This window comes from Furipterus horrens, unplaced genomic scaffold (genome assembly GCF_987537825.1).
Source record: "Furipterus horrens unplaced genomic scaffold, mFurHor1.1.pri manual_scaffold_13, whole genome shotgun sequence".
NCBI classification, from domain to species: domain Eukaryota; kingdom Metazoa; phylum Chordata; class Mammalia; order Chiroptera; family Furipteridae; genus Furipterus; species Furipterus horrens.
In genome coordinates, this window is record NW_028327183.1 from 41,725,950 (window position 1) to 41,780,332 (window position 54,383).

The following is a 54,383-nucleotide window of genomic DNA, read 5'->3' on the forward strand; positions in this document are numbered from 1 at the left end:
GCCTAGGGTCCCAGTGGGTATGTGGTGAGGGATGCCAAGGACCCTGTTCTTGGAGGACCTACAATCTGGGAGAGAAGTACAAATCAAAATGAGCGGCAGGGGAGCTCAGCACAGCAGTTAGTCAGTGCCTAACAGGCTTTGGCGTGAGAGACCCTGGGTCCACACCAGCCTAATTATGTGACCATGGGCCTCAGTTTCCTCATCTTTAAAATTGGGATAATAGCTCTGGCCAGTGTGGCTCAGTTGGTTGGAGTGTCATCCTGTACACAAAAGGTGGGGGGTTCGATTCCCAGTCAGGGCACATACCTAGGTTGCCAGTTCGATCCCTGGTCGGGGTGCATATGGGAGGCAACCAATTGATGTTTCTCTCTCTCTCACATCAATGTTTCTCTCTCTTTCTCCCTTCCTTTCTCTCTCTGATGTCAATAAGTATTTTTAAAAGTTAAAAAAAAATTGGGATAATACAAGTCCCTATTAAAAGGTGAGGAGTCAGTGGACCCTGAGTATACTCAGCCGGGCCCTCTGTAGACTAAGCCCATAATACGTTCTCTCTTTCTGAATTCATCCTACAGCCAGTTGACCCATCCATCCATCTTGCCTGTTCTTGTTTCTTTCAAGCTGCAGAATGTTAGAGCTAGAAGTCTTGGAGTGCCCTCCAACCCCACCTCCCACTTATGGGTGGGGAAGTTGAGGCCCAGAGAGCACAGGGAGCTGGCCCTAGGTCACAAGATGGCCACTTTCAGAATGGGGGCCTGGTTGGTCTTCTGACTTTTATCTTCTTTGAGCCATATCACAATGCTTCTCAGTTTCTTCTTACTTGAGGTGAACTCCTGGAAATTCTTGTGGGTTTGGGAAATTGGTGGTGGTGGTGGGGGGAATGCAATAAGGAATGTTTGTGTCAATGCACCTATTAAGCACCTACTGGCTTCCTGGTGTGTAGACCTTGCTGCTTCCGAGATGCCTCTTCCTGACCTTCCCTTTGGCATGGGCCCAAGCCCCTTCCCCAACTGCTCTTCCCACTGCCCATTGGTGATGGCCTCAGGGTCACCTAGCCCCCCTGCCCAGCTGCCCACTTACAGGACCACTAGAGTCTTGCAGACTCTCACTGGAATTTGTAGCCTCAGCTGCATCCTCATGGCTTCTTCCTCCCCTGACATCTCAGCCATTGTCCCAGGCCCCCCTCTGGTCACCCTGCCTGCAGACCCCCCCACCAGCCTGTCCTCACCCCGGTCCCCCTTGGCTATCCCTTACATACACTCTCCCTGCTCGAAAGCCTTCCACCTACAGTATCAAGTCCAAACTCAGGGCACGTATGGTGTCCTGCTGGGATCTTTCTCTCCTGAGCCTGACCCCCCACCCAATCTTTCTAGGGCGGGAAAGGCACTTCTGAGTAGCTGGCCCTCATTCTTTACTCGTCCTTCCCCCCCACATTCCCCTTCAGCTAGTCACCAGTCCTGTTGGATCTATTTTCAGATTTGCTTCTGGAGATACCTGCTCATTTTCCACCCCCCACTGCCAACACCCTGATCCCACCATCACCAGCTCTCAGGTAGACACCCCCATTTCTTCACAGCTGACCTCCTTCATGCTCTGGCCCCTTTGGACTAGCCTCTCACAGCAGCCAGAATCATCCATGGGAACGTTCACAGAACCACATCACTCCCTGGCTTAAAACTCAGTGGTAGCCCATGGTACTGACAGTAAAGTCCACAATGCTTACACCAGGCTGCAAGGCCCTGTGTTTGGCCCTCCTTCCTCTCCACCTCATTTCCCACATCCTCCTTGTCCACTCTGCTCCAACCAGACATGCTTCCTCTTTGCTCCTGGAATTGCCATGTTCCTTGCTGCCTCAGGGCCATCACCTCCTCTATTCCTGTGGCCTGTGTGCTTTTCCCCACATTCTTTGCCTTATGGATGGTCCAACTGCTGAGTAAGTGCTACATCCAGCTTACATCAGGTATCCTATTCCTGAAAGCACTTTTCCCAACTTGGAATTACATATTTATTTGATGGCTTTAAAATTGTTACCCACAAAAGACTATAAGCCAAACTGGGGGTGGAGGAGAGAGAAAGAACATCTTCATTTGTTTTGCTTTTTTTAAAAAAAGATCGGCTTTACTAAGGTATAACTGATTGTTTTGACTTTTAACCACTGCATTCTCTGAGCTTAACAATAGCCCAGCACATAATAGCATTTCCTGGACACTTACTGACTCAATGATGGAACATCAGGGTATTTCATCAACTTCAGTCTTCCCCTCAGACCGTGAGCTCCTGAGGCAGGTTCAAGCTCACCTCTGGGCCCTCAGCTCCATTCCAGGGCTTGTCACGAAGGGACATGTAGGAAATGTTTGAATGGTAGGAAATAGGGAACGGATAGGTTCCTTCAACAGAAGGAGTCTAGTGCATTACTGAGTATCAAAAAATGACTCTAAGGGCTGTGGGCTGTGGGCTGTGAGGAGATTCCAGTGTCCTGAGTGGGCAGGGAATGGCTTTATGCTGTCCAGTGGAGGATGGGGAGCATATCAGAGCTCTAAGGAGGCCCGTGGTGGAGTAGAAAAAGAGCAAGCTGTGAGGACAGGTCTGGTTTGGGTTCTTCTCCTCCACTCACAGGTTGTATGACATGTGGCAAGTGGCTTCACTCTCTGAGCTCCAATTCATCAGTACAAAGGGATGATAATAGACCTTACCTCCTGAGATTGTCATAAACATTAGAAAAAATGTATTGGCTCAATTAGCACAGAATAGACAGTGATGCTGTTAATGTTGCTGCTGAAATATTTTAAGTCCCTGCATGCTGGGTGCTCCTAAGCAGAACATGGGGTGGCTATAGCTTGACCTTGACTTAGGGCCACTGGAGTAGCAGTTCTGAGGGCAGGCCCAAAGATGAAGCAGGTGTGTAAACGGCAAATGGAGGCTCAAGCCCAGAAGCCAGCAAGGTGGGGGAGAGGTGAACAAGTACTGTCCAGGCCAGGCCAGGCTGGGCTTGATTTGAGAGTATTGGAGGCCCATTCGGGGATTGCATGGCCATGTAGCAGGACCAACCAGACATCCCTTTGTCTGTGTGTCTGTCTGCGTGTCTGCCACCCCAAACCTGTTTTTCCATGTGTTTGGGACCCTGCCTTCACTTCCCCTGTTCCCTCTCTCCAGAGGCTGCCCTGGCCTGGGCCAACGTGCTGAGATGCAAAGGGGGGTTGGTGTCAATGAGTCTTAGGCCCAAGTTTGTTTTCTGGCTTAGGCGTCGACTCACGGTGTGGCCTGCAACCCAGTCTTTCTATCTCCTGCCAAGCTGAGGGGTCGAAGGGGCCTCTGAGCTCCCACACTCTACCTCCCTACAGATTAGGCAGCATTTACCAGGAAAGACCCCTTGGGTCTCCACACAGCATGGAGACACGGCCAGGAGCTCAGTGGAGATGCTGCCAGACACAGCAGGATCCAGAAAGAGCTGGGGAACCGAGCTGCAGACAGGGTCCCCGGGGGCAGCCGTGAGGAAGAGGCCATGGCTGGGGGCCCTGAGGGGTGAAGAATCCTGCTCTGCTGTCCCCGGTGGGCTGGCTGCTCCCCCCAGCACTCCCCGCCGGGCCCCCGGGGGACCTCGCTCTAATAATGTATTTGATCGACTCGCCGGCCGCGTACAAGCGATTATTGTCTTGTCGGGAGTCAAACGTATCGATCCGGTGAGAAATATGAGCGGAGCAATGGGGCCCGCGTGTCAGTTACCAGCCCCGCTGGCCCTGGGGAGCCCCCTGCGTCTCCTTTAATTACCGCTCAGCCCTGAGCCCAGCCTGGCCTCCCTGCGCTGCTTCCCATCCAGGCTGCCTGCACCCCCAGGGCCCCCACTGCTCCCCAACTCCCTTGCCCTACCTGTCTCGCTCTACATGGTTTGAGCTCTCTTCTCCAGCCGAGAGGCCAACATCTCTCCTGCCTGGGCCACCTCATTCCTGGCTGCCAGGCCCTGCCCACCCAGTGTGCCCCAAGCTCTGTTCCTCTGTCCTCTTGTGGGCAGGGGGACATCCCACACCCATTCCTTTCAAGATTCCCTGACTGGTTCAGCGACTCAGTCCTGGTCTGCCTGAGGCTATAATCATGGAGCCAACACGGGAGGCAAGAGGGGTAGGGCGACTTCACCCCATGAGGGAGCATGGAGGGCTTTCCCCTTCTCCTCTGCTCCGCTGCAGGCCTGGGAGGACAGCTCAGAAGAGCGGTGCTTCTCTCCTTGTTCACCAGCGGGGGACTGACACCCAGTCACGTCCAAAAGCACTCGCCACGCATGGGCGATGGTGATTGCGTCCAGGGGTGGAGCATGGGGGTGGCTTGGTTGGTTTTGGCAGCCCGCATAGTGTCCTTATGGCCTTCACTTCCAAATCCCCCAAAACATAAATCCTAAATCAAAACAGAGCGTACTGGGCAAACGAAGATTAAGACAAGGCTCCAGTACCCCATTGCCACCGGAAATCTGTGTGGAAGACCCTCATGTACAGAAGTCCTTCATGAGAGACAGAGAGATAGCGATGGAGATAGAGGTGGGTCAGGGAGAGGGAAAGAAGGAGAAGGGAAGCAGGAGGTCTGAGTTGGAGCCAGGTTGATGCTGGGTGGCATTTACAATATGGGATGTGTGGAGTGTAGACGGCTGGGAACTGTCCCCTCTGTATGCAGATGTAAGGACTGCTGGTGGTGCCCATGGAGGGGGCCTGCCGGCCTGCCCGGGTGTGTCTGGTAGGTGCACAAGGCCCACGAAGACGAAGGGCACTGGTGAAGGTCTGCTGTGTTATATCCTGGGTGAGTGTGCATGGGTGTGAGTGCGGGCACATGCGGCAGGAGGCCTGCCCAGGCACACATGTGTAGACGTGCCCTTGTGCCCATGTGTCCACGTGAGGGAGCAGAGGGGGTGTCTGAAAGGCCAGTGGTCAGGGAGGGTTGGTGTTGGGGCCTGTGCACAGGGGAGTGAGTGTTCCTGTGTGTCTGCGTGTGCACACGTGCGTGTGAAGTGCTGGGGTCCGTGTGTGGAAATACTTCAGTGTATGTGTGTTCGGGAAGGAACGTGAGTCCGGGCAGTAGTGCGCGTGCCTGTGGTTGGGGGGTCCCCCAGCGTGGGGCACAGGGAGTATTACAGGGTCCCGGGAGGGCAGGTGGGCTGTTTGGAGGAGCCAGGCAGCCCGGCGGCCTCGGACCTGGCACCGGGAGCAGGAAGAGGGCAGCGGTTCGGCCGCGCCTTTGTCTGCGCTGCGGTGCGCCCGGAGTCCTGCGCCTTTGTGTGACCCTCGCAGGTGTGCGCGCGGGGGCGGAAGAGGGGTGGGCGGGCAGGAGAGCCGGGGAAGGGGCTCCCTTCTCCCCAGCCGGCCCCGCCCTCCAGGCCATTGGCTGGGCGCTGCCGCCCTCTGGCGGGCACGGAGGGAAGCGCTGGGCCGGGAGCGTCGGGCGCGAAGGTCCTGCTGGCGGCCAGGGGACCCTGCGCTTCCCTCCAGCGGATCCGCCTCAGGCGCCTGTATTTGCCCCCGGCAGACTTTTTGCTGCTCCAGGGCAAGGACCCGACCTGCCGCCTGCAACTGCCATTGCCTCCGTCCACAGGCGCCGCTTCTTCTCAGTGGTGGCCCCGGACGCCTCACCTGCCGGCAGGTGCACTGGAGGATACCCCCCTTCCCCGCCGCCACCCGCCAGAGTCCTGCAGAAACCCACCGCGAACGCCGCCTCCTGCTGAGCTTTCTGGCTCTGGGCTCTTGTGAAGACCACCTCCCCTCTCTGGTCCTCGGTCTTTTCTTTTGTAAAGTGGAGCAAATAGTGACGGCCTCAAGAGATGACTCTTGTCACTTGCGAGGTGCAGGCCCTGGCACTGGGAAAGCCTCCCCCTGCCCCCAAACACTTCTGCCTAACGGTTCAGGGCTGTTGTCATGGGTCCACGTTCCGTCCCGGGCCCACGTGCCCTGTCCCAGATTTGCGCTGGAGGCAGCGGGGGCCTGGGGCCACTGTTGCAGGCGCCTGCTGGAGGCACCTCCGTGGGAGTCAGCTCTCCCAGCCTGCTGGCGCTCTGCCCCACTACCCCCACTTCCCCAGCACCGCGACTTGGGGTCGCTGCCTGCCGGGGTGGGCCTTCCAGCCAGGGTATTTTCCCTTCCGAAGGGGGCGGACCCTGTGGTTTCCTCTCAGGGTGACTTCCGGCAGAGAGGGCTTGGCCCCCAGAGAGGGCGGGGAGATGACACAGTTGTTCCCCCAGCCCCGCGGGGCGGGCAGCACGGTTCACTCCAGCATGGGGGCTCCAGGTAAGGGGCCGGCGCCATGGCCCAGCCATGTGGGCCGCTCCTCCGGGTTTGTCCTGCTGTGTGCATCGCCTCGCTGCCCTGCCCTGCCCTGCCCTGCTCTCCCTGCCCTGCTCTCCCTGCCTCCTGAGCCGTCTCCTCTGTCCTTTCCTCTGCACCTCAGGAGCCTCCCGCTTCCCATCCCAGGTCCCCACTCCCAGCTCCTTTTTCTTCTGTCCTTTCACATCAGACACATGGGGGCTTCCAACCTCTTCTCACCATCTCTGCTGCCCTGCTCCGAGGGCTCTGGGGGAGGGGGCCAAGCTGAGGCTGACAGCAGGCTCTTCTGTGGGGGACAGGTGGGTGGGCAACATGAGGAGGGGCTGCAGCCTGTTGGAAGGCTGAGTGAGTTGCTGGACTTCCGAGTGCGGCGCGTCTCTGTGCCTCTGTGAGGGGCCGTCATGAGTCTGACTGTGGGTCTGAGTGTGACTGTCATGTGGCTGCGTGTGAGGGAGAGTGGGGGGCTGCTCTGTGTGGCGTCGCAGGAGATAGCCTCGGCAGTGATCTCTCAGCTCACTGCCTCACTTCCTTTACCTCTGATGTCACCTTCCCAGGGAGGCCTTCCCTGACCTTCCCGTGGAAACTGGCACTAACCCCACAAACCTCAGTTCTCTTGCGCTGTGTCTTTTCTACATGGCCCTGACCCCTGCCTGAAAAGTTGTTGTATGTTTGTGTGCTTATTAACTGTCCCTCCATGTCAAGTGACTGAGTGCACATTGTGCGCCAGGCACCATCCAGGGTGATCTGGGTTTGTTGTCTCATTTGGTATAATGTGTCTGTCACTGCACAGGGATAGTGAATCTCTCAGCGGTGCTGGTGGGAGACTTAAATGAGGTAATATATGTCAAAGCTTAACACAGTGCCCGGAGCATGGCAAGCGTCAATCCTTCATGATTGCTTTATTTGTGACCATATGGGCATGACTGTGGGTATGTGCAACATCTGTGGTTGTCTGTGGGCATGAGTCCTTCCCTGGTGTGGGCCATCCTCTGGGATCCATGTGTGTGAACCTTCACCAACGTGTATTTATTCAGCAGTTTTGTATTGCATGTTGGAAATACAACAGAAAGGCAACTTTAGTTCTGTATTCCTGGAGTCCTCAGTCCAGTGGAAGACATGGATCTGTTACCAGAGAGTGGAGGAGGCACAGGCAAGGGGTCAAGGCTGGGATGCCAAGCACCGGGGACTGTAGGAGCTCAGAAGACTTGTCAATTCAGCCTGTGGGGTGTCAGGGGGGGCTTCCTGGAGGAGGGGATATCTGGGCTAATATGTGAAAGACAAGTGGGTGTGAACAAGGCAAAAAGGTAAGGAGGGGACTGAGATAGAAAGAAGACACCTTTCGGGATGACATGTGATTATTTATTGAAGCGATCATACATACAACCATGTGTGTGTGTGTGTGTGTGCATATGTTGTGGACACGGAGATCCAGAGCATCTACATGCACCTGCTATTTGCTCCACCACTGACTCATCCTTGGCTGGGGTTGAATGGGGGTCTTCTACATGTCAGGTACTGGGTTAGACCCTTGGGATTTCTCAATGAATTGCCCTGCCTGGAAGGCCTGACCTGAGTCTCCCTGCCTGGACAGGAATTAATACATTGTGTCACCTTAGGCAGATCACTCATTCTGCCTGGCCTTGGGCTCTATAGCTGTGAAATGGGTTCAGGGTTTTGCCCTGGCCATCTTCCAGGATGAGGTGGCTCTGGGCGTGTGAGTGTGTGTGTCTAGGTGCGTGACCTGGGTGTATCTGTGGATACACATCTATCAGTATATCCATTTGTGAGCAACTCTGGATGTGTGTGTGTACACATCTGTATGTGCATCTGAATAACCTGAGTATATACGTGCACATCTGTATCTATCTATATTTCTGTCTGTGAGTGACTCTGGATGTGTGAGTGTGTACATGTCTGTGTGTTATTCTGGATGTGTGAATGTGTGCATGTCTGTGTGTCTGACTGACCTGGATGTGTGTGTGCATGTCTGTGTGTCTGTGTGACCTGGATGTGTGAGTGTGCATGTCTATGTCTGCGAGTGACTCTGGGTGTGCGTGTGCATCTTTCAGTGTGACTCAGTGTGTGAGTGTGCAACCTGTGCACACTCATATCTGGGTGTATTTTGCACATCTGCCCGTGTCACTGTGCCAGGGCCTATGTCTTCATTGCACACATTCCTGTCTGGGATCTGTGCACACCCGCCCCGGTGTGTGTTTAGAGGTCTCTGTCCATGTCTGGGACTCTGCTTGGCTGTGGCTCTGGTGTGTGTGCTGTGGCAGCTTTTGCCTGTTGTCAGCACATCTGTGGGGCCACATCTCTTGTTGTGTCTGCCCTGTATCTCCATCCCTCCCTCTGACAGCTCAGAAGTGTTCGCTCCCTTGAGGCTGCCCAGGGACAGCTGTGGGGTTGTGGGGGTGTGAGGTGCGGTTCCTCAGGAGGCCAGGACTAGGCCAGCTGGGCCCACAGAGGTTCCCGGCAGTGCAGACCCAGCCCAAAGGGGCTCCCAGGCCTAGCTTTGATTGAAGCAGGCTGTGCAGGCAGAGGACCCAAGGGACAGGCCAAGTGGGGCCAAGAGGGGTGAGGGGCAGCCCTTGGGCCCTCTATATTTAGCCCCATTTTCGGTAAGTGCTAACGAGAAGCTGACCCAAGTCTGCTAAAACCGGCTGGGGGAAATGCAGAGGAGAAGTGAAAGTCGGGGAGGGAGGGGCAAGGGAGAGATGAGGAGAGGCGGGCAGCCAGAGTCTCTGGCTTGGGGCAATCCGGCAAGCTGTTATGAGGCCAGGGGTGTGGGCAGCCCTGGGTGGGTCCGACTCTAGGATGGTGGGAACCAAGGGGCCTACAGGGTTCCGCATTGCTTTTCCCTGCCCATTTCGCTAAAAAGTTACACACTGCCTGGGATGGGAGAAGGATAGGTTGGTCAGAAATCACCAGCAAACCTTTCTGTGTGAATGAGGCTTTGAGAGGGGATTCGGAAATTTCCAGGGGGCAGAAGCACATTAGAGTCATGAAGGTGGGGCAGGGGGCGAGGGAGCTTTAAAAAGTCTGATACCCAGGTCAAACCCTGCCTCAGTGAAATCATGAAATCGTGTCTGGGGTGGGAATCCATCAGTATTTTTGTAGTCAAGAGAGAGGGGTGTGGGGCAGCCCTGCCTGGGCCCAGGTGCAGACGGCCTGCTGGGGGCGGCTCCGGGCTCTCCAGCCTCCATGAAGTCATCCTTTGGCTTTCGGTTCATGGGGGAATGGAGTCCCCTATTCATCCTTGCTGGGGGTGATCAGATGAGACCCTCTTCTCTGATGGGGCTCTGATGGAGGAGGACGGGGCCAGTGAGGCCCGGGCAAAGGGCAGCACTGGACATTTTGCCATCAGCCCAGCCTACAGCACAGGGGTGCGCTGCTGTGTGAGTGTGTGGGATGAGGGACAAAGGAGACAGTGGTGAAAATGTCCCCTCAAACCACTTTGCCACTTCAGCCGCTGTCCTTGCAGAGGCGGTATTATCTTAGAGGTGTAGGTTGAAGTTGCTTGGGGGTTGGGCCGAGGGTCGAGGAGTTAGGTGAGAGCAGGGAGAGGGGCTTGTTTGGGACAGGATTGGGTCTTGGTCCCTCGGAGACTCCTTCATGCATTTATTCACTCCAAAGACAAAGTCCCAGCCTGTGCAGCAGTGTCCAGCCTGGGTCCACAGTCTGGGGCTGGAGGTCACTGGCCAGGTGGTCAGGGGGAGGGGCAAGGCGATCCCAGATGAGAGTGACACTGACCACCTGAAGAGTTGGGGAGGACCTCACAGAGGAGGTGACATGTGAACTGGGGCCTTAAAAAAGAGCAGAAGTTTGCTGCCAGAGAAGGAAAAGGTGGCCCCAGGTGGGGGAAGAGCAGAAGCAAAGGTCTAGAGGAGGGAAATCAAGGCTCAGGGCCACTCTTTCTCATTGGACCCACACATCCTGTGCTGGGCAGTGTCAGGCACCCCAAGATGAGTCAGACCTGCCTTTGAGGGGGTCCTAGTCCAATGAGGGAGACATAGTGGGGCCCATATGGCCTCTAGCACAGTGACAAAGGGAGATGCCAGGTTGGCGTGGAGGGAGCAGGTGAGAGACATCTGGAGACTTTGGGGCAGGGTGACTTCATAGAGGATGGAGTCTGTGCTGGGTCCTGAAGGATGAGTGGGAGGTCACCAGGTGAACAGAGTGGAGAGCAGAGTCCAGGCAGAGGGACCAGCTCATGCCAAGGTCCCAGGAAACATTCGTTAAATGGCAGAGAGACAGCAGGACAGCCACAGTGACAAGTAAGAGACAGAGCTGCAGGGGGGCAGTCAAAAACATTGGTCACCTATTTTTTCTGAACTGATGGATGCCAGGGACCAGAGATGAGTCAGACCCAACTTTGCATCCTGGTCTGGAAGGGGGAAGGAACGGGACACAGGCGGCCACAGCCCTGTGGGTTCAGGGCTGGGACAGCGGGAGGGCACAACCGTGGGAGGCTGTATCTGTCTGCTAGGGCTGCTGTAACAAATAGCACAGTGGGGTGGCTTAAACAACAGAAATTAATTTTCTCGAAATTCTGGAAGCTAGAAGTCCAAGGTCAAGGCGTCAGCAAGATTAGTTTCTTCTGAGGCCTCTCTCCTTGGCTTGGGATGGTTGCCTTTTCCCTGTGTCTTCACTTTGTGGACGTCTGTGTCCCAATCGCCTCTTCTTATAAGGACACCAGTCATATTGGATCAAGGCCAACCCTAATGACCTTATTTTAGCTTAATTATCCTCTCTAAAGACTCTACAGTCACGTTCTGTGGTACTGGGGGTTAAGGCTTCCACATATGAATATTGAGGACACAACAAAGCCTGTAACAGAAGCCGGGGATGAGCATGAACTCTCTGGGGTGGAGGTGAGGTCAGAGGCTGCCCGGGCTGTGGCAGGAGAGGAATTCTCTCTCTAGGCGGGGAGTAGAAAACCTGCAAGATCTGACTCCCCATGAAGCAGAACCCCTAAGCTGAAGGAGCTGCCTGGTATGGTTGAAGACCATTATGCAAGAGTGGTTAGAGATGCAGTGGAGGGTGGCAGGGGCCACACCCCGAAGGCCAAGCCAAGGACCCTGGGCTTTTCTTGGGGACCTGGGGAGCCAGGGAAGGGGAGGGGACAGGGCTGGGGCAGAGGTTTCAGGGATGCTAGGAAGGATGGGATTTAGGGCTGGCTGAGGGTTAGCTGGTGCCTGGAGCGGGGCCAAGGGCTGGGTGATTTCAAGCCGAGATTAGGCAGGACTCCCGCCTTCGATGCCCCAGTGTCAGGAGCAGGGCCTCATGGCAGCTGCCTCTGTGCCCTCCTGTGTCTCTCAAGATTGTTCGCCACTTGGTGGCCCAGAAACAGGGCCTGAGCTCCCGTACCGCCCTGGGCACCTGCTCCCCACCCCACCCTCGCCAGCCTGCTCCCTCGTAGGACTACATGCTGCGTGTTCTTTTCTTTTTGTGAAAACAACATACGTATAGTCAAGCGCCCAGATTTTAAGTGTACAGCCTGATGAATTTTTACATGTGTACAAACTCATGTAACCACCAAACAGATCAAGATGCAGAACATTTCCAGCCCCAGCAGCTTTTCTCGTTTCTTTTCCCGGTCAGCAGCTCCCAAAGGCACCCACTCGTCTGACCTTGATCATCTGATGTCATCTTGCCTCTTTCTGAGTTTTGAGTAATTGGAGTCCTACTGTCTGTCCGCTTTTGTGTCTGATGTCTTTCACTCGGCGTCAAGGCTGTGAGATTCAGTAATCAGTGATGCAGGAGCGTGTTCTTTTCCTTGCTGTGGAGGTCTTCGCTGTGTGGACACACCATATGTTGTGGCCCCATTCCCCACTGATGGGCCTTTGCGTATTTCCAGTTCAGAGCCTTTACTGCAGGGCTGCTGGGAACACCGGCCCCTGCAGGCATTGGTGGGTGGCACGCCCAGAGTGGACGTGCCGTGTCATGGGGAAGGGGCACCTCCTGGCTTTCCTGACTCGTGCTTGTATCGATTCACACTCCTACCAGCCAGGTGTGATCTGGCTTTTTAATTAGGAATTTTAAACCTGAGCAGAGCTTCGTGTCGAGGAATGCAAAATTCCCGGACTTTTTTTTTTTTTTCAGTTGCTGAGGACGTCCAGCTCTCTCTGTAGCTGGCCTTCTTGAAATATTGGGTGCAGAGCACACTGGAGTTGGACAGCTCCTTGGATAGGGTGGGATCACGGTCTAGGTGGGGATTGTAGTGTCCTGTGGCAGACCCATTTGGGTCTGAGTCAGGGTCCTGAGAAAGGGCTGAGGCTGAGTTGGGAATCGAGCCCAAATGAAGATATTGGACTATCTGGATGGTATTTGGGATCCAGGGTGGGTAAGGGGATTGAGCGCGTGTCAGGCAGGGGCCCAGATCTGTGTGAGGGTCTAGGGCTCGAGGCGATGTCAGGGTGAGCTCGGGTTGGGGTGACTGTTGGAGAGGAGGTGGGTGCAAGTCCTGACGGGGTTCATTAGCCCAGAGCAGTCCTGATTAAAAGCGGGAACCCTGGAGTCACGGAAACTGGGTCCGATCAGGGTAGCTGCTGTCTCATGGTGCTCTTGGGGGAGTGGCACCTCCTCAGAGCCTCCGTTCCCTTCTCTGTGAAATGGGGGTAGCATTAGCACCACCTGCAAATGTGAGTTTGGAGTCATTCAGCGCTGTGCTTGGCGCTGGTAAGCGCCCAGCTTCCCGTTGTTGGTGTTGAGCACTGTCCTTGCTCTGTGTCCCCTGGTGCCAGCCTGCTGCTCCCCACCCTCTACCCCTTGCCACCTCCCTTTATTTCTGGAGTCTATAGAACCCCAGAGAGGGACTGCATGTTAGGGGCCAGGTATCTTGCTGGGATTTGGGTGTGCAGTTAGAATCCAAGGCTGAAGTCCCAGGTAAGGTCAGGGACAGAGCCGGAAGGGGTGGTGGCTGCTAGGCATCGAATCCAAGGAGGGAGGCTGGTGCAGACGAGGTGTGGACGGGAAAGTGGTGGGCTGGGGAGGCCAGCGGGCTGCTGAATCACACCGGAGACCTTGAGACGTGCTCCTTTGGGGATGCTGTGGTCCTGTCACATCCCCCAGCCCTGCTCAGAGTGGAAAACATGCCTCAGCTGAAACCTGGCGAGGCAGGACGGGCGCAGGGGCGGCACGCCTCAGCAGGAGGCCCACGGCTGAGTCTCTCCTTTGGAACATCACCAGCCTCCTCCCAGGCAGCCAGGCTCACGGCCATCGCCCACTGTCTACCTCCTGCCCTGCCCCAGGGCCTCCCAGGGCCCAGCCTCCCTATGCACCTTCTGGAGGGTGAAAAGGATCAGGCAGGAGCCCCAAGGCCTGAAAGGCCCTCTCCTGTCTTCTCAGAGAAGGGCAGAGGCCTTGAACCAAGAGCATGACTCCTGGAAAGAGACACTTAGGAGGTGGCAGGGGGGGGGGAGGGGGGTTTGGGGGGAGGCCGGGGTGCTGCTGAAGCAAGGCCCGAGAGCCTCCTGGCTTCCCCTCACTGCACTTCCATCCCTCCTCTGTCCCCAGAAATAAGAATGTCTAAGCCTCTGGAGGTCGAGAAGCAAGGTCTGGACTCCCCGTCAGAGCACACAGGTGTGTGGAAAGGCAGAGGGTGGGCAGGGCCAGGTGTGGGGAGCGGTGGGGGCGGCTGGTGACAGCTTGCCTTTCCCCTCTCATTGCAGACACAGAAAGAAATGGACCAGACACTAACCACCAGGTCAGGAGGCAGTGGATGAGCAGAAGGGGTGGGGATGGAGAGAAGGGGGCAGAACGGGGCTCTGCGGGGGAAGGACGAAATGTCAGCCAGTGCTTCGTCTCACTAGTTCCATCCCTATCCCAACTTTCTCTCCACAGAACCCCCAGAATAAGACCTCCCCATTCTCCGTGTCCCCAACGGGCCCCAGCACCAAGGTAAGCACCTGTCAGAACAGCCAGGGCAGCAGGAGGGGGAGGGGTGTCCTGTGATGGGTGGCAGTTGCTTTTGGGAGAGAGTCCCACAGTCCTGCCATGGACCCAGGGTCTGAGGGGACACCTAGCCCTGGCACCTTGGTGACAAGGCTCCTCCCACCCCTTCTCGCCCTCGGGCTCCCGCCCCAGGCCTGTGACTCACCCGGGCTCCTTCCCCTTCCCTGGGGGGTGGGGGTGGCCAGGGAAATCCCCCCCAGAGCCCCAGGGCGATGAACAACAGGAAGCTGAGGGCCCGCCCCCATCCCGACTTCCCTGACCGAGGAGGGGCCTGCCCCACCCCACCCTCTGCCCCCCAACACACCCTCGGGGGGTGGGGGTGCTGGGGTTAGGGGAGGCAGGCCCCGTGAGGATGGCTGGGGGACTGAGGAGATGCTGCAGGAGAGGATGGCGGGGAGGCCTGAAGTGGCCAAAGAGAGCACATCCCAATCCAGACAGGCCCTGCTGCTGGACACTGATGAGCTCCCTGGGCTGTCAGGGGCCCTGTCTTCTTCCTCCAACCTGGTGGGGCCAGCCAGCCAGCCAGAGGCCTGAGGGCAGCACAGGGGCGGGGGCAGACGGGGCAGAGCCAGGACTCCTGATCCTGCCAGAGGTGGCAGAGGGATGGGGTGGGGGGCTGGGAACTGCTCTGTGCCCATGGAAAAATCCCTTCCCCCTCTGGGCTTCTCAGTTTCCCCTTCTCTAACACGGTGGGGGGAGGGGGGCAGTCAGATTAGATGGCCTCTGAGGTCCCCTCCACAGCTAGCGCACTCTTATGCCACTTGGTGGGCAGGTGTCTTGGTTCTTGCCTTGAGCGAGTTGGCCAGGGCCCAGGGCAGGTCTCCAGCTCGGACCTCCCTCCCTCTGATCTCAGTTCTGGCTCTGACCTTGGATAGAGCGTCCATCTATCTCCTCCACGCCCACCTTCCTCAGCTGAATCTTTGCAGCCTCCCCAGGCCTCACGGCAGCCCTGTCTCTGTGGGGAAAGCCGTGGAGCCCAGGGAAGGAAGGGTGGTCGCGCCCCTTCCCAGGCCTGGGCCCTGGTTTCCAGAGGGGGCTCAAGGCCGCGGTGGGCCCCACCCTCCATGTCTCCGTGTCAGTCCTCCCCTTCCTGCAGGCTCCCGTGCTCCCATCACGATTTCACACAAATCCACACACCACCATGTACAGTTATTTACGTCATCACTCTGTTAATTGGCTCAGTTTTTTTAAAAGCACTTTCTTTTAGAGAAGATACAAAAGTGCAAAGAAGAGCATAATGAAAATAGCGCCCCAGGTACCCGTCAGTCAGCTTCAGCAGTTACTGACTCGTGAACTGGCTTGCTCTTTCAACAGCTGAGATAAACTTTTTTCTTAAATGGAAATTTCATGAATGGAAAACCAAAATCACTTGCCATGGAAATAAATACAACGATTATTAAAATGTACCCAGAGACGCTTGCCTGCCAATGGGTGTAGCCAGAGGCCCGCTCTCTGTTAACAGGGGAATTGGCTGGTTGGGAAGCGTTAGAGACGTCCTAGCACCTGACAGAGACGTTCCGAAGAGAACCAGGAAGAATGAACGAGCTATGAAGGAGGATTAGTGTTCTCACCATGGCTGTCAATATTGTTTGTTTAAAAAATATATTTTAATTAAAATATGACACACACACACATAGCTCCTCTGTGTAGAGTTCTGTGGATTTTCACAAACTGAGCAACCATATCTCCAGCACCAAATCAAGAAGCAAAACACGACCAGACTTCCAGAACGGCCTTCATTCCCCGCCAGGACTTAAGCCGCTGCCCCTGGCTTCCAGTACTCACTGTTGTTCCATGCTGCACCCTGAACCCCTACAACTTTCTGACATTTGTGTCCCATCCTTAGGGACATGCCACTGACCCTCTCTTGTTTGGCCTTCTCCAGGCCTCTGTCTGCCTGTCCTTCGCAGTCTGCGTTCCACACGCCACGCCCCTGCCAGGCTGCTGTGTCACCTGGCACAATTGCTTTTCCTGCAGACTTTTTTTTTAAGCAAAATGATACTGGGACATCAGGCTGCATGATGATCCCCAATGTCCCCTGTGCCCCATTCCCATGTGTCCTTTCCCAACAGACACCGCCCCCCCCCCCCAGATGAGCCCACTGTTGTCGGGCTTTTTGTGTAAGACAGGAGGGAGGCCAGGGCCACTTTATGCTGGCCTGCCCTACGTTTCTGATGCAAGATGCCTTCGAATCCTACGAAGAGAGGGGAGGGGCTCGAGGGGCTGCAGCACTACAGGCTGCCAGCGGGCAGCGCTTGGGCCGCATCGGGCCTGCAGATGTGCTTTCCTTGTCCTGCAGCACTTTTGCTTTAGATTTTAAAGTCTGTGGCTGGCATGGTGGGAGCAGCAGGAGCCGGGCAGGCCTCTCCTGCAGGCAGGTGGGTGGGTGGCCTCTGCAGCCCACCCGTTGACCTCTGCCCAGGTCACCCATCCGTGCTGTCTGAATGTTTCTGTTTGCATTTGAATTTGTGACCCATGTTCTAAAGCAGTATGGGTGTATGTGTTTAATATCCTAAGACCCTCTCTTCCAATAAAATTTTACTGCATTGGACAAATAAGAGATGCACCTCTGACTGAAGCAGATGAGGGCTGTGGGACCCAGAGCCCCTTATTTGAGGTCCCCTGGCCCCATGGCATCATTTCCCAATTTACAAATGGGGAACCTGACCGCCCAGAGGGGAAGCGTGCTCTCCAAAGGTGGCCCTCTCCCTAGGGAGTTTGGGGGCAGGGGTGTGGTAGTGCACCTGACTCACTAGGAAGCAGGTGAGGCCGGCGGCCTGAGGGCCCGTGCTGACAAATGCAGGGTCTGGCCTCCAGGCCCTGCCTGCTTCTCCTGTGCCGGCCAGAAGCTGCTGTTGCCACACAAGTGCCCTCTCTTTGGTTCGCAGGTGGGCATTCTCTCTGGCCTCCACTTAACATTCTGGGGTCCCGGACCCTGCCTCTCTCCTCCCCAGATCAAGGCTGAAGACCCCAGCAGCGACTCAGCCCCAGCAGCACCCCCGCCCCCCCAGCCGGCTCAGCCACATCTGCCCCAGGCCCAGCTCATGCTGACGGGCAGCCAGCTTGCCGGGGTAAGTACTTGGGGAGGACAGGGACAGGGGCACAGGCCCGCCGTCTCCATCGGTTACCGGACCGATGGCCTGGGTGTCCTTCCAGGGCCACAACCGCTCTCAGCCGTCTGCCTCTTGCCCTCCTCTGCCTCCTGGAAGACTTGCTTCCTTACCTGTCTGGCTCAGGCACTAACCCCTGTCTGCCTTCTCTGGCCCCCGCCCCCGCGCCTGCCGCCCGCCCGCCCCACAGCTCACGGCGCTGATGCCGGCTCAGCAGCAGCTCCTCCTGCAGCAAGCACAGGCCCAGCTCCTGGCCGCCGCCGTGCAGCAGTCCAATGCCGCCGCCGCTGCCGCCGCCTCCTCCACCTCCTCCTCCTCCTCCTCCTCCTCTGCCTCCTCCTCAACCTCGCAGACCCCAGCCTCTTCTGGGGGAGGTGACCTGCCACAACCACAGCCTGCCAGCCAGCCCCCCGGGACCCCACAGCTCACCCTGTCCCAGCCCATCCAGCTCACAGCACAGGTAAGGGTGGCCCGGGAGCAGAGTCCCCCAGTAGAGGACCCACAGACCTTGCCGACTGTCCCCGCCACCGGCCACATGGCAGGCGGTTCCCAGAAACCCTAGGGAGGCTTGGGAGATGCTGCCCCATCTCTCAGAGGGGCAGAGCAAGGCTCAGGGAGGGGACACTCTCCACAGGATGGAGCACTTCCCACCAGGACCGCTCTGCAGGTGGCGCGCTCTCTCTCTCTCCCCGCGGAACCCCTGGGCTACACGTGCCTTCTCTGCCCCTAGCTGAGGGATCACAGCCGCCTGGGAGTTGGGCACATTATCCTCGATTTACAGCTGAGGAAACCGGGCGCCACCCCTGTGTGGGTGCAAAACGCAAGGCTGAGACTCAGAATCGGGGCCTCACATTGAGCCCCTGGCTCAGCCGATGAACCGCCCTCTCAGAAAAGGGGGCTGTGGTCTCTGAGTTAGGAAATCTGCATTCTTTCTCCCTATTCTGGCAACTTCTGGACATCAAATACTGAGTTAGGGACTCTATGAGTTTCCTAGGGCTGCCATAACAAGGTTTCACAAACTGGGTGGCTTCAAACAACAGAAATTTATTGCTGCAGACCAGAGTCCAAAATCAAGGTGTGCTCTCCCTGGAGGCCCTAGGAAAGAATCCTTCTTTGCTTCTTCTGGCTTTTGGGGGTGTGGAAATCCCTGGCATCTTCTAACTGGATTGTCTCCATCTGTCCTCTGCCATCTTCTCTCTGCATCCAAATTTCCCCATCTGATAAGGACGCCAATTGTCAGATTAGGGGCCACCCCAATGATCTCACTGTAACTTGTTTACATCTACAAAGACCTTATTACAAATAAGGTCACACTTATAGGCACCAGGAGTTAGGACTTCCAATATATCTTTTTGGGGACACAATTCAACCCATACTGGGGCTGACAGAGTTCCCGTAAGGAGAATAGATCGGAGCAGAGCAGGAGCTGGGCAGACTTCTCCTTCCACTGGGTCTGCTCTCTCCAACCCACCCCATCTACACCTGCTCACGGCACCCATTTGTGCTACCTGCCTGGTTTCCATAAGCACTGGAGTCTGTGGCCTGTGTTCCAAGGCAGTGAAGGTCCTGAGAAGTCCTACAGCGAGGCACCCTGTTTAACTCCCCTTTGCCCTGTGCACCCACGTGGCTGCTCTGCGGATGGCTCTGTCTCCCTCCCCACCCCCTCCTACCGACCCCTGGGCAGATGCTGCCGCTCCAGGGTGCTGTCCATTGCACACAAGGCAGTTCCCTGGATGGAGTTCTGCCTCCCTTGGGCCTTTTCGCTACTGACAAGCGCCCTCATTTGGGACTGTCCTTCACACTGAGCTGGTGTGCCCCTCGTTAGAGCTTCCTGCCTCTGTGCCTGTGCTCCAGAACAGCTTCCACATGTAGCCTCCCAGTGCCAGGCTCGCCACGGTAACCACAACGAGAGCCTGCTTGGTACTGCCTTGGTACCAAGCACTGTGCTAATGTGGCCGCCTTGAATCCACCATGGCCAAGGCTCTGAAGGGCAAAGTGACTTGCCTCCCCAGGTCGCACCATGAACGTGAGTGGCAGGACAAGCAGCCTGGGAGTCCAGGGCTCTAATCATGTGATCTGGGGCTGCTGCATTTAGCTGTCTTCCAAGGGACATGTGTCCTGCCCTCCCACACCGGCCACCAGAGGCCCCAGCAGCAGGTGTTCCGTCTACCTCGTAGCACATGCGGCTCCTCACAGAGCAACACCGAGGCTCAGTGCTCCGTGTCTGTGCTCTTGTCCTTCTTTCTACCTGAAAGTCAGCTCCCTCCCTTTCCCTAGACAGCTCCTCTCCTTCCTTCAAGCCCCAGCTTGGGAGTCCACGGAAGTCTTGAAGACGTCCCTTCCCTCCAGTTGGTTTGCCTTCCTGCCTCCTGCCTGCTCTGGAGGCCCGAAGCCCAGGCTTCTCCTTCTGATCCTGAGCACCCAGGGCTGTGTCCCAATATGCTGAGGAAGTGTCTGTTGAAGGAACAAAGATGACAGGGAGGAGGAAAGACAGGGCGGCCTAGTGCAGACCCAGCCTGGCCATCACCCGCTTTGAGCAGTAGATACCCCCTGTGCTCATACACCCTTCCAACGACGTGCCCCAGGCCCCCCGCAGACCACAGCAGCAGGCTGACCCCGGCCCCCAGCCATCCCACCAGGCCTGATTCTCAAGGTCTCCTGAACCCTCACTGCCAAGCCCTCTCCTCTTGCTCCTCCCGCCCCAGCTTTCCTCAGCTCATCTTCCCTGTCTGTCCTCTGCAAGTGCTAAGCCGGGCCAAGTCTGCTTCCTGGGAGTTCTGTTGCCCGTGACCTCTCTCCACGACAGACAAACGTGCGTTCTGTTCTGCCGCTGTGCTGGCACCATGCTGGGCCCAGGCTGCGGCGGGGACCGTGCGTCTCCTGCCCTGGCTGCCCCAGCCTGTGTCTCATGCCTGCTGATTCCACTTTATGTGCCTGCTCAGCTCTGTCCTGCATCATTTCACAGACATCTCCCGGCCTCCTGCCTGTCAAGCCCGGGAGTGACTCAGACTCCCCCTCGCCCCTGTGAGGGCTCCCAGTCTTGTAAGGAGACAAATACACCAATGAACCACTAAGAAATGCTTTACTTGAAAAACACTAAGAAAGTCAAAAGCACCCCTAACCTTATCACTTTATTTTAAATTTTATTGATTGCTTTTACAGAGAAAGAGGAAAGGGGGGAGAGAAATGTTGATTCGTGTTCCACTTAGTTGTGCATTCATTGGTTGCTTCTTGTATGTGCCCTGGCCAGAGACCGGATCTGCGACTTTGGCATATCGGGACAACACTCTAGTCAGCTGAGCTACCTGGCCAGGGCCACTAACCTTGTCACTTTAAAATTATAAAAAGTATGAAGGGAAATTCCCCTTTCTGTCCCTCTAATGCCAGCTTCCAAAGTGATGTTGGTTAAACCGTTTGGCAGGAACCCTCCCTGAATCTTTCTAGCTTGTACAGATAAAGGGGTGATTAGCATACAGTTTTATAATTTGTGTGTTCAGCGCCCGGCATGATGCTTTCCACCGAGAGGCCTGCGCGGGTGTTTACTGAATCAATGAGAGATGTTTTGCTGGAGCTTTTCAATCAAGACTAGGGAAGACATCTCTCCAGAGGAGTCATTCAGAACATCTGGGGTAGGGGTAGGCATTGATTGAAAATTTACATTAACTGTTAAAACATCATTTTGTATTTGGAGAGCAAAAAAAAACAAAAAAACAAAAAACCCTATTTTTGTAATATGACCATGGCAAATAGAGCTTGGCAAAATCTTTTAGACTAGCAGGATCTAGTGAATAAAGATTTCCCAGAGAAACCTACTGGATGCGGTAGGAAAAGAAAGGTGACCTATGTCTGAGGGAGTCAGGGAAGGCTTCTGGGAGGAGGTGGTATCTGAACTGAGGTAGGACAAATCAGTTTCCCAGGTGGGCCCTGGCCAGGTAGCTCAGTTGGTTAGAGCATTGTCCCAATATGCCAAGGTTATGGGTTCACTCTCTGGTCTGGGCACATTCAATAGTCAACCAACGTATGCATAAATAAGTAGAACAACAAAAATCAATATTTCTCTCTCTCTCTCTCTCTCTCTCTCAAATCAATCAATAATTATTTTTATAAAAGAGTTTACCAGGTGGATGAGCTGGAGAAAGGGCAGTGGGAACGGGGGATCCTAAGTGAGAGAGCAGGGTGGACTTAGGGAGTTGGGGGTGGGAGCCAGTGAAGGATGAGGTGGGAGAGGGTGTCAGCCGGGCCACTCCAGGTGGCTGAAAGGAAAAGGGAACACTTGGCTCATATCACTTAAAAGGCCCAGCCTGGAACGTCAGGGGTCTGTCTCCCTTTTCATTCTGGGATGGACAAGCTGGGTCCCAGAATTTGTAAACTTGCTGCCACCCTGCCCAAGGAGATAAAGCATACCCCGTGACCAGGCTCGAGTCTGTTCCCCCGCCCTGAGAGTGGGGGAGAGCAAGTTCCCAACAGGAAGAGACAGGTCCTGTTGCTTGAAGAATAGGCAGTGGATGCCAGGCCAGCCAAACCACCCACCCTCAGGTGTTGTCAGTGTGCCCACACACAGGACCAGGAGCCCGGCCACGGCCTGCTGGCCACGCCACCATTTCTGGGCTGGGATTTGCTACGGTTCATCCGTCCTGGAATTTTAGCATGAGGTAGCATGGATGTAACCCGTGATCCATGTGCAGGCTGTTTTTCTCCCTGTTCAGTGCTTCTCTGTGGTGTTCTGTCCCAGTCACTGGGACTTCCTGGGCTCCTTGTGGCAGGGCCACCCTCTGGGGGAAATTGGTATATAGAAGGCATAGAAGAGCCCTGGCTGGTGTGGCTCAGTGGATTGAGCGCCAACCTACTAACCAAAGAGTCACTGGTTAGGCATTCCCGGTCAGGGCACATGCTTGGGTTGCGGTCCAGGGCCCCAGTTGGGGGTGCCAGAGAGGCAACCACACATTGATGTTTCTCTCCTCTTTCTCCCTTCCTTCCCTTCTCTCTAAAAATAAATAAATAAAATCTTAAAAAAACAAAACAAAACATAAAAGAGCCCACTCTAGAGACAGGCCACCTCTGTTCTTGCCCCTCCCCCCCCCAACTTTTAGAGCTTCTCCTAGTGCAGTGACTGGAAAAATCAGTCACTCATTCCTTCAACACTCATTAAGCACTGTATGTATGCCACTGCCCACTCACGGACCAGAGGGGACAGCTCTGAATGAGGCAGGGGACCTCATATTCTAGTGGGGAGATGAACAATAGACAAGTAGACAAACAGCAACACAAGCCTGTTTTAGAGTAAGCATAATGAAGAAAATGAAACTGGGTGGTGCCGTTGAGGAAGGAAGCCACTTTTAATAGAGTGGTCAGGAAAAGTGTCACTGTGAAGGTGGCCTTGGAGAGCTGAGGCCTGAACAAGTCAGTCTTGAAGAAGCCAAAGGGAGAGCTTAGAGGAAAAGGCAACAGCAAGTGCAAAGGTCCTGAGGCGGAAACCAGCCTGACTTGCTCAGGGCACAGAGGAAGGCGGTATGGCTGGAGCAAAGCTAGTGAGTGGGAGACAAGTAAGAGGTGAGGGGGCAGCAGGCAGGGCCTGTGGGGCCTGATCAGGGCATTCGGAATATATGATAAGTGTGATGGGAAACTATCGGGGTTATTTAATTAGGTGAGTGATGTGACCCGATTGACCGTTGACAAAGCTCCCCCCAGGTGCCACAGGGGGAATGCACTGTGGGGGACAAGAACAGAAGTGAGGAACCCAGTCCTTGAAGTCATCCAGGTGGGAGATGGGGGTGAGGGTAGGGGTCCGGGATACTATTTGGTATGGCCGGATAGGTCAAGGGTGACATCTAGGACTTTGGCATCAGCATCTGTGTAGTGCCCAGACAGTTTTCTGAGATGGGTGAGATGGGGAGGAACAGGGTGTTTTGGAGGGCTGGGATAGGGAACCAGGAGTTCCGCTTTGGATGGTACGATGTGAAGAATCTTGATCATCCAAGTAGAGATCTCAGACAGGCAAACGGATATGTGAGGCTAGAGCTCAGCAGAGAGCCTGGGCAGGAACTGGAAGTTGTGCGTTGCAGAAAGAGGATGAAGGCAATGGCCAGATGGGGCTTCCACCCGTGGGAGCTCATGGTCGAGTGGGGTGATGTCAGGCAGGGGTGAGCTGAGGCTGCAGGGGCAGCAAGTGGTCATGTTGGAGGAGTATGTGGAGATTTCCAAAGTGCTTTGTGGATAATAATATTCCCCAGGCCTCAGAACCACCCAGTGGAGAGTTAGACATTATTACCCCCATTACGTAGATGAGAAAACGGAGTCCCTGAGAGAGAAATGACTCCATGATAATGACTGCCATTTAGGGAGGATGTGTAAATGACCATGGATCAGCCTAACTGTTCTACACATGTTGTCTCATTTACTTCCTTTAACGGCTGCCTGAGGTCAGAATTATTGAGGTGTCACCTGAGGAAGCTAAGGCTAAAAGAGGGTAGGTGTGCACGGTCCCATGGTTGTGAGGAGCAGAGTCGGGTTCGGCGATGTCCAGGGCCCGGGTCGCTCCAGGACACCGTGTGTTGCCACCCTCTGCAGTTCAGGAGGCCGAAGCCAGAGGGAGTTGGCTTTCTTCCAAGTCACACAGCAAGAAGCAGGCAAGAGGGCCAAGGTCAAGACCCTAAGCCGCTGAGCTGGAAGGAACCCTTGCCCCCCCTTTAGGCTACCCTCTGTGGTGTTCTGGGCAGGTGGGGTGCAGGTTCACCCAGATTTCCCAGGACAGGTGCTCACTGCCTTCTCAGGCAGCCCATTGCCCCACTGGGCAAACCGGCACAAGCACATCCTCATTTTGAACAGCTGGTCACAACATCATTCACAGGGTCTCCAGACCCCACCCCTTCCTGCCCTCCCCACTCTGCACTGAACTCTGGGCTGTCCATGTCTTAGAACTGGTTGTAACCTGTCAGATCAGGGATGGCCAGTGAGTGTCGATGCGCACGCCAACCCCGCTGCAGTCATAGTGGCCGCCAGAGCCGGTGTGGGGGCCTGCGGCAGCGACCACAGGAGTCTTCCCTGTGCGCGGGCTGAGCTGCTGTGCCTGGGCTGAAGACAGCCACCACTCTGGACCCAAGCCTCCTCTGGTTCTTGCCCCTGAGGTGGAACCACACTAGGTGGAAGAATGAACAGGTACACTCCAGGTCACCCGTGTGCCATAAACTGTGCGTCTCAGTCTTTCTGCCCCCGATCTGTGGCCAGCATCCCAGCTGCAGCAAAGCACAGCCTGCTCCTAACACCACCAGTCCTAGGTTTTACCTTATTCATTGGCTGAGAACTCACTGAAGGCCCGTTAGGTGCTTGCACAGGTGTGGGGGTGATCAGAATACAGCGATGAGCAAGAATGGGTCTCTTCGCTTCTTGGCTTGGCTGGGATGTGCTAGTCTTTCTCAGGGGTTGGGGACTGAGCAGATCCTGGCGGGCCCCTTTCCGCCGCTAGCATCTCTGTGCTCTCTCCAGCTTCTCCACTGTGTCACTCAGTAGTAATGCTCCCCCAAGTGGCTTCAGAGCTCACCCTGTCTCTAGACTGTGGGGAAATGGGGACACCTACTGGCCAACTCCAGTACTGAGCCAGCTCACTGTTACCCAGAATCTCTCATTCTTTAATTCTTTTAGTCAACAAACATTTAGTGCACATCCTCCATGTCGCGGCACCTTTCTAAATGGTGGATACAGTGAGGACTAAGGCAGGCAAGTTTGTGCCGTCACAGAGCTCGCACCACCCACTCTAGTTGGGAAGACAGAGCAGAAGCTGCTAATTGTGTGAAGGAAGGGAAAGAATGTGAATGGACTAGAGAGTGACTGAGAGAAAGGGAGACTCCTTTTGAGAGTGAGCGGCCAGGGGAGGCCCCTCTGAGGAGGGGGCATTTGATAGAGACTTGAGTGATGAGGAGGGGACAGTCATGTGCAGATCAGAAAGGGGAGGAAGGCCTTGGTCTAGTGGGTCAGTTGGTTGGAGCATCATCCTATGCACCAAATGTTTGCAGGTTCGAATCCTGGTCAGGGCACATACCTGGGTTGCAAGTTCAATCCCTGGTCGGGATGCATGCTGGAGGCAACCGATCAATATTTCCCTCTGACATTCTCTTTCTCTCTCTCCCTCCCCCTCCCTCTCTCCCCCTTCCTCTCTGTCGAAAATTAATAAGCATGTCTCCAGGTGAGGATTTAAAGGTGTGTGTGTGTGTGTGTGTAAACAAGGGCATGTGCGAAGGCCCTGAGGCGGGGGCTTCTTTTTTGGACTCAGTAACAGGAAGGAGACCAGAGTGGCTGGATTAGCGTTAGGGAGTGACAGAATCATGGGAGGTGAGGAAGAAGAGGCAAGCAGGGGCTGGCTCATGCAGGGCCACAGCAAGGTGTCGGGCGATACTACAAATGTGATGAAACCCAAAGGAGGTTTTCTGGCTTGATTAATATTTAAAAACAGGAACCTGGGTTCCACAGAGCCCCGCCTAGGGGTCTGTGGATAGAATTCAGGAGGGTCCATGAACTCAGATAGGAAAACAATGACATCTCAATTTTTACTATCCTCTCACCGAAAACATAGTATTTCCTTCTGTCACGACTCTGGGCAACAGCCTTCAGTGACACAGCAGAACTTGGGCTTTGTCACCAACGGGATGCACAACTATTTCTGTGTTTCGTACAGTTGTTGCAGATCTCTTAACGTGCTGTTTTCACTCATTACTGCTTTGAGGTTACAGTCATTACACCTATTGCTTGATCTTAAGTAATGTGCTAATTAAAGACGCCCATAGATTACTCTTATCACAATTTGAAATACTTTTTTTCATTTTTTTATTGTTGTTCTATTACAGTTGTCCCATTTTGCCCCTATTGCTACCCCCTGCCCCGCCACCTACCCCCTGCTCCCGCAGTCAGTCCCTTCCCTGTTGTCCACGTCCGTGGGTCATTTACATCAGTTCCTTGACTAGACCCTTCCTCAAAATACTTTTGATAACTGTATTTCAATATAATTGATTTCATTTGAAATCCTATATATTTTATTTGTGTATTTTCTAAAATGATTTAATTTATATTCAGAGAGAGGAAAAGGGAGAGAGTGAGAGGAAGAAAGACATCAATTGGTTGCCTCTCACATGCTCCCAACCGGGGACCTGGTCCGCAACCCAGGCACGTGCCCTGACTGGGAATTGAACTGGCGACCCTTCAGTTTACGGAATGATGCCCATCCCACTGAGTCACACCAGTCAGGTCTATGCTTTTTTCTCTTTTTTCTTTTTAAATTTTGAAAAGGGGCAGCAGCTTTTGTGAGACACCAAAGACTTCAGAGAACAAAAAGTTTAGAACTTTCTGGGTGGGACTTGCGGTGGATGGGATGGATGGGGGAGAGGATGGGGATGAGGGAGCTAAGGGTGACCCCAAGTTTACGGTCTGTGTAATGGTAGATGGGCTGGGGCTAAATTCTTCCTTTCGACTCCTCACTGTGAGACCCCACTGCAAACTGAGTTTCATCTTCTCCACCCTTTTCCTCTTTGTGCTGATTCAGAAAGAAATCTGAGGATACCGCCCTTTTAGGCTTTTGGGGAGGAAGGGGGTGTTTCACTGAGTATCAAGCCTGGGAAAGACAGGAATTAAATATTTTAATTAACAAGTTAAGAATTATAGAAAATCATGAAAATACTAGAGTAAGACTTTATTTCTGTTCTTATTTGATTCAAATGAATGGTCTTGTAATGGGGGTTCACCAGGTCCTGTTAAGTTCTAGGGATGCAAGAAGAATGAGAGGCAGGCCTTGGTAGTGTCGCTCAGTTGGTTAGAGCATCGTCCTGATACACCAAGGTTGTGGGTTCCATCCTCAGTCAGGGCACATACGAGTATCAACCAATGAGCTCTGGCCAACATGGCTCAGTGGGTTAGGCATTGTACTGCAAACTGAAGGGTACCCAGTTTGATTCCTGGTGAGGGTACATGCCTGGGTTGTGGGCCAGGTCCCCAGTTGGGGGTGTGAGAGAGATAACCAGTCTATGTTACTTTCCCTCTCTTTCTCTCTCCCTTCCCCTCTGCCTAAAAATAAATAAGTAGAATCTTCTTAAAAAGAATCAACCAACGAATGCATAGGTAAGTGGAACAACAAGGCTCTCTTTCTCTCCCTCCCTCCCTCCCTTCCTCCTTCCTTCCTTCCCGTTCTCTCTCTGAAATCAATCGGGCAGTCAGCAGTCAGTGAGAAAGGACTAGACCCGGCCTCTGCCTTGCAGAGCTTCAGTCTGGCAGAGGGAAGTGTATGCGAGCAGGCACCATGCACTTCGGGATGTGCAGAGTGGAGCAGCGTGGGTTTGGTTTTGTGGGGTCTGATTTTATACAATGTTCAGGGCCTTTTAGAGAAAAGGAAGACAAAATTAAGAGACTGAAATTAGGTATGGGGTCTTGGAAGGGTCCATTGTAAGTGGGACTGAAGCCCAAGCTTCCCTCACTTCAGGGTCAGTCCACATGCAGAAGGGAGACAGCCATGCAGTTTTTATTGATGGGTGGGTAGGGGGGTTATGAAAGGGAAGGCAGAATGGACACAGTTTCAGAGGATAGAGCATTAGGGCGTCAAACCCCTTAAGCTGTAATCTTCGATGATTAGCAGCAAGAGTGAGAAAGGTGAAAGGTCAGGAGCATCAGGGTACTCCGTCCACTTTCCAAAGTGCACAGAGAAAGCAGAGACCTTTGCAGGTGGACGGGGAAGAGCCTTGAAATGTGGCAGAACAACTGGTTGCAAGCAGGGGCCTCAAGAAGTGCCATTTCAGAACGTAGGAAATGTAGTGGTTAATTCATTAGAAAGAAACATCTGAGTCACTGGGGAAAAAAAAAAGAACTGTGGCAAGATGAATGGCTGGGAAAAGCGGAGACACTGGGCAGAAGTGACTGTTCAATATTTCTTTCTCTATTTGGACTAAGTAAATGTTCAAAATTCAAGAAGTACGGAGGATTTACCTGTTACCAGTTTCTGGTATAGTTTTCTAGGTCTGATTCATGCATACCCAAGCAGATACTTAGATATAATTTTTAAAAAACATAAACAGTAGCACACCTCACTCCCACTGTTCTACCTCTTGAGTTTCTACTCAACAGAACATCCTGGAGATTGCTCCATATCGGGGCACAGAGAGCCTCCTTGTTATTTCCCATGACTGCCTAATATGTCACTGTAGAGACCCGCCCTGACGCAGTGACTCACCCCCTACTGCTGCGCACGCTGGGCTTGTTCCCGCGCCTGCTGAGCACCCCTTGCAGCTGGGAGCATCCTTCTAGAGGTTATTTTGCACAAAGTGGGAGTATAGCCCTAAGATAAACCCTAGGTGTGGAATGGCTGAGTCAAAGGCGTTTGTAGCTTTGGCAGACATTGCCAAACTACCCCTCACCGGCACGGTGGGGAGTGCTTCCCCTCACAGCCTAACACAGCATGTCCTGCACTGTTATCTTTGCTGATCTGTAGCTAAAAATAGCATCTCAGTGCTGTTGTCTCGGTGTTTATCTTACTGTGAGTAAATCTGAATGTTTTTTCATCCAGAGCTGTTTTTATTTCCTTTGCTGGGCAGTCACCAGACCTATCTGTTGGCCAGATTACTATTGAGTCTTTAGGGTTTTTTTCTAATTGACTTTGAATCGCTGTTCATATATTAGAGAATTAAGCACTTAGAGTTGAATTCCTTTTATTTTCCCCCAGTGGTTCAACTCCTGGGACATTAAATTGGCCTTTGGAATCATAATAGCACTGGGAGGAATTGAGGAGCACATGTCATCCCCCCAATTTCTCAGAGGGAAAAAACATTTTACTTGTAGGTAATATGCAGGGTGGGGCAAAAGTAGGTTTGCAGTTATTTGTATAGAAAATACTACAATAATGAATAAATGATAGTAAAAGATTTAACTGTTAGGTATACTCATAACTGTAAACCTACTTTTGCCACACCCTGTAATTTGCAATTATATGAGAAAGTTGCTAATTATGAGACATCAGTCTTGATTCATTTAACAAATATACATGGAGCACCTACTGGGTTCCTGATGCTGTTCTACGTCCTGAGATTAAGCAGCAACCAACAGTCACAAGCTGATGGGACAGTGAAGGAGTAAACAGAAAGAGGTGAAATGGAGGTGACAAAGGGAGGTGGGCTGGTTTGGATCAGGCGGTCAAGGAGGGCATCTTTGAAGAGGTGACTGCGTTATTACCTGAGTGACGAGAAGGACCCAGGCAAAGCATGAGAACGAGAACTGCCTGGCAGAGGGAACAACACTCGTAAAGGCCCTGAGGTGGGAGTGGAGGTCAGGAATACCAGCACAGGCCTCAGTGTCAGGGACCGTAGAGGCCAGGGGAGGAGCTTGGTGGTAGCGGTGTGGGCTACAAGAATCCACTGAAGTGCTGGCCGGCTGGTTCAGCTTCTTGAAGTGTGGTCCCCAACACCAAAAGGTTGCAGGTTCAACTCCCGGTCAGGGCATGTGCCTAGGTTTCAGGTTCGATCCCTGGTCGGGGTGCATACGAGAGGCAACTGATCGATGTTTCTCTCTCACGTCAATGTCTTTCTCCCTTCCTGCTTCTCTCTCTAAAAATCAATTAAAAAACATATCCTTGTGTGAGGATTTATAAAATGAATTCATTGGAGCATTTGTGTGTGAGGGGGTATGTTTTCCTTTTGGAAATGTCCAAACCTAAAAGTAGAGAGAACATGTAAGGAACCACACATATCTTCAACTGGCTCAACAGATATCAACATTGTGCCAATCCTCTTTCATCTATACTCCTGCTTTTTTGGTGGAGGGGCTGGATTTTTCCCTTTCCCTCTTTTCCTGACTCATTCCCCTTTAAAAAAAAATATTTTCATTGATGTATAACAAACACTAAAAAGTGTACAAATCATAAGTATGTAGCTCAGTGATACTAACTGAGCATGTGCATCTAACTGGCAGATCTAGAGGCTGAATACGGCAGCTCCCTGGAAGCCCCCCGGGGTCCCTTCTCGTTTCTGCCTCCCAACATCTAACATGCAAATGGATCATAAAAGAAATCATGCAGGATGTTCTCTACCCTGACCAGCTTCTTTCACTTAGCATCATCACTTTTGGGAAGTTTGTGACACTGTGTGTCATTGTAGGTTGTAGACTGCTCATTCCCGTTGCTGTAGCATTCCATGAATCGCAGCCTGTTTGCCCCAGTCACTTGCTGCTGGGCACTTAAGCTGCCTTCAGGTTCTGGCTACTCCAAATGCCTCTGCTGTGGACATCCGAGCATGTCTTTTCATGAACACGAGTACACACGTGAGGTGGCTCAAACCCAGGCGTGGAACCGGCGTTGGTAAATAGTGCCTGTGTTCATTTGCTAGAGCTGCCACAGCCAAGAACCACAGACTGAGTGTCTTAAACAACAGAAATGTATTCTCTTAGAGTTCTGGAGGCCAGGAGTCCCAAATCAAGGTGTCGGCAGGGTTGGTTCCTCCTGGGGGCTGGGAAGGAAGGGCCTGTTGCAGGCCTTTCTCCCTGGCTTATGGATGGCGTCTTCTCCTCGTGTCTTCACATCATCTTCCTTCTGTGGGTCCCTGCCTCTGTGTCCATATTTCCCCTTTACATGTGGAAGCCAGTCATAGTGGATTAGGGCCCACCCTAGTGACCTCATTTTAAGTTGATCATCTGCAAAGACCCTATAGCTCAGTAAGGTCACACTCTGAGGGGCTGGGGCTGGGGATTCCAACATATGCACTTGGGGGGGAACACAGTCCAACCCACAACAGTGCTAAAGTTCCCCAAAGTGGCTGTACAACCTCCTGACTCACTATGTGCTGGAATACTTTAAGGTTCATTCCAGACATGATACCGTTTGCCTTGGGAGTGTTTTAGAAGGAGGGAAGACTTGGTCTGATTTACATTTTTATACAATTCTATTTGTTCCGTGTGAATGTAAGACAAAGCAAATATTTCATCAAGAAAGAAAAAGTAAAGAGTGAGCCCTCCTGGGACAGCCCAGGCAGGACACTCTGGAAGCCTGGGGTTGGGACAAACCTCCCAGGGGTCCTCAGCTCAGGAGAGCTGTTCAGACACCGTGCTCCGTCCCTCACTGCCTGGTGCCAGGTCACCCTGTGCAGCACCCCTGGGGGCTCAGGCGAGGCAGAGGAGCTCAGGCTGTCTTTCTGTCCACGCCCCTCCCTGCCAGGACATACAGCAGCTCCTCCAGCTCCAGCAGCTGGTGCTTGTGCCGGGTCACCACCTCCAGCCACCTGCTCAGTTCCTGCTGCCGCAGGCCCAGCAGAGTCAGCCAGGTAAGGCCCCAACCCAATGGCCTCCCTGCCGCCCCCATAGGACTCCCCTGCCCTCCTCACCCCACGTGTCCCCCCTTGTCTTCCCAGGCCTGCTACCGACGCCAAATCTATTCCAGCTACCTCAGCAAACCCAGGGAGCTCTTCTGACCTCCCAGCCCCGGGCCGGGCTGCCCACACAGGTGAGTGTCCCCTGAGTGTGCCAGGCTGGGCCAGCAGCAGGGCCTGTGGAAGGCCGAGTGAGTGGGGGTGGGGTTGGGGTCAGGGTTTCCTCTCCCTTTGGCCCACCCCACAGCCACAGGGGCCAGGACAGGCGTCGTGAGTCCTGGAACCCAGCCCAGTTCTACCACGAATTTGCTGTGGGGCCTTAAGCAAGCCTCTCTCTCTGTTTAGATCTTCCTCTGTAGCAGCGATTTTCAACCGGTGTGCCGTAAGAATTTTTAAAACATGCAGTACCTGACAGTTTAGTCAGGGACACTAACCTTTTTTCTTAGATTGTGGGGGGGGAAAAAAAAAGGACAACAGCCAACACAATAGCCATCCGGTGTGAATGAGTCAAAATTATACTTACTTGTTTTGTCAGATTGGCAAAAAATGTATTTTTTGGTGTGCTGCAGAATTTTCATAGTTTACGTGTGCCATGAGGTGAAAAAAGGTGAAAATCGCTGTTCTGTGGAATGAGGGGAGGCAACCAAAGCCGTGGCTCTTAACCTTTCAGGCACATGGACTCCTTTGAGAATCTGGTGGAAGATTTGGATCTGACCCCCACCACCCCTGACTGCACATGCGCACAAACCCAGGAAATTTGGGGGGGTTGAAAGCCTTTAGGTTCAAGTGCCTTGGGTCTCTTCCAGGACTTCAAATGCAGGGCTCTCTTAGGAAGGGTCTGTGGGGTACTAGTTCACACCCCCTTCCCAGGCTAGACACTGAAACAAGGGCCCACAGATATGTTTTATTTGGCACACACCATATTTTAAAAATTGAATTAGTTAACAACAAAATTCCCAGAAAACTCCAGATTCCCAGCGTGTCTTGATGAACCAGAAGCTCTGGCAAAACTGATCTGTGTCCGCATGGTGTGGTGGCGCTGGCCAGAGCAGGGGTTCACTCAAGCAGGGCGTGACCTCTCCAGGCACCTCTGCCCCCTCCTGCCTGTCCGCCACAGTCTTTCTTGGTTTGCTGCCTGGGTTCTAGACTTTCATAATCATCTTTCACAATCCTTTACGGGTTTCAAAGTTTCCTCCTACCCATTTTTGTAACGTAACAGCCTTTTCAAAAAAAAGAAAAAAAAGAATTATTTAGAAAACTCTAAAAGGTTAGAGACTAGTAGAGGGTTTAGCATCAATTCTGAAATCTGAAAATGCTCGAAATCAGGTTGTTCTTATGCTGTGGGCACCAGAAGTCACTTGGCTGCAAAACCTGTCCTGACCTGAGGCAAGGTGGCCAGTGACTTTTCTTTCTCTCTCCTGTGTGATTCAGGCTTTGCTGAGAGCTGTTAATGTGTCTGATTACAGGATGGTGGTTTGAGCCTGGTGGTGGGGAAGGTCACATCACCTACGAGATATGCCCCATGTAGGCTTTCTAAAATCTGAAAATTTTCTGAATTCCAAAACAGATCTGGGCCCAGGGTTTTGGATAACGGATCAAGGACCTGTGTGACCAACTTCCCTGCACCCACCACCTGCTTCAGATCTCTTGTTTTTAGGGAGATGAAGCATTTCAAAAAGAGCTGTTGCTTCTTTGTCACTTCCCCAGTTTCCCTTCCCATCTGGTTTTTAATACTTTTATTTTATTTGCAACTTACCATTTTAGACCAAGTTTCCCCAACAACCCCATGGGGTAGGCAGAGCAGCTGTGATTGTTCCCATCCACAGAGGGGGCAGCTGAGGCCCTGGGAGGCTGAGGCCTGACCAGTTATCCGCAGTTCTGTAGCAGAGCCAGTCCCTGACTCCCTGTCCGAGAGGACTCGCTGCCCCCAGCTCCAGGGAGAGAACCGTTGGCACAAACCCCCCCTCCTGGAGTCTGCAGGCTGGGGGGGATCTGCAGAGTGAGAGGCCCCAGGTGGGGCAGCAGTGTAGCCTTGATGGAACTGGCAGCCCAGTGTGGGAGGAGGGGGCCTCTTGGGGGCAGATGGAGCCAAATCTGCAGGAAGAGGCTGGAAGGCAGGAGGGAGGGAGGGCAGGGGGGCTGCACAGCCATTGCTGAGCCCCATGCTGGTTCCCCGTCCTGCATCCCGCTCACCTGCCCACCTCACCAGGCCGTGACCCGCCCCACGCTGCCCGACCCGCACCTCTCACACCCGCAGCCCCCCAAATGCCTGGAGCCGCCATCCCACCCCGAGGAGCCCAGTGACCTGGAGGAGCTGGAGCAGTTCGCCCGCACCTTCAAACAACGCCGCATCAAGCTGGGCTTCACACAGGTCTGGGACCTCTCGGGGGACCTGGAGGTGGGCGAGGGGGCAAGAGGGCAGGACAAGCTGGTGAGTGGGGCGAGCCCAGCACCCGAAAACCCCACCCTGACTGCCACCCTCTCCCTGCCCCACCGGTGCAGGGTGACGTGGGCCTGGCCATGGGCAAGCTCTACGGCAATGACTTCAGCCAGACGACTATCTCCCGCTTCGAGGCCCTCAACCTGAGCTTCAAGAACATGTGCAAACTCAAGCCCCTCCTGGAGAAGTGGCTCAACGATGCAGGTGGGACTAGGGCTCCCAGGTGGGTGGCAGGCACAGGGGCGGCGGAGGCACCCTCTCATGCCCCCGTCTCCTCCTGGGCACAGAGACTATGTCTGTGGACTCCAGCCTGCCCAGCCCCAACCAGCTGAGCAGCCCCAGCCTGGGTTTCGATGGGCTCCCCGGCCGGAGACGCAAGAAGAGGACCAGCATTGAGACAAACGTCCGCTTCGCCTTAGAGAAGAGTTTTCTAGCGGTGAGGTGCCGCCCTGGGCAGCCCTGAGGGCGGTGAGAGAGTGGGCCAGGGCTAATGAGCCCTCTGCCCGCAGAACCAGAAGCCTACCTCAGAGGAGATCCTGCTGATCGCAGAGCAGCTGCACATGGAGAAGGAAGTGATCCGCGTCTGGTTCTGCAACCGGCGCCAGAAGGAGAAACGCATCAACCCTTGCAGCGCGGCCCCCATGCTGCCCAGCCCAGGGAAGCCGGCCAGCTACAGCCCCCATCTGGTACCAGAGCCCCTCGGGGGGGGGGGGGCAGGGGCACCAAGCTCTGTCACCTCCTTGTCCCTCAGCAGGCACCTTGTGTGACGCACAATCTACCTGGTTGGTCACAGAGCCTAGAACAGAGGCAGGGAGATTCCCCCTCATGGACAGGCTGTCACATGGATGGAGCACTGTCACACAGGGACACAGAGTTTCCAGGAAGCTGTGGTCTTATAGGAGGGACACAAGCACCCACACACATTGACATAGCCAAACAGAGTTATCCCAGGACATAGTCACACAGGGATGGCCACCAGCTCGGGGATGCAGGCACCACCACCCCACACACAGATGCACAGACACACAGACACGGGCAGGGGCAGGGACATTATCACACCCGTGAGTGTTCACTCAGGTCTACAGCACACAGATGCACTCGGGATGAGATACACCAGGACATCCCTCTGCCCCAGCTAATGTGGAAGGGGCTGTGACCCTATAGAGAGGAGCACCCCTCACCCCATGGTGTGGGGAGCAAGAGGGAACATCTGAGCTGAGTCATACAGGGCAAGAGAGAGTCAGCCAGTCCCATGAAGGGCAGGCAAATGGATGGGGGGCACACAGAGGTCTAGAAGCCACAGTGTGTCAAGCCCACTTCGAGGAACTCCAGTACAATTCAGTGTGGTTGCAGCTGGAATGTACTGAATGGAATGTGGGAGGGATGGGGGTCGGGGCTGGGCAGGGACCAAATATTCAAGTTATATACTGAAGAGCTTGAACTTGAACTCACACAGTGCTGAGCTAAGGAGTAGTTCTGAGCTGGGGAGGGACAGGGTCACATTTAAAGCAAAGCTTCTGAGGCTGATGGAAGGATCAGACCGGAGGCAGGGAGGCCAAGAAGGATACTGGTGGGCGTTTCCAGAAAACCAAGCCTCATGATGTCCCAACACCAATACAGAGACACAACTAATCCTTAACCCCTCCCCCCACCACACACTTCAAACCCACGACTGGATAGTGTCAGAGGGGAGGTAGGGGCCCCTCAGCTGGACGTTCCTCTCTCCTGCTGGTGGCTCAGGACCACCAGGGTATAAGTGAAGAAAGACGGTGGGAAGTACCTGCCGCAGTCCAAGTAGTGTGTTGTACCCAGAGCCTCCTTCCCCATCCTGGGGGCAGAGGGGTAGTGGTCATACCCACGGGGACACTACAGGGGCTGCTGGGAGACAGGGGCCTAACCATTCCTTCTCTCCTCTCTCCCCAGGTCACACCCCAAGGGGGTGCTGGGACCTTGCCGATGTCCCAGGCTTCCAGCAGTCTGAGCACAACAGGTCAGGGAGGGCAGGAGGCGGTGGGGAGAACACAAGGCAGGCCTGAGCCCGAGGGGCTCAAGTGGCTCCGGGTGTCCCTGAGCCTCAAGGGGGCAGGGGTTACTGAGGGGAGAAGACCGATTCACCCCTCCTGGCCAGAGAAAAGCATGGGGTTGCTGAAAACTGATGTGCTTGGGATCTGTTCCTGGCATTTATAAACTGTGTGGACTCCAGAAGTGACTTTACCTCTCTGGGCCTCAGTTTTTATAAAATGATTATGAATGTGTAATACACACATAAGCTACATACAGGCCTATATACATATACATGTGAGTGTCACACATGTGCACACGCACTTTTGTACAAAGCCCTCCTTTCCTGGGACAGGGCAACATATACCCTACATGAGAATACTATTTGTAGAAACCCATTATATTGCCCCTCCCAAGGTTAAGAAATAAATGGAGTTTTTTTTCTTTTTAAGATTTTATTTATTTATTTTCAGAGACACAGAGAAAGAGAGAGACAATAATGTGGTTGCCTCTCTCATACCCCTGACTAGGGGCCTGGCCCACAGCACAGGCATGTGCCCTGACTGGGAATCGAACGAGCAACCCTTTGGTTCCTAGGCCAGCACTCAATCCACTGAGCTACACCAGCCAGGGGAGTGGAGGTTTTAAAAAGCAGTAATGGTGTGCCTGGCACTGTTCTAAATGTTTTATAGAGAACATCGACTCATTTAATCCTTGCACCCATTTTATTATCCCCATTTTCCTCATGAGGGAACTGAAGGCCAGAGAGGTGAAGGCGCTTGCCGGGGGCCACAGGTGGGATTTGACAGAGCCAGGAATTGCTGCTCTGGCTGTCTGGCCTGAGGCTGGGCTCTGAGCCCTCTCGGCCTGCCGATTCCTGAGCGGAAAGCCAAGTCACAGTCGCACCTCCCAGCCTGGCCCCTAGAGGGAGCCATAGGGCTCTGCCTTCTGAATACCCCCCAGTTCTCCTCCCACCCAGTTCTTATGTGTGTAAAAGGGGCCGCGGGTGAGGTTCAGGGCAGGCAGGGTACAAGGGGTGCTAGCACACGCTGGGCACAGGGCATGGACTCAGTGAGTGACAGCTTTGATGACTGTGACTGCCATTTCTGTGGCAGTGGCACAAAGAAATGGCCCTGGGAAGGGAGGGCGGTAGGCCTAAGTCAGCTCCGATTGGGGAGGTGCTGGGAAACTGGGGGTGGAGGAGGAAGGCAGGAGTCGACCCCAGGTTCCTGAGTGGAGGATGAGTGGAAGCTGAAGTGTCCCTTTCTGTCTCTCTCTGGCAGTTACTACCTTATCCTCAACTGTGGGGACGCTCCACCCCAGCCGGACAGCCGCAGGGGGTGGGGGCGGGGCCGCGCCCCCCCTCAATTCCATACCTTCTGTCACTCCTCCACCCCCGGCCACCACCAACAGCACAAATCCCAGCCCTCAAGGCAGCCACTCGGCTATCGGCTTGTCGGGCCTGAACCCCAGCGCGGGGTAAGTGGGCAGCTGTGAGCCGGGAGACTGTGGGGAGAAGCGGGATCGCTGCTGCTTCCAGGGTGGGTAGCCGAGCCCCAGTTCTGCCGGCGGCCCCGCCCCTGCTAATGCCTCTGCTTTGCCTCTTGCAGAAGCACAATGGTGGGGTTGAGCTCCGGGCTGAGTCCAGCCCTCATGAGCAACAACCCTTTGGCCACTATCCAAGGTGCGTGCTGCCTCATGTCACTCCCATGGTCACCAGCCCCACCCCCGTGGGCCTCGAGCCCCCCCATCGCTGCTCCAGCCATGCCGCCCTGCCCCTGCTCACTGCATTGCTCGCCTCTTCATACCCATCTCACCTTTGGGGAAAGTGTGAGGGCTGCGCATGCGGGTCAGTGGGGCTGACGGAAAGGCAGGGCGCTGCGGGCAGGATGCTGAAAGGCGCCCCCAGCCCAGCCTCTCTCTCTCCCTGCCAGCCCTGGCCTCTGGTGGAACCCTGCCCCTTACCAGCCTTGACGGCAGCGGGAACCTGGTGCTGGGGGCAGCCGGTGCGGCCCCGGGGAGCCCCGGCCTGGTCACCTCGCCGCTCTTCTTGAACCATGCTGGGCTGCCCCTGCTCAGCGCCCCGCCTGGTGTGGGCCTGGTCTCAGCAGCCGCCGCGGCTGTGGCAGCCTCCATCTCCAGCAAGTCTCCTGGCCTCTCCTCATCCTCCTCATCCTCGTCCTCATCCTCCTCCTCTACTTGCAGTGAGGCCGCAGCACAGACCCCTGGAGGCCCAGGGGGGCCAGAGTCAGGGTCCAAGCCTGAGTGAAGGCCCGCCATGCCTTCCTTCCTACTCCTCTGACTCCCACCTCGGTCCCTCGCCTAGAAGAGGGCGAGGAGGCCAGTGGTGGGGGCACAGAGGGTCCTCGGAGCAGAAGTGACAAGGGAGGAAAGACCAAAAAAAAAAAAAAAAAATAATAATAATAATCAAACAACCAAAAAGAAAAAAAAAAAGAAACCAACAAAAAAGAAAACCAAAAATAATCACAACAGAAACCAGCTGCCCCAAAGGAACTAGAGGTGAAAAACAAACAAAAAACCAAAAACAGACCAAAAAATCCCCCACAAAACCAAACAAACCAAAAACCAGTTGCAAGCCAGACCTCAGTGTGCTCGCCCTCACCGCTATGACACCAAATAAGAACCCCAGCCAGGGGCCAAGAAGCCTTGCAGGGCGGACCTCACCCGGACACCCTGGCTGCGGGGCCAACTCATGACCTTGCCTCCCACAGCGGGGGCCAAAGAAGGAAAAAGAGAACATGCCAGCCTAGCCCCAGAACCCAGCCCTGGGCCAGCAAGGACAGGGCACAGCCTGGGGAAGAAGGGTGGGCAGAGAACCACCCACCAAATGTTCCTTTCCAGAAGGTGAAAGAGAAAGGGCCTGAACAACCTTACACCAAATATTCAGTAGCTTCATCCAAAGGATGTACAGAATTTTTAGCGTTGCGCTCAACAGAATGTGTCCCTACCATGCGTCCCTCTCCCCTGACCCCTAGCTCTCCTCACCAAGGCAGGGGGTCTTGCTTTAACCTCCTCCCTACCCCAGCCAGGGGAGAGTGCAGGGGAAGGCCTGGGATGACTTTTCATCCCTATAGCTACCCCCTTTTTTCCTTTGAAGGTTGGGCTAGGCCATTTTGCCAAGTTCTAGCTCTCACTTGTCCCCCCTCCTCACCAGGTCACCTTCCTCTACTCTGGGATCTCCCTCCTCCCCAGCCCATGGGAAGGTGGAAGTTCCAGGCAAGAGGGGATGAGGTGAGGGAATTCAAGTTGTCTTTTTTTTCCATCCTTGTCTGTCAGTTTCCCTGAAAAAAAAAATTCATATTCCAGTGCCTATCCGTGGAATCCTTCACGTTCTTTGACATTGACCAGAAACCAAAAAGAGAACTCACTTCACTTCTCGCCCCTACCCATGTCCCTCTGACACTGGCAGATGCCTCTTCCTCTCCCCCCACACACATGCAGACACGCACGCACCCCCGTGGTGGGGTTCCTCGAGGTGGCATCCCCATCAGGGTCCATGTGGCAGGGACAGTGCCATGACCTGCGGTCCCCATCTGAGAGGGCACTGTGGTGGCAGTGCTCCCAGGAGGCCTCCCTCAAGTCTTGGCCGGATCCTGTGTTTCCTCAGTCCCGGACACATCTCCACGATGACGCACGGGAGACTCCGCTGGGAGCCACTTCGCCCTCCTGCTACTGTGGAGGCCAGCAAAGTTTTGAACCAAAAACAAAAACAGAAAACCAAACAAACAATAAATTAAAACTAGAAAAAAAGAATTTATATATATATATATATATATATATTTAAGGGAAAGAAGATGAGGACTCTTAAAGAAGGAGCCGCGAGGCGGACCCAAGCCCTGCCCCAATGGTCCAGGCCCTTGGTCCCCAAGGTGCGGACGGAAGGACAGATGCTTCTTTCTCTTCACAAATACCTCATGGACGTCGTCTTCGGGGAAGCCGGAGGGGGGCAGCTGGGGCAGGGCCTGTCCCTCAGCCAGGGCGGATGGAAGCGGGTGGGCAGGGCTGAGAGAGGGTGTCAGGGACTGGGGTAAAGAGCTCCACACTCCCTGCCCCACCCCAATCAACTGAAAAAGCTTTAAAAAAGGAATAAGAAGACAAAAAGAATGGACGAAAGAAAACTAACAAACTTCCGGGTGGTTTGATTCCTCCTTTGATTTCTTTTCTTCCATCTGTCCTCTCTCCTGTGTCCTTCTCTGCTCGCCTCTCTCCCCCTCTTCCTTCCTCTCTCACCTCTCTATCTCGTTCTTTCTGTCTCTTCTCAAACCAAAGTGTTGCTGTGAAGGACACGAGCCATGGAAATCACAGTGGCCCCCCGCCTCCCTGGGCAGAGTGCAGCAGAGGGAGGGGAGGACCCTGGGGAGGCGGTGCTGCTGGACACTCCCAGGAGAGGCAGGCAGAGCCTCGGGTGCCACCCTGGGCGCCCCCCAACCCCCCAGGCCTCAGCGCTCTTTTTCTCTCATCTCCCTTCTCCCACCGGGGAAATGAAACTGTGGGGCTGGGCCACGGAGGCAACAGAGACTTGGCTGTTGCAGGGGTCTGGGATGCCTTGTCTGGGCAGCAATGGAGTGGCTGCCCCTATGACCCTGGCATCCGTGATGGGTTCTGGCGTGCCATCGGCCTGTCCTCACCGGAATGTAAGCATCTCCGACTCCCTGCCCTCACCCTACCTCTGAGTTTGTCCATTTTTATTTCCTGAAGAGAGGAGACTGTCGAGAGGGCCTGGGCCCTGGCCCAAGGGTGCAGTGGGGCCAAGGGCTCCCCACACAGGCAGTAAGGACGTCTGAGCAGAGCAAAGTTGAAGGAATTACAACCAAAAACCCCTCCGAGAAGACAGGCAGCATGGAAGGCATGGTGGAGATGACTCAAACAAAAACTATGATTCTAGACCAAAAAATAAAAAAAATTAAAAAATTTTAAAAAAAGAAAGAAAAGAAAAAAAAAGAATGAAAAGAAAAAAAAATAAAAAGAAAAAAATGGAAAGAAAAAAAGGAAAAAAAAAATCCAGGACTCACCACCACCCACTTCATCCTGCTTCCTCCCCATCAAGTCCTGCCACCTGGGAATTCTCCCCAACCCCAGTGTGGGGGGAGTGGGGCAGACAGCAGAGGAGGAAGTAGGGGCAGGGATGGGGCGATGCCCTGACACTGGTGGAGGGACCCCCACACAGCCAGGGGTGGTGGGGACCCTCCCCATTCAACCCCCATAACTGGGAAAAGAAAAACTAGAATAAAAGAAAATTCCTGGGAGGGGGGAAAAATAACCAAATCCCAAGCTTTAACTACAGCTGTGAAACCAAATATTGGGAAGGGGGTGGGAGGGAAGGAGGGGCAGGTGTGCTCCAGGTCTCCCCCCGGGCCCCCTCCCCCGAGGACTCGAGATAAGGCACCAAATACCTCATAGAACTTTAATGTTAAAAAATGGAAACCAAATATCGTTGGCTGGGGGCCAGCCAGGGCAAGGGGCTGGGGGGCAGGAGGGAACCAGGGTCGGGAAGGTGATGGGAGAATTCACGCCTCCCACCTCCCTCTCACCCCTTCCACTCCAGTCCCCCATCTCGACTCCGGGAAACAAAACTATCTCATCGTTTTTATTTCGTGGTCTGTGCTGAGCCTGTGTCCGTGTGTCTGTGTGTGAGCGAGAGTTGGGGGGATGGGGAATATTATGTGGGGGCTGGGGAGGGAGACTCCAGGCCAGGCTCCGGGCTAGGTGAGATGCCTGAGGTGAGGGGCCAGGGGCCTGGGCTAGAAGGAGGAAGATGAATGGACTGGAGAAACAAACTGGGCGGTGAATTTCTCTTTTCCCCAACCATGACCTCCTACCTGATGGAGGGACAGAGACTGGGTCTACCCTAATGGTGGGCCTTTTCATTGTGCCAAAAAAAAAAAAAAAAAAAAAAGCCAGTAACTAAAACACCTGTCTGTTCTCTTCTGGAGGGAGGGGCTGGGTTCTAAGTGGGGGTGGGTGGAGCTGGGGAACCCAGGCCCCTGTATGAGTTGGGGTTAAGATCAGGAGAAAGGAGGATACGCGGTTCCCACACTTCTCCCCGGCAAGGACCAAGAGGGACTCTGAGCCACACATCCAAGCCAAGTAGGGGGTGACCTCCTGACATGACTCGATTTTCTCAGCCCCCGATTCCAGGCTGCCTCGCTCCCTTTTAGCCCAGGGTAGGGGGAACCGAGTGAGAGTGAGGCAGACTGAGCAAGACTGAGACACGCGGGCCCCCACTGGTCTCTGAGTGGGAAAGGCAAGTGCGAGAGATAAAGGCCTCCAAGACAAAAAAGAAACAAACCAAAGATTTAACCATTAAAAAAAAAAAAAAAAAAAAAAACCCACAGACAACTCCGCTACCTTTTTATACGTTGGAAAAAAAAGTGAAAAAAATTTAAAAATTAAAATTAAAAAAAAATACACAGGCCGCAGTTCCTTCATGCGGTTTGAACTTTGACCTCAGCAGTCTCCAAAGCAAGATGACGATGACAAAGGTGAAACAAAAAAAAAAAGGAAAAAATAATGTATATTTTTAAGTATTTGTCCTTGAGATGTTAGCTCCTTGTTAAACGCAAAAAGGAGAGAAAAATCCAGAGAGTATTGCTGGGATGGAGACAACTATTTACTATGTCTGTGACCCCTCCCTTCTGCCTCCCCCTTCCTCTCCTTTCCCCTTTCCTCTATCCCTGCTGCCTCTCCCCAAGCCTGTCCTCCAAGCCCAGGGGCTCAGTATTTATTTATTTATGTAATTGCAGGGTGACTGGGGGCCTCTCAACAACTTGTAGAGAAGGCCTTTGGATCATGGTGGGGTGGAGAAGGGGAAGGGAAAGGGAGTCTTGGGGAAAAGCAGGGGCCTGATCTTTGATCAACTCCTCTCTGCTGGCTCCTTCCTGGCTTCTTATCCCACTACTGCCACTATCACCTCCCAAATCCAAGGCTGCACTAGGGCAAGGTGACCCCTCCTCCCCCCACCCACATGTAAAGATCTGATTGGCTCAGCCCTTGTTGGGTGGTGTCTCTCACCTACTCACTTGAATGACCAGGTTGGAACGGGAATGGGAGGTGGCAAGTAGTGGGCATGGGAGACCAAGAAGTGGCATCCGGAAATTGACTAGGCCCCGAGACCTACCTTTCCTCCATACTCACCAGGTTAGTCCCCCTTTTGGTTCTGTCTGACCCCTGTGTTGGTAGCCCCTCCCTTCCCATCCTGTACCCCCTTCCTGTCTCTTCTCGTGGTAGCGGGTTAGCGTTTCAGTGTTCTTAACTCCAATCTGCTTGTTCATTGTACAATGTGCTTCTTTTAAGGCCCTGTTTTTGTAACTTGAGTGTGTCATTCATCTGAACAACATCAAAAAATAAAAAATTAAAAACTGTACAGAGAAAAATGATGCCTGCTCTCCCTTGGTCTCCTCTCTGTCCTGGGAAGAGTGGTGGGGAAAAGTCAGGGTATGGGGTGGGTGTGTGCGTGCTGGGGAGGGGAGGGCTTTTACTTGGGTTCAGCCAACATTCACTCGAGCAGTTTTTTAGCCAACCAGAAAACCAAGCCTCAGAACTTAGGATGAATTCAAATTCCTGAATTCAAATCTCAGTTCTGCCATTCTATAGATGTGACCTTTAATATGTGAGCTTCAGCGTCCTCATCTGTAATAGGACAATACCTACCCTTGGGGTTATAAAAATTAAATGATGTAAGTGCTTAGGACAGATCTCCAGCACAAATGAGAATTACAAAAAAAAAAAAAAGAAGAGCCAGAAAACCAGTATTTCCCCACTTCCATCCTCAGAGGATTAACAAAACCCTTTAAAAACTGAGTTGACTTTAAAGTTGTCTGGTGAAACAAGGTACACACCCTTCTTTTTCAGAGCAACATTGACTCACGTTTTTGTGCCCATACTAAGTCATTTGAAAGGAACAACTGCTTCACAGGGTAGGCCATGGGCTGATCACCAAGACCTCATCACTGAAAACCAGAAATAGTATCACAACTAGGTTTCCTCATTGCCATCAGGTCTCCTTGTCCCTATTCCATCCTCTGATGTATAGCACTCAGGTGTTGAGATTCTGCAAATTCAATAGTGAAGGATAGGGGAAGAGGAGAAATAAAGTGTGGGAGGGCTTTGATCATTTAAAAAGATAAAAAGTATTAGCACTGCATTGTTTTGGCAAGATTGAAAGACAGGTCAGTAGGGATGGGGGAATGGGATGTTGGAGGGGAGGTTCAAATACCTCAAGGCGTCATTTGGTCCAGGCCCTTCTTGCAGAGCTGTTATAACCCAAAAGCTCTTTGTCACTCAGGCCATCCTGTGACAAGCAGACACCACACCCAAGAGCACTCTGGAGTGAACTAGACATCCACCTGTAGCCCTGTAATGTGCCCAACCACTGCACATGCCCACTCCTGGCCAGTCATACTGGGGAACTAGAGGACCATTGTTCTGTCCCGACAGTTCTGATCATGCAGCTTTCGCATCCAACTATAAACTGGCAATGCATGGCTCTTAGAGGGGTCTGCCAAGTGACCTGCATCAGAACTGGTGTGTTGAAAATGTAGATTCCAGCATCTCACCCACATGCTTGCTGGATCCAAATCTCTGTGGGACCTGCCTAACATACAATCAGGTTTGAGAACCTTTGCCTGTGCAACCCAAACCACAGCATCCAACAAGGGCTTGATTGGTGCCATCTTTTTCACAGTAAACTGAAGGCTGTGGAAGTTCCCAATTTTTCTTAGGGCAGGAGCCCCAAATTTCCTTTAGAGGCTTGAAAAAGGAACAGTAGAGGCAGGCTGGTCACCCCATTGTTGCAAGACCTTTCTTCTCTGCTGAAAGCATCTTTATCTTGGGGTCGACCAGCACCTGAGGTTTTGTTCTCCATTCCTCTCCCTTTTTTTGATTCGGCCTGATTTTTAGTTGGGTTTGCAAGCATAAATCCTTCAATTGTTCTAAGTACTGATTTGATACGGCTGTCACAATGTTACAGCTCTTGGTGAGGGGAGGCAGTTTGAGAACAAATCTTTAACTGGAGATTAAAGGGGAGAGGTGGGGGGTCTAGCATGCTGGGCTAATTTGGCTCCAGTCCTTTCTGCAGGATATAAGATTACTGATAGTGTCTAGGATCAACACTGGTTGAAAACTGCTTAACGGATAACTGCTCTTCATTAGGAGCTGTCAAGATACCAAATGGGAGTGCTTAAAAAAAAAAAAAAAGACTAAAATAAGCTTAAAGTAGGAAAATCTCTATTAGTGGTGTTAGGAGACCTGGTTTCTAACCTGGCCCCACTTGTGTGTCTGTAGCAAGGCTCTTCCCTCTCACCCAAGCTGCAGCCTGACCCAGTCTGTCTGAGGGCCCTGGGGCCCAGAGGGCAGCAGGAGCGCTGAAGGGCTTCTAGAAGAATGCAGAGGCCAATGGGCAGCAGGGGCTGAGTGAGCAGTTCTGGGGCCTCCCTTTCCCCTGGTTTCAATACAAATGGCTTCCCTTTCCTTTTGCCTCTCACTTATTAGTGTTCCAAATAAGAAATCTAACAGAAAGACTGGAGTAATCATCGGGGGAGCTTGTTTTCCAAGACTAACATAGCAACTGAGCATTTCTGCCATCCTTCACCATTCTCCAAATATGTAGAAGGCAGCAGAGTGTAGAAGAAAGCATATGGGCAATTAAACCAAATGAAATTAGGCTAAATTCAAGCTCTGCCTTCTCTGGGTTAAATGACCTTAGGCAAGTCACCTCACTGCTTTTGCATTCAGATTTCTTCCCTGAAAAATGTTCCCACAGGATCAGTCTGAAAATTATTCCAAAAAAAAAAAAATGCAGGAAAGTACTTGAGACAAACCAGACATTCAAACATCCACCAGACACACCTACCACCCCTCTCCCAACAAACATCTGTTAGCTGAGCTAGAGTCCAACTGTAGGTCACTATCAAGGCACCTCCCCGCAGCTAACCCTTACAATCTTCAACTCCACTGCTGGGCCTGGCCCCAGCCCCAGGAGCCACCCTCCTCTACTGCTGCTCAGAAATACCTTTTCCAGACCTGCAATGTGCCCTCAGGGATCCATAATGCGAAAAGCAGACAGCCCTGCAGGGAAAACTCATATCACACCAGGAAGTGGGGGGACAGGGGTGGTAAGAGCTTGATTTCCCCAAATGAGCACACCATCAGTATAAACAACTTCAGGCTTTTCTACCAAACTGTGGGGACCTCTAGTGGCAAGAGAGCCATGCCACCTCCATCTAGAACCAGAATGAAGTTCCTGCTCCTCAGGAGTTTTAACTTTGGAATTCAGGTCCTCTTCAATTCAGCAAGTATTATCTGAGCTCTTACTATATGCCAGGCCCTGTTCTAGATGCTCAGAAAAGGCTCTGGGCTCATGGCTCCCAAATTCCACCCCACACAACCAGGCTAGTGAAAAGCACATAAATGTCCAATTCAGTCTTTATTAACTATTTCACCTTGGGGCCACCAGTGCTAACAGGTGGAAGGGAAAGGGGCACCTTTATGCATATCAAGGACCCTAGAACACCCCTCAGAAGGGAGCAAATCCAGTTATAGAACTTACACTGCAGCTGAGAGGAGTGGAGGAGGAGGTACTGTATGTACAGAAATTTAGGGGGTGTTGGAGGAGATTCTTCAACAACACAGGGCATGGTGCTGAACAGGGGGATGGGCAGGATCAGCCACTGATCTGGACCCCCTCAGCCTCAGCCAGAGGGTAGATTTCAATGGCCTCGACCAGGGGCAGGGCCTCCACGGCAGTCTCCATCACCGCCAGGCCAACAGCAGCCTCTGCTTCTGCCAGCTGCTGCCGCACAGCTGCCTGATGCTGCTGCTGGTGGGTCTTGCGGTGTTTCCAGAGGTTGGAGAAGGAGCGGTAGCTCTTGCCACAGTCGGGGCAGGAGTAGGGCCGTTCGCCTGTGTGAATGCGACGATGTTCTGCCAGGCGCATAGAGATGGCAAAGGTCTTGCCACACACTTCACAGGCAAAAGGCCGCTCACCTGTGTGCAGGCGCCGGTGGTCTTTCAGGTGGGTACTCTGACGAAAGGCCTTGCCACAGTCTGGACACGGGTATGGCCGCTCACCTGTGTGGATGCGTCGGTGCACCTGCAGTGATGTCTCTGTGCTAAACAACTTCTTGCACTCACTGCACTCCAGGCCCCGGCGGCGGGCAGGGGCTGCAGGGGTTGCAGCAGCAGTGCCAGCAAGGGTGGTTGGGGGGGCAACTGGTGTGCGAGTGGCCCGTGGGGCCCGTGGGGCTGGCGGCTCTTTAGCCAGGACCTCTCCAGGCCCAGCAGCTGCGTGGGCCGCTTCATGTGCCTGCAGCCGAGCAGCTGAGCCCACTTTTTTGCCACAGGTGCCACACTCAAAGCGCCGTGGGCCCTGGGCAGCAGCAGCTGCACAGCGGTGCTCATGGAGCCGAAGTGAGGAAGGGAAGGCAGCCCCACAGGATGGGCAGCGGTGGGGCTGGCGCCCGGCATGGGCCACAAGCTGGTGCACCTCCAAAAGCCGGCGCAGCAAGAAGGAACGGGGGCACTCGCGACACTTGTAGGGGTACTCGCCAGTGTGGTGGTAGCGGTGCATGAGTAGGCGGTAGGGGCGGTGAAAACGCACTCCACACTCCTGGCAGCGGTAGGGGAAGTGCTGGGCATGCACCAGGCGGTGCTGCCGTAGTGTGGAGCTTTGGGTGAAAGCCTTCCCACAGTCCCCACAGCGGTAGGGCCGTTCTCCTGTGTGTGTCAGCCGGTGGCGGGCCAGGTTGGCAGGCGAGTTGAAGGGCTTGGAGCAGTCTGGGCAGGGGAAAGGCCGTTCGCCCGTGTGTGTGCGCAGGTGGTTTCGCACATGAGACTTCTTCTTGAACATCTTGCCACAAATGCCACACTTATGGCGCCGTTCCAGACGGTGCACAAAACGCTGGTGTCGGGTGAGCTGTAATGCCTTGCCAAATTCACGGCTGCACAGGAGGCAGCGGTAGGTGCCTGGGGCAGCAGGCTCTGCTGAGCTCTCTTCAGACACAGGGGGTTCTGGGGCTTCTGTCTCCCCAGTCTCTGCTGGAGCTGGCTCAGGAACACCAATGACAGGCTCCTCTGGTGGGACTGGTGTTGTGGATAGGGGGACACCTCCCACTCCGTGGGTACGCCGGTGATAAAGGAACTTGGTGAGGTTGACAAAGTTCTTTCCACATGGACACGAATGCATAGGATTTGGGGTGTGGGCTCGCCGGTGGGCCAGGAGGAGGGCCTCTGTGCCGAAGGCCAGGCCACAGTCCACACACAGGAAGTGAGACTCACTGCTGTGGTCTCCAAGGTGCTGGTCCAGACTGGAAGGGCTGGGGAAGACACGACTGCACAGAGGGCACTTAAAGACACCCTCCCGGTGACTCCGCAGGTGCTGCTGTAGCTGATGAGGTGAGAGAAAGAGCTGATCACAAGCTGAGCAAAAGAGCTCCTGGGTGGCTGCCCCGCCTGGCTCTCCACTGTTGTTCCTCCGGGCCTTGCGTCCCCGGCGATCACGCCCAATGGCTTCACCATTACGCAGCTCGTAACTGTGGTCAGATGGCAGGGGATCAGGCTCAGTCACAGGCACCTCTGCTGGTGACGAGGTCAGGGTCTCTTGCTCCAAGGCTGGCTCCTCAGACTCTGGGACAGGAGCAGGGAAGTGGGTGGCCTGGTGCTCCAGAAAGTCGGCTGGCAGCTGGAAGAGCTGGGAGCACTCGGAGCACTTGTAGAGGAGCAGCTCCACTTCAGTCACCACCTCAGTGGTGGTGGCAGCGGCAGAGGGGACAGCTGCTCCTTCCCCACCCTCTTCTGCTTTGCGGTATGAGTGCTCCACGGCCACACGGGCCTGGCCCATGGGGGACCCTAGAACAACTGGGGACCCTAGTACTACTGGGGCCAGAGACTTGGTGGGAGTGGCCCGGAGGTGTGTCTGCCGATGGTTCAGCCAGAGCTCTTGGCTGGCGAAGAGAGCCTTGCAATCAACACACTCATAGTGGATGGTACTGGAGCTCAGGGGGGGCACCTTGGGTGGTGGCTCAGCTGGCACTGCCTCCTGGGGCGCCATGATTTTCAGGTGTAGATCCTGGTGCTCTAGGAGCTGACTGGGTGACATTAGCAGCTGCCCACACTCCAGGCACTGGTACTGGCTCTCTTGCACTACAGTCTGATAGAGACCTGTGCCAGAGGCGGCCTCTGTGGCCACTGTAACTCCAGGGTCAGCCACGCCCACCAGCTCAAAGTGCTGCTGAGGCACGTGGGAGTTCTGGTGCACGAGCACCTCCTCCAGAGATCCATAGAGCTGGTTGCACTCAGAGCAGACAAAGCGATGCTCAATGTACAGAACTGTCTCCTCTGACTCCTCAGTCATGGTGGTAGCAAGGCCCTGGGCTAGGAAAGAGGAGATATGGGGACAAATCACAACTAAGCCACTGCTTCCTCAGTCCTTTCCAGGATTCTTTTCTTTTACCATCCTCCAACCTAAATCTGTATCTCCCTCTAACTTCTTGCTTCCATTTTCCCACTCCTACCCCCCCACAAACAAGCCTTCCTCTCCCAAACATACAAAAGCACCAAGCATATTATCTTTCCGTTAGTCTCTTCCTGGTGATTCTACCCAAGTCTCACCTCTGAATTAAATAGAATCAAACTCCACCTACCAGATCCTTATAACCAGTCCAATCCCTCATTCTCCCATGCCTCACAGCTGGCCCAAGGCCCCACTCATCACACAGGAACCTGTGTCCTCTCCACTCAGAGCTCCTTCCACTGACTCCTCTCCCTACCAACTCACTACCCCATTCCCACTTCCAGGCACCCAAGAGAGTTCACAAAGGCTCTGACCACCTGCTTCTTCCAACCTCACTCCTCCTCTGCTCTCCTCACCCAGGCCTCCAACCTCTTTTTATGCCCAGACCACTCAAACTGCCCAATGTCCCACCCCTTTAAGCACCCTCACATTGTGCAATGACTCTCCTTTAGACACAACCCCTGCTACCCATACTAACTCTCTCCCTCTGGTGCTCAGGATCTTTACATCAAACTATCCCTTCCTCTAATTTTTTCTCACATTGGCCTAACCCATCTCCATTCCCCGACCTTCCCACTTAACCACTTCCTCATGATACCCCGATCCTCCTCTTCAAATAAAGGCTCTCTCCCACGACCCTAATCTCTCATCCAGAATACCCAGACACATCATAAAAAGCTAACCTTGTCCTCATACCAAACCCTTCCACACCACCCTCACTTGTGTCTTCAGAGTACCCAGACACTTTTCACACCAATCACCTTTTCTTTGCACTAAGAACTCATCTACAATTGATTCCCCTCTGGGACACCCAGATCCCTTCTTTATGTTTATTTAAACCCTTTGTCTTCATTTGCAACCCCCTTAACCCATTTCAGGGATACTTACACCCTCTTCCTATCAACCCAAGCCCCTCTTCTTTACAAAAAGACCTACCCTGACCCATTTTCGACACCCACACCCCCTTCACGTTATAACCTAACCTTTTCTTCTTTGCAAAAGACCCCCCTCCCACCCTAATCCATTCTGGGGATGCTCAGACTCCCTCTTCCTATCATCTTAATTCCCCTCCTTTGCAAAAAATCCTGAACACACACTAACCTATCAGGGATATCCAGACCATCCTTTGCAATAGTTCGAGTTCCTCTCACAAACAGATCCTCCCACTGCCCAAGTTCTCTTTAGGACTATCCATACCCTTTCTTCTTATGCAGAACCTCTCCCCACCCCCACCTTAACCCAGACAGAGCACAGCCAGTTCACTCTTCCTCACATCTGGACCCTCTCTCCAACAAGTCTATTACATACTCTGGGAATACCCAGATCCCCAATTTATTAATCTAACAGTTCATTCTCATTCCAGTGATACCCAGACACCTTCCGCAGCCCCCTGCAGACAGATTTCTCCCACCACCCGAACCCCTCCCCAAGAAGACCCAATTCCCACTCTTCACCTTGACCTAATTCGCTGTACTTGTCAAAACGACTACCTCCATCCAACCTCTTCTAGGGACACCCAGACACCCTTTCCACATAACCCTTCTTTTGCACGAAGACCCCTCTCAACCCATTCCAGCGGTACTCAACCTCCCTTCACTTTGGTTTAACTACTCTTCACATTACTGTAACCCCATTCTTCACACCTGGACATCTCCCTCAGCTCTAAATCTACCCGCTGGGGATGTCCATTTCCTGTTATCTTTCACATCAAGGTCCTTCTCACTGACCTAATTCTCTCCAGATATAACTGGGTCTTCTCTTTACATTAATTTAATTACTTCTTTTCTCACCCCCTAAACCTCCCGGGGCACCCCGTGGCCGCCAGCTGTCCACCCCCTTTCGGTCCTGGGCTGTCTCACGTCCAAACCCTTTGCTCCGAATACCCTGGAGCCCCTCCTGGGTACAGCTCTAATGCTTCCCCCCACCTCAAGCCCCGACTCTCCTCACTCACTCCCATTACTCGACTATACAACCCCTCCCCATCCACCGCCCCAAACAGGCCGCCGCCCGGCTGCCCCCGCGCCCCTCCGGCGGTTGGTGCATCTCCGCACTCACCGCCAGCGCGCGCCCCCTTCTGCCCTCAATGCGCATGCGCAGTACCGCGAGCAGGCCGCAGGGCTAGGTAAGCGGTTAGGCCGGCCTTCTGCGCGCGCGCCCGTCAGCACTCACCCACCTCCGCCGCCTCGCACGCCCCGGGCCCAGGGCCGGGCAGCGGCTCCCCTCCCGGGCCACCCTAGCGCTACGCCCGCTCTAGCTCCCGCCTTCGCCTCTCGCCTGCTCCGCAGCCTCGCTTTCGTCCCCAATCGCCCTCAGCAACGCCCCTCCCCGGCCGCCGCGCGGACGTCCAAACGCGCCCAATCACCGCCCGTCTGGCCCCTGCCGTTCGGCCAATCGGCGCTTACGTCCCAGAACCTTGGGCCAATAGTATGGAGCGTCTGTATCCCCTTTAGCACCCAACCAATCTTCTAGCGACGTTTTCTCTTCGGACTGTCTGCGGGTTGATAGTGCCCACCCCTTAAATCCCTTGGACTGGAGGATGCTCTTCCTCCACCTCCTTGTCGACTCTGCTGGGCGGCTCAGGACGGGAAGGGCAGCGTGATGACGTTAGGCAGCGGAGCGAGGCTGCGGGCGCCATCTTGGAGACGCGTTGGGGTCGAGGGGGAGTTGGTGTGGTAGAGGCGCAGGACACCTAGAGCGCGAGGGCGGGGGAGTTGAGGCGCAGGAACCCCTGAAGAGCAGTGAGAGAGAGAAAGAGAGAGAGCAAGAAACACCAGTCAGCGTGAAGAGGCGAGGAAACTGCAGCACCAGTCACAGGAAGGGAGGAAAAGGGGAACTCAAATTTCCGGATTCACTTTGTTAGGAAGAGAAGAGTAAAGGCAGCGTGAAGGAAGAGGAGAAAAACCGTGGGATCCTTGAGGGAGGGGGGAGGAGAAATGACAGGAAAAGCAAGAAGGGAGGGGATCAGAGGGAACGAGGAAAACCTGAAGGAGAAAGGAGAAAATGGGAAATGGAGAAAAGGAAAAGCAGAGATAGGCAGTTTCATTTGAAGAAGCAGGGAGTGTGGGAGTGGGGGTCAGGTAACCTAAAAGACCACCAGGGTGGCAACCTGAAGGAAGTGACCCTGGAGTGGGTGGACTGGACTCTTGCTTCCTTCCCGGTTGATCCCTGCAGCCTAGTTTCGGAAAATGAGTCCCTTCTTACCGTTCCCTTCCGGCCCTCAGGGCCTTGGAGCGTGTTGCCCCAGCCAGAACTATAAATGTTTCTGGAACTACACCCAAAACCCAAGGACAGGGGAGCTGCAAGAGATTGATTTGGTCTACCTGCCCCCACCTCCGTTACTCAGATGAGTCTCAGAGGAATTGGTTATTTACTTTCCTGAGGCCAAAAAGCTACTAGGGGGCTTCAAAACAGAGAGTAAGACCTGGGTGTGACTTTTCAGTCATAGTTTTGCCATGTCATTCAATTGGTTTCTACCTAGATGTCCTAATTTTCCACTAGATTAAACTCCCTAACCCCAGGCCCATGTATTAAAACAGCCTGTTTGGAGCCCGGGCTAGGTAGCTCAATTGGTTAAGAGTGTAGTCAAGGTTATGGGTTCAATCCCCAGTCAGGACACATACGAGAATCAGTGAATGCATAAGTGAGTGGAACAACAAATCGATGCTTCTGTCTCTAAAATTAATAAAAATTAAAAAAATAAAACAGGATGTTTTGATTGGATTGGAGTCTTGGCCCTGCCACTTCCTAGCTGTTGTTTTGGGCAAGTCAACTGCCTTGTACCTCAGTTTCCCTACCTGTGAGTGGGGATAATGGCTGCTGTGCCATATGACTGTTGTGAAGCACAGAGTAAAAACTATGTAAGAGTTGTTTTTATTAGGACCTCAACAACAGCAAGCGTGTTCTGAGTGTATTAAGTGTTCAATATTGTGCTCAGTGTTCTCCATGTATTATTCAGCTGAATCCTCTCAACAGCCCTAGAACAGAGAAACTATTATTCTCACTTTACGAAAAAAATCTGAGGCCTAGAGAAGTAACTTGTCCATAATTAGGAAGAGACAGAGCCAGGATTCCAACCGAAGAGTTGACTACAAGGTTTACACACATGACCCCTCGGCTCTACTGCCTGGCAGGGGGAACCCAGTGGCATGTCAAATGAGTAAATGCAAGGAGAAGAAAGAAGTTGGTGGGACTCAGTGAGCTTTCAAGTTGGTAATCTGGGTTTCCCCCCAGGGTTAAATCAGCTGGGGTGGGAGCCAGAGAACCTGGAAGCTGAGCTCAGCCTTTGACAGATTCCGTGTCCTTGGACAGGTTCTCAGTCCTGCTGAGGTCTCCTCTCCCATTTGAAAATGCCAGCCAGCTTGGAACTCCCAACTTATCTGGGTCGGATATTCCCTTCTCTTCAGATGATACAGGAGTAAGCTGAGGCCTGGACCAGTTTTCCTGGAGGTGGTGATACAGGACTAGGACTTACGGAATCGGTTCAGTTGAGGGAGGACAGGCATTGTATGCTGGAGTCCCTGCAGAGGCAAAGGCCTAAAAGCAGGTGTGAGTCTGGGCTTTCAGACCTAGCTGAAGCTGAGAATGGGTGTTGGGGGGCCATAGATGTTGCCCAGGTAGGGTGAAGAGGTGTGTGCAAAGTGGGTGGTCCTTCAGGATTAGATGTGTCAGATGTGTGTTGGGGACACCCCACATGCCAGCTGCAGAAGGCTTCCCATTGCCAGGCCAGCGTGAGAG

General features: G+C 53.7%; 2 protein-coding genes across 15 annotated transcripts; one reads left to right on the forward strand and one right to left on the reverse strand.

The window, feature by feature from the left end:
- Positions 1-6,179: 6,179 nt before the first annotated feature.
- On the forward strand, positions 6,180-38,537 carry POU2F2 (POU class 2 homeobox 2). 11 transcript variants are annotated; one of them, XM_090261376.1, is made up of 16 exons: positions 6,180-6,257; positions 13,812-13,877; positions 13,967-14,001; positions 14,139-14,195; positions 17,138-17,320; positions 17,550-17,819; positions 31,530-31,635; positions 31,723-31,814; positions 33,890-34,051; positions 34,183-34,324; positions 34,408-34,556; positions 34,630-34,806; positions 36,044-36,110; positions 37,405-37,600; positions 37,732-37,805; positions 38,056-38,537. In XM_090261376.1, the coding sequence occupies exons 1-16, from the start codon at positions 6,191-6,193 to the stop codon at positions 38,388-38,390; spliced, it is 2,178 nt and encodes a 725-aa protein (XP_090117502.1). In that variant the 5' UTR covers positions 6,180-6,190; the 3' UTR covers positions 38,391-38,537. The 11 variants fall into 11 exon arrangements, with proteins under 11 accessions (XP_090117502.1, XP_090117503.1, XP_090117504.1 ...); XM_090261377.1 differs by having other exon boundaries at positions 33,938-34,051; XM_090261378.1 differs by having other exon boundaries at positions 17,204-17,320.
- Positions 38,538-46,546: 8,009 nt separating this feature from the next.
- On the reverse strand, positions 46,547-51,869 carry ZNF574 (zinc finger protein 574). 4 transcript variants are annotated; one of them, XM_090260734.1, is made up of 2 exons: positions 51,823-51,869; positions 46,547-49,510 (listed from the first exon to the last, which is right to left on the reverse strand). In XM_090260734.1, the coding sequence occupies exon 2, from the start codon at positions 49,488-49,490 to the stop codon at positions 46,803-46,805; it is 2,688 nt and encodes an 895-aa protein (XP_090116860.1). In that variant the 5' UTR covers positions 49,491-49,510; positions 51,823-51,869; the 3' UTR covers positions 46,547-46,802. The 4 variants fall into 4 exon arrangements, with proteins under 4 accessions (XP_090116860.1, XP_090116861.1, XP_090116862.1 ...); XM_090260735.1 differs by having other exon boundaries at positions 51,819-51,869; XM_090260736.1 differs by lacking the exon at positions 51,823-51,869 and adding an exon at positions 51,705-51,799.
- Positions 51,870-54,383: the final 2,514 nt, after the last annotated feature.

Coding starts and splice junctions, on each gene's coding strand:
- ZNF574 (XM_090260732.1), bottom strand. CDS start 50,772: ATGGTCTGGATATCCCTGATAG. Junction 49,511..50,750: donor GGTCTGGATATCCCTGATAG/GTTAGTGTGTGT, acceptor CCTCTTTCCTAG/CCCAGGGCCTTGCTACCACC.
- POU2F2 (XM_090261376.1), top strand. CDS start 6,191: ATGACACAGTTGTTCCCCCAGCCCCGCGGGGCGGGCAGCACGGTTCAC. Junction 17,820..31,529: donor CCATCCAGCTCACAGCACAG/GTAAGGGTGGCC, acceptor CCTCCCTGCCAG/GACATACAGCAGCTCCTCCA. Junction 36,111..37,404: donor CAGCAGTCTGAGCACAACAG/GTCAGGGAGGGC, acceptor TCTCTCTGGCAG/TTACTACCTTATCCTCAACT.